The sequence below is a fragment of the Emys orbicularis genome, chromosome 14 (assembly GCF_028017835.1).
Source record: "Emys orbicularis isolate rEmyOrb1 chromosome 14, rEmyOrb1.hap1, whole genome shotgun sequence".
Lineage (NCBI taxonomy): Eukaryota > Metazoa > Chordata > Testudines > Emydidae > Emys > Emys orbicularis.
The window spans coordinates 33,682,639-33,754,727 of NC_088696.1; the positions used below are offsets into that span (position 1 = coordinate 33,682,639).

The following is a 72,089-nucleotide window of genomic DNA, read 5'->3' on the forward strand; positions in this document are numbered from 1 at the left end:
ACTGTTCTTCCCCTTGTGGCATGTGGTGTTGGCACAAACCCCTGATGCCAGGAAGCAGCTCATTGTTTCTGGTGTGTATATAGGAGGAGACACTCACTAACAAGGTCACCAGGCAGTGTTCACAGTTTCCTTATTTCACTCTGATAGTTAACATCTGTGGGCCAGAGATCTCTTTTATGACTGTTGGATGCAAGTCATCTGGACCTGCTGATTTAAAAATGTCTATCCTTAGGTGTTGTGTAACACATATACAGTGCTCTTAAGATACAACTCAATATATATAAATACATCATGAATAGGTGAATGAGCCACGTCCAGGAATCTCCCCTGAACAAAGCATGGAATCCTAGCAAACCCCCTCCAGTCTAGGGAGCCCAGGCCAGCTCCTCCCTACGGCCTGAACCCCCTCTTTCTCAGGGCATGACAGCTGCTCAAAAGAGTAACTACAAGGTTCTCCCCTTTCCAGGGGGCTCTCAGTCTGGAACTTCTCTTCCATCTGAGGAGGGGAATCAAAGGAGGCATATGAAAAAGAAGTCTCACAGATGTTCAGACCTCACTAATAGCCCCCAACAAAAATCACAGACATGCTTAGGATCTGTCTCCTTCCTCCCTATCATCAGTTTTTGAGATGGATGGAAAAAGGAGTAAGTCCAATAAGGCCCTGGTGACAAAGAAAAGAAAGGGCACTAAAAAGAAAAAAAGCCTCCCTCCACCGCCAGTTCCCTTCATCTTCTGAAGAGTCTGATTAGGAGGTATTCTAGGAGGTGCAAAGTGAAATCTGTTTCCCACAAACAGCATAAATTCCAATATTCTTTTTGGGAAGAAGGCCCGCTTTCAGATTCTGACCCAGTCAGAAAGAAGAGGTTCAGGGTAAACTTTTTTCCTACAGATTATTTTAGTGTTATGTAGAGACAATAACTATTCTAGATCACCTCCAGAGGAAATCTCTAAAACGAGGACAGCCAGTCTATTAGGGCAAGTGAGACTATTAAGTGATATTACCCCTCTCCTTCCAAGCTAGAACTTCTTATTCCTATAAATCCTCCCTAAGAGAAAATTGTTAAGCGGGAATGGCAAGGCCTGAGGTGAATTTCGTCCTTCAATTTGTCACTTTTCCTCTTTATTGGCATGTGCTTCACTCTGTTGGCTGTTCTACAACTGTAAGTTATAACTGTAAGTGTATAATTTACATCAACACTGTGAGGGGATCATGTGATTAGGTCATTATATTAGTTTAACTGATAAGTAAATATGCAAAACCTGGAAATGTGAGTGATTTTGAGAATCTGAATTTCACTAAAAGATACAACAACGTCCTTGGTTTCTGCTGCAAATGAAGCTTATTGACACAACCTTTACAATCATCTTTGTGAGAGGCACAATGTGAAACCAATGAGAAAACTGTCTTTCCCTGGAGTGTCAGATGGAGCGAATTTTAAACGATTTTACCCCCTCCCCAACTTGTATCCTTCCCTTTCAAAGAGATGGTGTCTTTGATCCATTGGGCCTTTCTAATGTCTGATTTGTGAACCTAAAATAACAAACAGAAAACATCATGCATCAGATGAGAAGCCTGGAACTAATCCCGATAAACTTGTCTGCATGCTCGTGTTAAGAGGCAAGAAGCTGCTGGGGCAAAGCCAAAGAACCACACCGAGATGATGTTTTGTGGGAACTACTAGAGCAGCCCTATGCAGATTTATGGAGCTAACTTCATGGTGATATAAATGGTGATGCCAAAGCTGTGTAACTTGCACTGATAGCCAGATCAAAGCAAGTTATGGGCTAGACCTTTCTCTGAATTAGGGCAGGTTTGCACCATTTACAGGTGTAAAGTTCCCCATCAGCCCACAGGAGGGTCTCTCCCATAGGAGAGCCTATGGTGTTACAGCATGATTGCAGTGGTTCCTCTTTCTGGCTCTCTTAAATACTCTTCCAGATAGTTGGGCGCTCGAAGTAATCTGCGTATCTGAGACCATAATAGCCATTGACCTAACTATACACTGAGTGTTTGATGTTACCCAGGCCCTTTCATGAACAGGAAATGAAAGATTACTAACATTATTGGGGACACATGGTGTGAGAACTAATTGATTTGCTTTCTACTTATCTAAGCCCATTGCCTTCATGCTCTCTGTTTTCCCCTTACAAAAGAGCAACTTTCATGTACATATCGTATTACTGTACTTCCCTCGTCTCAAAGTCCTAATCACCACTACAAGTCATCAGCATCATGACTGGCAGTGTTTAGCAAAGCTGGTCTTGCTGCAATTCCTGGGGGGAGCAGGGGGAGCCACGAATGTGTTGCATATTGCATTATGGTAGTAGACAATAACCACTTTCTTTTTTTTTTACACAAATGAAACATATGCATGCACTGTGCTATAAAAAATCCCAGCACCTGGGGGCACTGCTGAATCAGCCATTGTTAGCTGTTGCTTCCTTCAGTCACTTATGTCACTAGTATCTTCAGCTGAGATTACTGGCTTAAGCAGAGTTACTAGCGTATTTTCTGAAAGGCTTCTCTATTGGTAGTGCACAAGACTGCAAGACTGAGGCCCACAAAAATGATTCATTTACATAGTAATGTGAGGTGTCCATACCGTGATTGCGACCTTCAACATTATCTCTGTCATGTAGATAACATTCTTTTCTGGTTTGGTTACTTCCATGTTATTTTAGCTTTCACTTTGCTCTACGTTTAGTATATGACCAGTAATAGTCTGTTAATTTCTGCTGTCACTTACATCAGGGCAAGCACAAAAGCTAGTGGATGGAATCATCAGGGTTTCCGATCTGGGTTTCCATAGAGCTGAACCACCAGAGCTGAGAAAGTTTTGGATAAAATGTTCACTTTTGGCCCATCAAATCCGCTCATGTCTGTTGGGTCTCAGACCAATATCCTGACCTATTCAACCCATTCATGTGAATGAGTACAATTTGCCTCTGGTGGGTACTTGGCTCTGTTTCCAGCAATTTGTGGTTTTGGACTTTGTATGAAACATAAGTGGCCAATTCTGCTCTCATTTACACTGGTGCATCCCCACTGAATGGAACTAAGTGGGCCTAAGGATTTTACTGAATTACCCCAGTACACAGGTCAGCAGTTGTGAAGTATATTTTTATGATTTAGGTGACATGAACTCCTTCTGCTGTGGGCTATTGCCAGAGTATTGGCTAATTATGTTAATATAAATGGCAGGATTGTCCCTATTTTGTGAGAGATACAGGGATTGTCTCATGCTATGTAACACCTACAGTAGATGAATTAAACCTACACAACTACAGAACACCGTTTAGAACCTCAGTCACTTCACTATTCGTATGTGCAAGGCATGTGAATTGTTCCACTTGACCAGGGAGTGTGCAAAGGATAAATAATCTTGTCCAGGCAAACTTGTTTGGTGTGGGCTATTTTGGGTTTCTTACTTGGAAGCAAAGGCTAGTGGGGATTGCTTGTGTATTTCTGTATGTTATCATGGTTACAGCTGTATCTGGGATGCATGTTTAGCTAATGTATGGACAACATATGACTGCATCAATGCACTGGTCATTTGCTATGCTTCTGTAACAGCATTCATGATCTATTATTAATGAAACAATAAGTGTACTCACTGGCACTGAGTATGCCATTAACAATACCTTGTCAATACTGAGTGTATTTATTATTAAAAACTATTTTAGTTAGTGACATAACTTTACACATATCTTTATGGAACAGAGATTAGACTCATTCTCTGCCGTGAGGGGTTTACAATCCTTATAAGCCAAAAATACACAAGACATGGAGAGGGAGGATCTGGCAGTTACTAATGAGGAGCAGACGAGAGGAAGGATTTACTGTTAAGGTGAGTTTGAAGGAAAGATTTGAAGAAGGAGGCAGAAGGGCCCAAATCCTCAAAGGTATTTAGGCTTCTCGCTTCCACTGAAATTAATGGATGTTAGGAGCCTAAATACCTTTGTGGACCTGGGCCAACGTGCTTAGTGAATGAGATTGTTCCAGGAATAGGGGCTGGTGATAGAAGGCAGGAAGCTGAATGTCCAAGGAGACAAGTATCAGGGGGTAGCCGTGTTAGTCTGTATCCACAAAAACAACAAGGAATCTGGTGGCACCTTAAAGACTAACAGATTTATTTGGGCATAAGCTTTCGTAGGTAAAAAACCTCACTTTTTCAGATGCATGGAGAGTGAAAGTTACAGATGCAGGCATTATATAATGACACATGAAGAGAAGCGAGTACCTCATAAGTGGAGAACCAGTGTTGACAGGGCCAATTCAATCAGGGTGGATGTGGTCCACTCCCAATAATAGATGAGGAGGTGTCAATTCCAGGAGAGGCAAAGCTGCTTCTGTAATGAGCCAGCCACTCCCAGTCCCTATTCAAGCCCAAATTAATGGTGTTAAATTTACAAATGAATTTTAGTTCTGCTGTTTCTCTTTAAAGTCTGTTTCTGACGTTTTTTTCTTCAAGAATAATGACTTTTAAATCTGTTATAGAATGTCCAGGGAGATTGAAGTGTTCACCTACTGGCTTTTGTATGTTACCGTTCCTGATGTCAGATTTGGGAGTGGTAGTCAAGTGTATCACGACCAGCTTGGGATCGCAGTGTCAGCACATACATTGCATTTTCCTCTGACTGAGTGTCCCTGCATGGAGGTTATAATTAGGGCTGTTGATTAATCGTAGTTAACTCACGTGATTAACTCAAAAAAATTAATCGCAATTAATCGCATTGTTAAACAATAGAATACCAATTGTTATTTATTAAATGTTTTTCTAAATTTTCAAATATATTGATGTCTATTACAACACAGAATAGTGAACAGTGCTCACTTTATATTATTATTTTTATTACAAATATTTGCACTGTAAAAATGATAAACAAAAGAGATAGTATATTCCAATTCACCTCATACAAGTACTGTAGTGCAATCTCTTTATCGTGAAAGTGTAACTTACAAATGTAGATTTTTTGTTTGTTACATAGCTACACTCAAAAACAAAACAATGTAAAACTTTAGAGCCTACAAGTCCACTTAGTCCTACTTCTTGTTCAGCCAATCGCTAAGACAAATAAGTTTGTTTACATTTATGAGAGATACTGCTGCCTGCTTCTTAGTTACAATGTCACCTGAAAGTGAGAACAGGCGTTCGCATGGCACTTTTGTAGCCAGCATTGCAAGGTATTTCAGTGCCACATATGCTAAACATTTATATTCCACCATTCCAGAAGACAGGCTTCCATGCTGATGATGCTCATTAAAAAAATTAATGCATTCATTAAATTTGTGACTGAACTCCTTGGGGGAGAATTCTATGTCTCCTGTTCTGTTTTACCCACATTCTGCCATATATTTCATGTTATAACAGTCTCGGATGATGACCCAGCACATATTCGTTTTAAGAACACTTTCACAGCAGATTTGACAAAATGCAAAGAAGGTACCAATGTGAGATTTCTAAAAATAGCTCCAGCACTTGACCCAAGGTTTAAGAATCTGAAGTGCCATCCAAAATTTGAGAGGGACGAGGTGTGGAGCATGCTATCAGAAGTTTTAAAAGAGCAATATTCCGATGCAGAAACTACAGAACCCGAATCACCAAAAAAAGAAAATCAACCTTCTGCTCGTGGCCTCTGACTCAGATAATGAAAATGAACATGCGTCGGTTCACTCTGCTTTGGATTGTTTTCGAGCAGAACCCGTCATCAGCATGGACACATGTCCTCTGGAATGGTGATTGAAGCATGAAGGGACATATGAATCTTTAGCACATCTGGCTCGTAAGTATCTTGCGACGCCAACTACAACAGTGCCATCAGAACACCTGTTCTCACTTTCAGGTGACATTGTAAACAAGAAGCGGGCAGCTCCTGTAAAGTGTAACCAAACTTGTTTGTCTGAGCAATTGGCTGAAGTAGGATTGCATGGACTTGTAGGCTCTAAAGTTTTACATTGTTTTATTTTTGAATGCAGTTCTTTCTTTGTACATAATTCTACATTTGTAAGTTCAACTTTCATGATAAAGAGATTGCACTATAGTACTTGTATTAGGTGAATTGAAAAATACTATTTCTTTCGTTTTTTTACAGTGCAAATACTTGTAATCAAAAATAAATATAAAGTGAGCACTGTCCATTTTGTATTCTGTATTGTAATTGAAATCAGTATGTTTGAAAATGTAGAAAACATCTAAAAATATTTAAATAAATGGCATTCTATTATTGTTTAACAGCGCGATTAATCACGATTCATTTTTTTAATTGCGTGATTAATCATGATTCATTTTTTTTAATTGCTTGACAGCCCTAGTTATAATTGGTATTTATGTATGAGTTTATGATGGACACTATATATAGTACAGATGGACCTGACTGTAAACCTCAGATCCAAACATAGTTGGACAGGAAAAGTAGTGATCTAGGTCCAAATAGCTCTATAATAGGCAGAACCAAATTCTGGAACCGAACATGCCAAGACTGTGTAAGAGTCCTGTGGTGGGGCAGCTGCCCCACACAGGGAGGAAGGATTAAAGCAGGCCAGAGGGAGCCTGCGCAGAACTCTTCAATTAGAAGAGGGATCACTAAGCGAGCCAATTGGGAGGTGGCTTGTTGCAGCGGCCAATGATGGCTAGCAGGGGCCATATATATAGGGCTGCTCAACAGAGCAGAAGGAAGTCCCTCCCTGGCCTGCTAGGGAGAAGGACTGGCTACCTAGGAGCACAATAGCTAGAGCAGTGCTGGGCAGGGTAGCAAAGCAGAAGGAGCTTTTGGCTGACCGCTGCCAGACTGAGGCCTTGGAGGAAGGGCAGATAAGGTGCTAGGGCTGCCCCCACTTGCCCTGAAGGAAGTCGCCAATACAGACTGCAGTTTGCCCCTGGAGCAAGGGACTAGACTGGTGACTGCAGAAGGCCACTGAGGTGAGTGGCTGGACTATAGACTGCCAGTTCCCCCGAAAGTGGGGGAGACAGTGGAGCAGGGCACAGCCAGAGGGCTGTGCCCAGAAGAGGACATCGCAGTCCGGGGAGCAATGCGGGTCACCGAGTGGTGGAGTAACGGCGCACGAGACACCACCGGAAGAAGGCACCCTGTGGAAGGACTTGAGCTAATTCCAGAACGGCCAGCAGGAGGTGCCACAGTGGTGAGTCTCGCACCGATACAAGTCCAGATACAAGTTTTGTAGCTCTGCCCCAACCCTAGTGTACTGTAACAAGTGTATTGCTTTCTGAGCTTGATTGCTTACAGTAACTCCCCACTTAATGTCCTCTCGCTTAACGTTGTTTCGATCTTACGTCCCTGCTCAATTACAGAACATGCTCCATTTAAAGTTGTGCAATGCTTCGCTATAACATCGTTTGGCTGCCTGCTTTGTCCACAGCTGGCAGCCCCCGCATCAGCTCCCCTATGCCGCCACCACAGCACCTCCTCCCCTCCAGCAGACCCCACGGATCAGTGCCTTCCCCCTCCTCCCCCACCTCCTGCCCATGGCAATCAGCTGGCTTGCAGCGTTCAGGAGCAGGGGCGGCTCTATGTTTTTTGCCGCCACAAGCACGGCAGGCAGGCGGCTTTCTGCGGCGCACCTGCTCGTGGTCCGCTGGTCACGCGGATTCGGTGGCATGCCTGCGGGAGGTCCGCCGGTGCCGCGCCATCGGCTTCCCCGCCGCCGAATTGCCACCGAAGCCGTGGGACCGGTGGACCTCCCGCAGGCATGCCGCCGAAAGCCGCCTGCCTGCCGCCCTCACAACGACCGGCAGGCCGCCCCCCGCGGCTTGCTGCCCCAGGCATGCGCTTGCTGCGCTGGTGCCTGGAGCCGCCCCTGTTCGGGGGGGGGGAGGAGTGGGGACTTGGCGTGCAGGCTCTCCCTCCCTCCCCTGCCTCAAGAACGCCGCAAACCAGCTGATTGCCGCAAGCAGGAGGCAGGGGAGGAAGGGGGAGCCTGCGCGCTGAGTCCTCGCTCCTCCCCCCTCCCTCCTGCCCCCTGAACATCGCAAGCCAGCTGATTGCCACGGGCAGGAGGGAGGGGGAGGAGCGAGGACGCGGCGTACGGAGTAAAGGAGTAGGGGAAGAAGAGGCAGGTTAAGGATGGAGGCTTGGGGGAAGGGGTAGTGTGGGCGGGCCGAGGGTTGAGCCACCCACCCCTGGCGCTTGCAGAGTAGGGGAAGCTGCCGCTGCTGCTGCACAACGTGCTTCTCCTAGCCTACAGCACCTTCAGCCTCCTTGCCTGCCTCATTGTCTCCAGTGCCAGTGGGCTGTGCCTGTGTGGGGTAAGGCGGGGGCACCTCCCAACTATTATATTGTACTGTATGGCAAAAAAAATTTCCCTGGAACCTAACCCCCCCATTTACATTCATTCTTATGGGGAAATTGCATTCGCTTAACATCGTTTCACTTAAAGTCGCATTTTTCAGGAACATAATTACAACGTTAAGTGAGGAGTTACTGTATTTGGCAACTCACATTATTATTGTAATTGTTTTTATGGGGATATTCATGGACTGTAGCCATATGTAGGCAGTTGTGTACAATGGATAAACTTGTATCAACACCTTGTCAAGCACTCCTTTATTTATACACTATAGACTCCGGCCAGGTCTACGCTACAAACTTACATCGGTATAACTAAGTCGCTCAGGACTGTGAAAAATTCACATCCCTGAGCAATGCAGTTATACCGACTTAACCCCTCGTGTAGACAGCACCGTGTCAATGGGAGAGCTTCTCCTGTTGATCTAGCTACCGCCTCTCACAGAGGTGGATTAACTATGCCGTCAGGAAAAGTTCTCCTGTTGGCATAGTAGCATCTTTACTAAAGCGCTACAGTGCAGCTGCACCGCTGCCGCTTTTTAGGTGTTGACCTGCCCTCAGTGTGTGAAAATGCTTGTGTATGTGATTTGCAGTGTTGTTGTAGCCATGTTGGTCCCAGGATATGAGAGAGACAAGGTGAGTGAGGTAATATCTTTTACAGGACTAACTTCTGTTGATGGAAGAGACAAACTTTCTAGCTTCACAGAGCTCTTCTTTAGGTCTGGAAAAGCTTGCTATAGTGTCACAGCTAAATAAAGGGTGGCACAGATTAAGTGTAAGAGGCTAACACAAGGTGCAAGAAACCATTGAAAATGAAGTGGACAGTTAGCACCTCTGCAGTCATAGGACAAAGGAGGATTAGTAGGTTACAAATTGTAGTAATGAGCCATAAAACCAGTTTTTGTTGAGACCATGATTTTTAGCATCTAGCAGAGTTATGAATCTAAGGGCTTGGCTACACTTGCAGATGTAGAGCGCTGGGAGTTAAACCAGCCTTCGGAGACCGCAGCAGGGAAAATGCTGCCGAATGTTTACACTGTCAGCTGCAAGGGCAGTGGCGTGGCCACATTAGCAACTCTTGCAACGCCATAGAGAGCAGTGCATTGTGGTAGCCATCCCAGTGTGCAAGTGGCTGCAGCGTGCTTTTCAAATGGCGGGGGATGGAGTGTGACAGGGAGTGTGTTGTGTGTAGGGGGGAGTAGGGTGACCAGACAGCAAGTGTGAAAAATCGGGACAAGGGTGGGGGGTAATAGAAGCCTATATAAGAAAAAGACCCCAAAATCGGGACTGTCCCTATAAAATCGGGACATCTGGTCACCCTAGGGGGGAGACAGTGTGTTTTGGGGGGAAGAGGGTGTGTCAGCATGCTGTCTTGTAAGTTCAGACAGCAGCAGACCCCTCCCACACCTCTCTCTCTCTCTCTCTCACACTCACACACGCACACACACGCACGCACACACGCCTGCCTCGGCGGCGGCAGCATTCCACAGTAATGGTTTGCTTTGTGTCCCGGAGAAGGTAAGCTTGCTGGCTGTCAGAAACGGAGTTTTGAAAGGGGATATCCGCATGCCTGAAGCCGAGTTCACAACAATGACCAGAGTGGCCACTTGACTTCAGGGGATTATGGGACATTTCCAGAGGCCAATCACAATGCAGTAATGCAACACGTCATCCACACTGACACCCGGGCATTTCAGGCAGGGTGCAGCAAGCTTTATGCTCTTCATGGAGGTGGATTACCAGGAGCGCTCCAGCTGCAGAGTCCAGGCGCTTTAAGTGCTTTGCCAGTGTGGACACCTCAAGAGTTACGGCGCCTGGGGCTGATTTAATGAGCTCTAGCTTGCAAGTGTAGCCAAGCCCTAAGTTCCTATGCTCATCTTTTGAAAGTGTTGTGCAGGTTTCCTTTGAGGATGAGGACTGAGAGACCAGATATGGAGTGATCACTTTGTGAAAAGTGTTTGACCATGGATGATAGGGTGTTTTTGTCTTTTATTATTTTTCTGTGAGTTCATTCAAGAGCATAATGTTTCTTTGGTTTCACCTAGCTAATTGTTGTTAGGGCATTTAGTGCATACTGGATGAGGTACAGCACATGTTGTAATAGGCATGTGTAAGACCCATGGATCTGGAAAGGTGTGTTGTGGGTATTGATCATCGTAGCAGTAGAGATATGTTTGCAGGTTTTGCATCTGTTGTTCTGGCAGGGACTGGTGCCGTTTTGAGTTGGTGTGTCCTGGTCTGTAGGGAGCTTGCTTCTGACAATGAGCTTAGCGAGGCTGTGGGAGGGGAGGTTGTTTGAAGACCAGAAGAAAAGGTCAGGAAAGATTTCTTTCAAGATGTGGTTCTCATCAACTAGGGGTTGTAGCTGTTTGCTGATACTGAGTATGGATTCCAGTGTGGGGTGGTAAGTGACAACTAGGGCTGTGTGGTCTGTGGGGGGTGATTCTTTTGTACTGAAGCAGGTTCTCTCAGGGTATTTGGGTGTCCCATTCCACGATGCTATCTACTTCTCTGATGGAGTATCCTAGTTTGGTGAAGGCAGTTTTAAGCGTGTTAACGTGTATGTAATGGTGTGGCTGTTTACTTCCTGTTGAGTGCCTCCTCATGGACACAGCTCACTCTATGGCACCCTGTCTCTTTTGCCCATCCCTTCTGCTCAGGGGCCCTTTAACAACTCACAGTTCACACAGTTATTCAGACAATCCCCAGAAGGGATCCCATTTATTTAGTCCTCAGGTGCACATGGGACCTCCAGGCCTCAACACTAGTACAGTGTCTCTCTCCCAGCAGTCCAACACAAAGTCTTTTAAAACAAAACACAAACGTATACAGTCTTCACCCCAGTTCCAGCTGGGCAAAGCCCCTCTCCTCCTTTAGGGTCTACTGCCAGTCTTTCCCCTGCCTCTGGATCTCTCCCAGTCTTCACTTCCTGGAGAGCTTTCTCCTGCTTCTTGCAGTCTCAGTTACACTCTCCGCATCCATTCTCCTGAAGCTTCCTGCTGCCTTTTACCCTGGGACCAATTGATTCCCCTCAGGTGGGACTTGTCATGTAATCAGGGCTGGTTTAGCCCTAGGCTCTCCAGCCTAAGGGCACAAGCCACCCTGTTTCATTGTATATCCTGAACTTTCTCCTTGGTGCATATTCTGTGGTATCTGAATGCCTGGCTGTAGATAACAGATTTCTTGGTGTATCTGGGGGGATTATGGAACTGTGGAGGTAAGTGTGGTGATCTGTGGGTTTCTTTTATACAGTTCTCCATAGGGTTCCATTGTTGAAGCTGATTGTTGCATCCAGGAAGTTGATGCTAGTGTGGGAGTGTTAGAGAGAGTTTGATGGATGGGAGGTGGTTGCTGAATCTGTGCTGGAAATCTGTGGGGAGTTTAGGTTGTCTGTCCAGAGACTGTGTGTATTCGATGGCTCGGGATGGTGACGGCCCTGTGAACCATCCTAGAACACATTTATTAAACATGGTTCACCCAAGGGTTCAACTAGCAGAAAATCAAGGGGTACTTGGGCGTGAGCAGTAGTGGAGCAGGGAGGCCATCTGGGCAGATAAAAAAATCTAGCTCTGGCAGCAGAACAGAGATGGTTGGCTGGGCTAACAGGGGAATACTTCTCTGGGGACCCTAATATGTCCCATGTGGAAGGAGGCTGACCTGACTGGCTGAAGATCCTATACCCAGAAGTCTATCCTGAGTGCTAGTCATGGACCGTAGACTACACTGGCATAACTGAAGATCCCGTGCTGCAGGTCTAAGTCTGCTGCTGAGTGTGGGTAGTTGTGGAAAACTGACCTGGTCTGAAGAGACAAATTAGATGCCCAGGTAGCAGGATGATGGAGAAAGGAAAGCAAGAAGGGACTGAACTGATGTGTGAGGTTGTGGGGTGGCAGGAAAGGAAGAATCTGTGGGTTGATTGTGGCCTGGGAGTGTGTGGTCACACCAGTACTCCTTCCTTCACTTCAAGCACTGATGATCATAATACCTTTTGCTGATAGAAAGGCAGCATTGTCTATTGGATTGAATATGGGAGCCATGAACTCTTGAGTTCTCACTGCAGCTCAGTTACTGACTCAGGACTGGTCTACTCTGGGAACTTACATCGGCATGGCTACGTTCTGAGGAGTGTGAACTATCTACACCCATGAGAGATGTAGCTATGCCAACCTAACCGCTGGTACAGGCAGTGTTAGGTTGATTGAAGAATTCTTCCGTCAACCTAGGTACCGCCTCTGAGGGAGGTAGATTACCAATGCTGATGGGAGAACCCCTCCCATTAGCATAGGTAGCGTCTACACTGAAGCACTACAGCGGCACAGCTGCAACATTGCAACTGTGCCACTGTAGTGTCTTAAGGTGGCCTTGGGCAAATCCCTGACTTCTTGTGTTTCAGTTTCACCACCTGTAACAGAAGATAATACTCTTTTACTGACTCAGTGGGTTACTGTATGGATTAATTAAGGGTTCATGCAGTGCTATAAAATATAATATGCCATATAAGTGCTAGGTATTATTGTTGTTTTATTTATTGAATGTGAACATAAAGCACTGTGTGGCAGCCCTTCCTCTCATCATGTACATACGTGATATATTGCATGTTGCAAGGTGTGTTCCTGGCATTCATTCCCTTGCTAATAAATCCTTTAACGTGTGGGTGCATACAGGACAGAACTGTCAGCTCCTGTATTTGACTGACTTTTCCTGTACCTCACTTACTGTGTGATTCTTATTTTCATTGTGGCCTATTTCACCCAAGGCTCTCAAAGAGCTTTAAACTAAGCCCCAAAACATCTCTATGAAGCAGGTAACTATCCTCTCCATTATACATGAGAAGGACCTGAAGGACAGAGCATTTAAGTGATTTGCCCAAGATCACACAGTGAGTCAGTGGCAGAACCAAAAACAGAATCCAGGAGTCCTTTCTTGTAATTCCATGCTGTGCTGACTAGATATTACTCCCCTCTTATTGATAGGCATGCATGGCTGCATGTGATGGGCCAGCTTCTCCATTCATTTCAATAGATGAATCCTGTGGCAATGTAACTGAGGACAGTTTGGCCATATATATTTAAATTACTGTCACCAACATGCTTGAGCATTGAAGAAACAAGCAGGTCGTTTCACACCCCAGACCAGAGAACCTGCTGTGTCATTCTTCCTCCATTTACCCCGGATGTTGCATGACCACAGAAGCTTCCATGTGACGTAACTGGCTTACTGTCCTCTCAGCTCTGTGTATGTGGCTGGATCCCCTGTGTGTGCTGCTGTTTAAATCATAGCAGCACTTGCACGCGGCAGCTTTGCCAGCCTTGATTGCACCATTTGGTTTTGTGCAAGAGGCAGGCTTGAGCTTGAAATGCTCCTTTTCTTATGTGATTCCAATAAGAGTGATTAGTGTCTTCTCCCAAGCTTCTGATGTCAGCCCTTTCTCCACACTTTGTCAATGATGTGTGACAGGTTTTGTTTCCTTATGACTGCCAATTTCCTGTAATTCAACCCACAATGTGTTATAGCTGTGTGGTATTTAACCACAGTGTTAAAACTCGGTATAAAGAACAGGAGTACTTGTTAGCCTCTAAGGCCTTGGCTACACTGGCGCTGTACAGCGCTGCAACTTGCTGCGCTCAGGGGTGTGAAAATGCCCCCCCGAGCGCAGCGAGTGCAGCGCTGTAAAGCGCCAGTGTAATCAGCACCTGCAGCGCTGCACGGTCGCTCGCAGCGCTGCAAGCTACTCCCCTTGGTGCGACTACACTTGCGCTTCACAGCGCTGCCGTGGCAGCGCTGTGAATTCCCAAGTGTAGCCAAGGCCTTAGAGTTGGTAGGGCAACTCCCACCTTTTCGTGTTCTCTGTATGTATATACATCTCCTTATTATATGTTCCATTCTATGCATCTGATGAAGTGGGCTGTAGCCTACGAAAGCTTATGCTCAAATAAATTTGTTAGTCTCTAAGGTGCCACAAGTACTCCTGTTCTTTTTGCGGATACAGACTAACATGACTGCTACTCTAAAACTCGATATGCTAGCTTTATGAGTTTTGCTTCCCTTAGTGTTAGCTGATCATGCTTCACTCTGGTAGCACTAATTGGTCTAGTGGTGCATTTTGCCCTTTATCTGTCTTAAATCCTATATTTTTTCCATTAATGGAGTTAAGTTATGAAGTTCAGATATAAACTATCCCCAAGTTCAAGGTGCTCTGATCCAGGTTTTAGTCACTATCACTAAAGAGATTGGCAAAAGCCACAAAATTTGAATCCAGCTTCAATACCCATACCTTAAAGTTCCATCTGTTTGACCTGGACTTTTATTTTGGGCCTTTCACTAATTTTTTCCTTGCTTCTTACTGTCCAGTGTGTGATTGACATGAATTCTATGTAGATAAATGTGAATAGATGGGAACTACCACAGAATACAGTGTTGTCAGGTGTGTTTTCTGCTTCTTATATCATATCCCCTTGCCAGCCACTTGTGGCTGTGTTGGTTTCAGAGCAGAGTAATGCAACTCAGCACTATTGAGCAGCCTGGCAGTTGGGTAGATTTCCAAAGACAGACATTATGAAAGGAGGAAAGAAGCCTGAAAGAGAGTTGTTTCCACCATGTTATAGAGTCGGCTATACAGACCCATGCAATAAGACTATTTCCACAGGTTATGTGGTTGTGAGTTCAGAGAGAGAAAAGAAAATTCCCTCATCACAGCATTTTCATTAACTAGAGACTGGGGGCCAAATTATCTGCTGATTCAAAAGGGCACAGATCCATTAACTTAGTGGAGTTTGCCCATTTTCTTCAGCAGGGAATTTGGTCCAGAGAACTGGTTGATATGCCACATGATTGCAGTCTCCACTTTGTACTACTTCACAGGTTGCTGGATAGGTGGAGGCTATGCAAGTTGGCATAGCATAAGGAAAGTGCTTGAAATGGCCGAACAGCTTCCAGCAAACCGAGAACTCATTCCCCACATGGAGCGTTGTTCTAGTAATACATTTGTGATGCAGAGTGGTGGGATGCATACAAGGTATTCTACGCTGTTTATGCAACAAAATAAAAGCTTCCAGTAACTGTAAACTCCATTATCTCATTGCGGTCTTTGGCAACTGCTTTTTTCTGAACATGCCCAGAAATGCCTCTTAAGTAGTAGTTCTCACGTGCCTGACTGTGTAACACAGTTGTTCCTCATACTGTTCTTTGTCCAGTGTGCTGTTAATCCTGGAAAGAACTGTGGGTGCTGCATGTTGTCCCACGGGTTGGAGTGGCATTTAACAGATTTTATCAGAATGGTCACTTCCTGAAGTCATTAACAGCTGCAAGTGCTGAACACCTTTGAAAAATGAGGCCACATCTATCTAGGTGTCTAAATATGGATTTCAGACCTTAATTGTAGGTTTCCAGGTTTGAAAATGTGCCTGGCCATAATCTTTCCTATGTTGTGTGTGAGTGTTAGTTTGAGGATGGATCACTATTATGATTTGAGGGATCTAGCCACCTTTGTGTTATAAGACTTGAGCACTGGGGCTGTGAGTGTACATTTCTGTCCGTGCTCCATTTTGCCATTGTGGACAAAACGCTATGAACTATTGAGCTTTCACTGGGAGTTGAGGATCTCATTGACTGACCCTGTTTAGTGATTAATTACTGCTTACTGTCAGGGTTGTCTTATCTGATATGCATGACACATCACATGACAAAGTGCTGTTATTCCCGCCCAGCAGTTGCTCAAGTAATTGTTCCCTACTGTTTGCTGCACCCATTTTTCCATGATAACATCAGCATTTCTTAATTGGCTCCCTGACTAGGGAACTTGGTTCTTTCTTGAGTCTGAAGACAATACCCAGCTTGTCTTACCATCCCCATAAAGATGCTTTAACCACAGCCAGAAAGATGAGTTACTTAGGTGTATGTTCAGGACATTCTATTCCTGGTAAAGTCATATCAGCCAGATGAGGCTTGAACATGATATTAATGAATGTGCACTTGCAGGCTGCACATCTATTATGATGGCGCATATTCAGACCTGGACAATTCATTTTATGCTAGCTCTAAATCTGGCCCTTTACATTTAATCTTGAATAATAGTCATTTTTCTGACTCAGGTCTAGATTTTAATGTTTGTTTGGCTTCAAAATATCATGGACCATATATTAATCCATTTAGTATTATCACAGATGTACACATCTCCAAAGTGAGAGATACTGCAGTACATATTTGGGTAAACACTATTATTTCCATATCAAGCAGACACCTCCCTTAATAATAATCTCCTTCTCCATCCCTCAGCTTCAGCATTGGAAAAACCTAGCAGTAAAAAAGAAGAAATGGAACCATAATGACACTCAAACATCAAAGTTCCAATGGATGAAGCATTAATGACTCATTGACACCATTCTCTGGTCTCCTAGCAGGGGGAGGGCTAGCTTAGTGGTTTGAGCATTGGCCTGTTAAACCCAGGCTTGTGAGTTCAATCCTTGAGGGGGCCGCTTAGGCATCTGGGGCAAAATCAGTACTTGGTCCTGCCTAGTGAAGGCAGGGGGCTGGACTTGATGACCTTTCAAAGTCCCTTCCAGTTCTAGGAGATAGGACATCTCCATTAATTTGTATTATCAGAATACAAGTTCCTCTTTCACCAAACAATTGCACCTGCTCTAGATAGATACATTTTATCTTTATATATGGATGAAAATCCTACTTCACTAGACATTCTTGACACTGGTTAAACCCCATATGCCACAATAACCTCCTTGATTCTGAAATCAAGTGGGACACAGAATTGGGAGCCACCCTGGATCAAGATACTTGTTAAATATATATAAGAATGTAAGACTAATGACCTCCTCCCCAGACCTAAAGAAGAGCTCTGTGCTGGTCTCCTGAAGGAGAGCTCTCTGTAAACTCAAAAGTATGTCCCTTTCACCACCAGAAGTTGGTCCAATAAAATATATTACCTCACCCACTTTCTGTCTCTAGGGAGATGCTGAGAGTCATGGGAATTTGTGCAAGATATAATCTGTCCCTGAGGGCTCAACCCACTCATTCTACATAAAAGCACAGATCGAACTTGCAGCCCTCACTTGGCACATTACCCCTCCACTCAGCTCTGCCCCTCCCACTTACATCTTTCTATTACTCCTTTTCCTTTTCTGCTTACTCCTAATTTATTATTATTATTTATTTATTTATTATTTGTATTACTGTAGTATCTAGGAGCCCTAGCCAAATACCAGAACCCCATCATGCTAGGGGCTGTAAACACTGATTTCAGTAAAAATTCTTTAGGATCCCACTTTACCATCTTTGCTCCTGCAAAACTCCCAATAGGCCCAAATCCAAAGTTCTTACTCAGGTTTTACTCATTCCTGGGACTTTAGCAATTCAGTATATCAGGATTTGGCCCCTTGACTCACTGGCTGTTTTGCAAGGGTCAGAAATGAAAATAAACCGAGTAAAGAGCTCAGGATTTGGCCTTTAAAGATTAGAATTGTAGTGTTCAGTCAAACCTTACTATAGAGTGAATTCACTTGGTGAACAATCCTTCTGTACTGGATGAAAATAAATAGATTTATTTTTAAAACAGTTCTTTATGGAGAAATCCCTAAAAAGTAGATGATGTCAGTACACAAATATCTGTCAAATTGAGGCTCAAGCGGATGACCTCAGATATAGCCAGGGCCTACAGCATTAATGGCTTAAAAGATCAAAAAGTCCAACTTAAAGTGTGGGTCTACTTTGAAGAGTAACTCTGAAAAAATGGCCTTGTGTGGTTTCAGGATTGCTATCTCTCAGTGACCTATAGCCCTGCAAAGTCAGCCTGGGATTTGAGTATCAAGTTATTTCATTTTCCTGCATCATAAACCGTAATAAAGGTTCTGAAGTCCAGTTAGGCCCTACATAAACCCTGTGCTCAGGGTTTAGATCAGATATAAATGATTGATTGGTCTTGTAACTGCAATTTATTAAAGAAGTCTGTTGATTGTGATGCCCAGGAAGGAATAGACACTAGCTTACTCTGATGCTATAGCTGTGATAGCTCTACAGTGCTAACAGGAACCAAAAGCAGTAGACTTTATTTTTGTCACTAAATCAAACGTACACTGCATGATTCTTAATACACCTGGGGCACAGGCCTACTGAGTCAGAAGGCTCCATTTTTAAATAGTCACTTTTCTAGAACAGAATCATGCTTGAAAGCAGTCTGCCACATTAGGCTCTATATTAAGACCAGATCAGGCCACTCACAACAATTGTAAAGAATGCAAGGTAGGAATTATAATGGGGCTGGTAACACCACCTATCTTATTAAAGTTTCTCATTAGAAGACCTTGTTTTCAGTTGTTTAACTGTTTGGGCTGAAATTTTCCATGTTGAGTACTACCTGAGGCTGAGTATTTTCTGGACAATTTCAGCCAAAATGGATCAGCTGTTTCTGAGAGAGAGGCTAGGGGAAAAGACATGGTTTTGCCCAAGATAAAAAATTCTTGAGACCTTTTCTTTGAAATCCTTTAGCTCCCTCCTGACTTTGAAATTTGGCTGGGGGGGTGGCCTTTGTGTCATAGATGTACTTTTTGCCATTCTCATGAAAATCCACCCAAATCTGGACAAGTTATAAGACTTTGAAGACAGTTCACACATGTTTAGTAGAGACTTGCTAGAGTTTTACAGCTAAAATCTCTGGTGATTTCATCCTCGCTGAGCATGCTCCAGCCTCTCACAGCTTGCAGTGCTGCCCAGACTCTGTGTGTGCCATCCCCACAGAATGACTAAATATGGTCCAGTCTAGGGCTATGGGTGCAAAGCCCAACTTTCCTTGTAATGGTTTCTTGCAGGTGCTCTGGGCTAGGGTGGGGCTAGGTACCATCACTGAGAGCAGAACTCTCTCTTCTTTGCTTTCAATTACCCCTTTGTGGTGCCCATATGAAGGAGGAAACCATCTGATTTGAATGCATAGGGGATAAATGAAAGCCCAGGGGAGGGAAAGGAGTAGATGGGGACAAGGAGTCTGAGACGGGGACTGGAGGGGGGGGGGGCGGGGAGAAACTATTACTGGAAATGGGGATACTGGGACTGCTTGGACAGGGAGAATGGGAGCCAGACAGTGTCAGGGACGCTGGGACTGTGAGCTGGGCTGGGGAGAGTGGAACTTGAAGCCAGTGATGGAAATGGGGGAAGACACTGAGATTGGATGAGGCGATAGGCTGAGGAGGAGATTGGGACTAGGAATTGTTGGGGGCAGTGGGAAGGAGAGATGGTTCTGACAAGGAGCTGAGGTGTAGGGGGAGAGTTAGGACTGACAGGGCAGAGAGACTGGGACAAGGAGCTAGGGAGGAAATGGAAGAAAAGGCTGAGCTGGAAGAGCAGCCTAAGGAGGGAGACTGGAGCTGGAAGCCAGTGAGGAGGGGAGCAATAGTTTGGCTGATGACCTGGGAGGGGGAAATGAGACTGGCTGGGCAAGGAGTTTAGGACTGAGTATGGACATGTGGAGAGACTGGGAGTCAGGAGGGATTGGGACTTGGGATTGTGTGAGGGAATCTAGAACTGGCTGTGCAGGGAGACCAGAACTGGGATGTGATGCCTGAAGAATGCAGACTGGGACTGGGTAGGCAAGTAGAATGAGACTTGGATTAAGGGGTCAGAGATGAGGTAGAGACAGAACTGGAACAGCTTGTAGGGGATGGGGCAGAAGGGGGTCAAGCATGTGGGGAATAGACAGAAGTCTGTGCCTACTAGACACATTTCCATCCGGAGCCTGGGAAGGAACCCAAGATTCCTAAATCTCACCATTCCTCTGTTGTCAGCAAATATCTGTGAAACCCACTGGCAAAGTGGTTCTCATCTGCCTCTAGTGCTTGTCCACATAGAGGATGACATCCTATTATTGCTATCCACTACTCTGTTAGCACAAGTGGAAGAATCCATGTGGTGGATCTAAAGGTTATAACCCTGCTGATGACGCATGTGGGTGTCAATATGATGCCATGTGATGGAATTTTTTCTTAATTTCGGTTTCCCTTTTTAAAATATAGGAAATAACACACCAAAACTATGTTAAAAGAAAATTATTAAAGTTACAAAGTCATGCGTCATGCCTCATAAATTAAGAAAACCAGAATTAAGGTTGCCTGTACAACCGCCTTTCAGCCCCCTTGTGCATATGCATTATGATACAGTCTTTAATTACATGATCACATACTATTTTGTCCACATGAACCCTGCCTCATTCAGTGTACAGGATGGACGATGCTCACTGAAGGAGCAGCTACTAAATGTTTTGTTTTCTTCATTCAGTGGATAGCTCCAGGCTTTATTTACTGCACACTATTGAAACTCTGCTCTGAAGACAGAATTATTAATTTCCTGTTGGGCTGTGTTACAGAGCTCATCGCTACACTATACGAGTGCTTCACAAACATTAATTAATTGATCTTCACAAAAACCCTGTGAGGTGAGAGCGTGGCATTATCCTTATTTTACAGATGAGAAGCTGAGGCACAGAGAGATTAAAGTAAAAAATATTCATTAATGTTGGTGTTTCCAATCTGAGAACTTAGGACCTCATTTTTTAGAGTACTTGGCATTATATAGTACTATATATTCAAGAACAGCATCCACTGACTTCAGTTGTCGTCATAAAGGCTCAGCACTTCTGTAAAACAGGCCCCAGGAACATACCATTAGTGACCACATGTAAAAAGTTTGATTTAAGTGAGTTGTTTAGCATCACAAAGGAACTCTGTGGCAGCGGCAAGGATAGAATCTGATTCTCCAGTGCAGCATTCAACTGTCTTAACTATGAGACCATCCTTTCTCTTCTTGTCTCATTCACTACACACCTTCCAACTTCTGTAACAAATGAGGGATCTGCCACCGAAGTGCCGCCGAAGACCCGGAGCGCCGCCGGGTGAGTAAAAATTAAAAAGGAGCCTCTAGCCGGGGAAGGGATTCTCGGCCACTTCTTCCCCCCTGCCCCCCGGCGGCCCTGCCACTGGGTGCGGGGCCCTCTTAGGCGCGGGGCCCGATTCGGGGGAATTGGTGGAATTGGCCTAAAGCCGGCCCTGTTCCCACCCATGGAAAGAAGAGAGAGTGACAACATCTAACAAATGTAATGGAGGCTGATCCCAAAGGTTCATAGACATAGCCTGCTGAAACCATCACCTGCTCAGTCTTCAGAGTTTACAAACACCAGTAAAACTGACTGTGACATCTGTGTATGTCCTGCAAAACAAGGATATGTCAACACTCTTCAGAGGTATTAATTCACAAACACACACCCATCAGTCTTCTCTAAGGGATAATACATCAACAGGCCTTTGAGTCTAAAGCACACCAAGTACACAGTGTCTCATCCTTTGTGCTGTGGAAAGGGGGCTTCTCAGCCCAGGAAGTGGGTAGAGTGTGTACTTTTCTGGAACCAAAGGACTCATCTGCAGCCTGAATACATTTAAAGGTTTGCCTCCCTAATAAGGCCCAGCTGTTTGCCCATCTCTCCAGGAATGTTAGCTCCTTCTCTCACACAGGAAAGGGAAGATGTTTTTCCTCCACAACAAGGAAGATCAGTGATTCCTTCCTCCCCTTGCTGGAGTACATATACCTAATCACAATCCCAAATAATAACATAATAATAATGTTTTGTGAGTTCAGGACTATTCAGATTTATGGATTTTCCGTTCCAGTTACATCATGGGATACCAATAAAGTCGGCCCCTTACCTTCCTACTTGTGTCTATATGCAAATCATCTTTTTGGCTTTATATAAACAACAGTAATGACCACCATATAGTGATTGCAGCCGCCATTACCTCACTAGTAATAGTAAGGAGGACAGGATATGTAATGTGACTCTCCTCAGCACCACAATTGAATCAGTGCTCCATGGCCATTAGAAGATAAACTCAGGTGTTTTGTAACTGCCCAGTAACAAGAGACCAAGTCAGTTCTTATTCTCAATTAAGAATGACTTGACAGCAGGCATCTGCAGATTAACTGACTGATACAGCATACAACCACGTGATAGACTTAGCTAATCACCCTGCAAGGACAAGTTAGGAAATATGAGAACTGACTCCAGCCAATTTCAGACACCAGTTAAATACAAAGTAGCACAGTGAACATTATATAAACCACAAGACTCCAGAATGTTTCTTTCTGAGATTCTACATCAAAACCTTACCCTACAGTCTTTGAGGAAATAACTAGAGAACTGTTGCAGATAGAATCATTGATCAAGACAACAGATGAATTGTCCCTACTCCTAAACTGACTCTATAATGTATTAAATAACATAACATGCATATCTGATCATCCTTCTAATTAAGATATTTCTTTGTCCCATTCCAACAAATTAGCACTATAAATATGTTTCTTTAAGCAACTAAAACTAGGATTTCAGAGTTTTCTATTCATTTTCAAGATGAAGGATTTCACTGGAAACTTATAAGGATCCCAGTGGCCACATCTGATGTACTTTGAATTTAAATGCTGATCATTTAAAAAATAATCTTACCCACAAAACTAATATTTACTTGAATTTGCATTTTCCTTGATAGGTGCACAGAAATTTTATAGTAGTATCTATATTGTGGCAGCGCTTACAGGCCCTGATCAGGGTCCCATTCTGCCAGACACCAGACACTCATAATAATAGATTTGAAGGTTAAAGTATTAGCTTTGATTATTTTTACTGGACCTGGTCTATTCCTGTAGGCTGTATTCTGAGACTCAGCAGGCCTAATTTGACATTGGTGCTGCATGCCAGAACTGTGGAAGACTTTCCCATTTTTCCTGTGTTTGGGTTATATTAGATCACGATTTTAAAGCCAATGTGAAACATTACTATCAATTAATGAAAAGATTTAATTAATGGATTTGATGTGGCCACGTAAAGAACATTACTACTTATCATCCATCCTTCCAAAATAAAGTCCTATTTTACTTTAAATCCCAACATAACAAGATTTTAGCAAGCTGCCTTCCAGCAATATTCGATTTTCAGAGAGTAAAATCTATTTGAACTAATATATACTGCCCTGATTGCCAGAACCAATGTTTTACTAATAAAGAGAATGTCAGTGTGAAAAATGTCTTAGAAATGTGTTGGATCAAAAGAAAGAAAAAGATGCATTAAGTGACTACTTTGTCTATCGTTTATTTTTAAAAATCTCCTGTAAGCATTTTGTAGTGACTTGCCTCACTGCATTTCTAGATGCTTGGCTTGCAGACAGTAGCTTCTTCAATTGCACATTAATGATTGCAGGACAAGATGAAATCTCTTTCTGGATCTGGTCTCATGCATACACACAGCTGTCTAAACTTGATAGCAGCATTTCTCACATGTTCCCTTTAGTTTTGGAGAATATTAATCAGAAATCCATGACAACTCTAGTTCCTTAGCACAGTCCACACCAATATGATAATTCTTAGTCAATTGAAAAACTAATCTATTTATTTTTGGTTTGTTCTCAACCCTGACAAACTATTCCAAAGTCTCATCTCTTAATATGCTATTTACATACTGCCCGGGGTTAGCCTTCCTTCTGCGCCTGCCCCCAAAAGGTACCAATTTCTAAACCGATCTAATTTTTAGTTTCTGCCATCCTCACAGGGCTATTGCAAAGTTTATTTCACTAGAAAGTGAAACTCAGCCCTATGTAGTGTTACCAGATAGCAAGTGTGAAAAATCAGGATGGAGGTGAGGTGAGGGTGAAAGGGGTGGGGTGTTAGGGTCCTATATAAGACAAAGCCCCTAATATCAGGATGTCTCGTCACCCTAGCTCTGTGCAGAGGGATGGCACAATTTATGCACTGCCTGAGTCTCCCTGTGCACTACCTACATTCTGGTTCTGCCCTCTAGTACATAGGGAGATTTAATCAGCGCGTAGGCCTTGTGCTGTCTCTCTGCATAGGGAAGAGTTTTACCCTCTTTGCAAAGGACTGAGATTCTGGAGTGAAAGGTGCTAGAAAAGTGCAAAATATCATTGTTTTTTTAACAACATTGTCTGAAAGAGCAAGAAATAGGTTATTTGAGAGACCAGATTATAATTTCCACCCCCGCTAAGGAGAATTGAAATTAGATTTTTGCAACACTTCTTTCTGAATTCAAAAAAGTCATAGCTTACATTTACAGTTTTACTACCCGGTCTCAGAGTCCATGACATTCACATTCAGAGCAGCAAGCTTATCTGGCTGACCTTGAGTATCTTTCCAAGAAACAGAGAGAATATATTTTTCCCTTAAGGGAGCAAAAAAATATTTGTGCTTATACATCTCACTTCTACCTCACAAATAATATACAGGCATCTAGCCCCTCTACTAGAAGAGGGAGATTTTTAGGTTCCTACACTGACCTACTTTAGTAAGAATCCCAGTTAGATAGTCTTTGTAATTTAAATGTTATTCTACACAGAAAAACAACAAAAAGCAAGATACGCGATGTTTCAGTGACTCTAAACCAAATATGTTTATCTAACTACCAACCCTGAAAACTCCACTTTGGATCTGAAAGCCATAACAGATGATTTTTTTTCTCAACTGTCAACATCAATAAAAAGTCTCTGAAGGCCCAGCTAAACCCTCAGACACATCTGTGCAACCTGATTGTCGTTAGTTGGTTTGCACAGGTGTAAGTAACTGTCTCTCTCATTAGAAAGCTAAGACGACAAATTCATTTTTGTCACTGAAGTCAGCAGTTCTGACTGAATATGTGTAGGGAGCAGATTTGTTGAATAATAAGCTGACATTTTTGCATAGATATTTTTATAGTAAAATTTCATCTTAAACGTTCTACACATTTATTTCTTTCCTTGACTCATTGGAGAATCTAATAAAATCCTGCCAGACTTTCAATGCAAGTCAGTGCCTGTATTTGTTGAGTCATGCAGAGAAGCAGAAGCACATGCTTGATCTTTAAATCTTCTCACCAAGCTTGATTGGGAAAAAGAAACAAAAAACACATGTTGAAATCCTCATGGCAAGATCTTTCTGAAGAGTTAATTCTACTATTTGCAGTTAGTAAAGATTTTCTAAAAGCCCCATCATATAAATTATTATACACACACACACACACTTAAAAGAACATTGTTAAGGTTGCAAAGTCAAGCACTCAAAAGTTAGGAAAGCCAAAATTAAACTGCCTATAAAACCTCCTTTCCACCCTCACTGCCTGTGGCGGATAGGTGCTTGGGGGTACCCCACTGCCCATGGCGGCTTGGAGCTCCGGGGGCCACCAAAGGTGACAGGGGTATGGGTACCCCACAACTGCCTGCCCTTCGGGCCGCAGGGGACCCTGCAGCTCCTGGCCACCACAGGCTGAACTCACGGAGGTAACTGGAAGTCACAGATTCCATGACTTCCAGCGACCTCCGTTATTAAATCATAGCCTTAATTATGATACAGTCGTTAATTACATGCTCACATATTTTTTCCTCATGAACCCTGCCTCTTTCAAAGGACAGGGTGGATTTGCTCTGCAGATGATGATTGAGGGTTGTGAGGGAGGCTGTTCTTTGTAGGACCCCTGCCTCATTTGTTACAGAAGTTGGAAGGTGTGTAGTGAATGAGACAAGAAGAGAAAGGATGGTCTCATAGTTAAGACAGTTGAATGCTGCACTGGAGAATCAGATTCTATCCTTGCCGCTGCCACAGAGTTCCTTTGTGATGCTAAACAACTCACTTAAATCAAACTTTTTACATGTGGTCACTAATGGTATGTTCCTGGGGCCTGTTTTACAGAAGTGCTGAGCCTTTATGACGACAACTGAAGTCTGTGGATGCTGTTCTTGAATATATAGTACTATATAATGCCAAGTACTCTAAAAAATGAGGTCCTAAGTTCTCAGATTGGAAACACCAACATTAATGAATATTTTTTACTTTAATCTCTCTGTGCCTCAGCTTCTCATCTGTAAAATAAGGATAATGCCACGCTCTCACCTCACAGGGTTTTTGTGAAGATCATTTACAATGTAAATGGTGCTGTCAAGACTGCACTGGCCATGGGGTGCAGGGCAGAAGGGTGGGGATGGCTCCTCTACTGCCAAATATTCCCCACCCTGTTTGGCATCTTTATTCCCGGTGTTATCTGCCCTGAAGTAAATAGCTCAGGGAAGGGCCACGGCCATCTCTTGTTATGTCTATAAAACACCAGGCACGTACAGGGAGCAGCTGTCTATGGAGTTAATGGACCATGCTCTAGGGGCGGCCCGCCCAGCGCTCACAGGCCGGGGCTAAGGCCCTAGCCCGATGGGAGGCGAGGGCTGGCAGGCGCTTGGCTCGGCCTGCGATTGGACCTCCCTTGGGCGGGGGGGGGGAAGCGGCCTGAATCAGCCTCTCTGCGCTCGGCGGGTAGCGCCTGGCAAAGGGGTAGGGGCGCCGTCTCCCCGCTGATTGGCTGTGTGGGATCGGGGCGTTGATTGGCTGGGTGAGTCGGCTTTCTTGGCCGCGTCGGGCGCGGCGCGCGGCGCCTCAGTAGGCTCCGGCATCGGCTCCGCGGAGGGGCCCGTCCTGGTGTCCTCGCGCTCCCCCCGTCGCTGCGGCTGGCTCCAGCATGAGCGGGGGAGATGGGGCCGGCGCTAGGGCCCCCCTCTTCCTGCTGCTCCTGCTGCTGCTCTCCCCCGACGGCAGCTGCCTGCCGGGCCCCCGGGCGCGCCAGCAGGGCGGGGGCAGCGCCTCCCCCAGACCCCCGGGGCCGCCCGTCGTGCTGAGTAAGGGCGGGGGCTGGGGACGAAGCCCGGGAGGGCAGTGGGGGGAAGGTTGTGGGCCGGGGACTGGGTACAGGGACTGAGGAAGGATGAGGGAAGGTGGGGGGCAGGGGACTGGGTACAGGGACTGAGGAAGGATGGGGGGCAGTGGGGGGGAAGGTGGGGGGCAGGGGACTGGGTACAGGGGCGGGGGGCTGAGGAGGAAGGTTGGGGGGGGACTAAGTACAAGGGGCTGAGGAGGAAGGCTGGGGGCAGGGGACTGGGTACCGAGGCTGAGGAAGGCTGGGGGCGACTAAGTACAAGGGGCTAAGGAGGAAGGCTGGGGGTAGGGGACTGGGTACCGAGACTGAGGAAGGCTGGGGGGGGGGAAGGCTGGGGGCAGGGGGTTGGGGGGGCAGTGAGGGTGGGTGGCTGAGGAGGAAGGTTGGGGGGGACTGAGTACAGGGGGCTGAGGAGGAAGGCTGGGGGTAGGGGACTGGGTACCGAGACTGAGGAAGGCTGGGGGCAGGGGGTTGGGGGGGCAGTGAGGGTGGGTGGCTGAGGAGGAAGGTTGGGGGGGACTGAGTACAGGGGGCTGAGGAGGAAGGCTGGGGGTAGGGGACTGGGTACCGAGACTGAGGAAGGCTGGGGGGGGGGAAGGCTGGGGGCAGGGGGTTGGGGGGGCAGTGAGGGTGGGTGGCTGAGGAGGAAGGCTGGGGACTGGGTACAGAGGCTGAGGAAGGCTGTGGGGGGGGGGAAGGTTGTGGGCTGGGAACTGGGTACAGGGGCTGGGGGGGACTGAGTACAGAGGGCTGAGGAGGAAGGCTTGGGGGAGAAGGTTGTGGGCTGGGGACTGGGTACAGGAGCTGGGGGGGAGGTTGGGGGCGGGGCACTCTGTACAGGGGGCTGAGGAGGAAGGCTGGGGGGGGCAATGGGGGTGGAAGGTTGGGGGCGGGGGGGGGTGGAAGGTTGTCTGGGGTTGTCAGGTTAGTTCGGAGGGTCCAGGGTTAATTAATGGTGTATTGGTGAATCCCCCTTGTGTCTTGTTCTTTACTTCTTTGGTCAGGCAGCCAGTTCTGCTTGGGCACTGGGCTGCTTGTAGGATGGCCCTGCATGCAAGTCACCTGTATTAAGTGTAAACACTTGGTTTGCAGGGCTGCTCTGAGTTAGGCCTTGTGTAGACCAGGGCTTAAGGGGTAATGTTCGTAAATGTAAACTAACACACTTTAAAAGGACCTCAGACAAGGCACACTGGCTTGGGGCAGCCTAGGCTTTAACTTCACTTGTTTAGCATGTATTAAAGGCAGTGTGCTTTGTCTATATTAGGCTTTTAAAACTTTTTTTGGCTAATGTTTGTTAATATCATATCTTTAAATTCTGCCCTAGACCAGGCTTTACTGTGCTTAACTGAACATATTTAGATGCATATGTGTGGACTTGCAGTATAGTTGAATGATCTCATAAGTAAAAACTACAACTGTGGTGTGTAATTCACTGTACATAGGACTGGACTGCATTGAAAATTTTTCCAGTTAAACTGCTGGTGTTGCACGTTCCTGGGTGGACACTCTAATTCTGGAATAAGAGCATCCACATTGGGGAGTTACACCAGGGGAATAATAAGAGGGGCTTTTTTCAGTGTATTTTAAGCTGCTTCTGAAGCGGCATAAAGTAAGCTGGCAAAAAGCAATTTCATAGCAGAAAAGTGTGTCTGTACAGGGAGTTATAGTGATATAACTAGCAGTTTAAATTTGCACCTAATTTTATATCTGGCCTGCCCCACTTCTTGTTTACAGTATTGTGAACATGCCAGAACTGGGGTGTCCTTTTGTGTGTTTCCTAATATGTAGTGATATTTTCTAGGGCTTAATGATTCTTCTTAAGTAGCAGAGAATTAAATAGGAGACGGTGATTCTGGCCATCTGAAGAAGCTAGGGCACATTTTCCCCCTCCTTCATTTTTCTCCTCCCTTTATGCATTTCAGAACAGTGACTGAAAATTTTACCAGACCTACTAACCAAAAGATTAAACCACTAGTCAGGAGCCAAAGCAGAGGCTGCATGGGGGTGACTCACTCAGTTCACACTTAGACTGTCTTCTCAATCATATGGGTTGGAAATTTTTCTTAAAATGTAAATGTGTATGCTGCTGAAGTTGATTTCTAAACCCCTTCATTTACCAGAGCAAGTTCCCACTTGTAAGTGGCATGTGGGCCATTAGATTTTTTTTCAAACCCTAAATCAATTTAAGTCATGTTAACAAGGGAAAACTCCCTTTTCCCAACTTTTTATTCAAGCTGAAATTTATTCTTGAGAGAAGGGAATTATAAATCAAAAATAGGATTGGGGGGGGGATTGGGTTTCACAGTTGTTAGAAAGTAACATTAAGAATTCTACTTCATCACACAACCCAGAAAATTCATTGCTGCTTGTTGCAGCAGCAAATGGGTTCCAAGTCCTTGCATCTGTGCTAATAAGCAATAAAAACCTTGAGGCAGAAGTTTCTTGGGTAAATATTAGGTGTCTTTTTTAAAAAAAAGCTTGCAATAAGTGCAATTGTTTGAATATTGTTTTGCTGCATTTAAAACAGTTGTCAGGCTTGTTTGCTCCTGAAACTTCCCAGTGCATATGCACACATTGGTGTCCATTGGAATTGAAATTGTAAAACATATCTAATGTATTAAATAGGGATGTATTTGTTCTTGATACTGATGCATGCCCCTACAAGCAGTACATTCTGCATTTTCAGTATGCAAATAATGCTGACGCTATTAACAAATTATTTCCAGAGAAAAAAGCTGGGAAGAGTTTTTATTGGCTTGCCATAGATGTCAAGGTCTATTTTGATTTACACAGATTAGTTGATATGTTAAAATGCTGCTGTTCAGAATTATTATTTCCTTCGCTGCACACATATTTTGGAAAAATGTATGTTGTACATTAGTTTAGATAGTAACTTAGCTGCTCAATGCATTGTATTGCTATGAAGATACCATTACAGCTTTTAAGTAGATGTCTGGACTACTTGGCTAGAATGGTATAAATGGGTGGTGATGGGAAAAGTTTAGCACCAGTTTGCTGTAATGTGCTAAACTCATGGAATTAAGTGCAAGCAAAGCAATTTGCTGTGAGCCATCTTTGTGAAGATTAGGAAGAAGCTTTTTGCCTCATCTGCCCTAATTCTTCCTTGTTCCCTTTATAACACTGAATCTTAGCAATAAGCTTTGTTACTTACATTCCAGTGCAAGCTTCTTCATGATAAAGCTGACCGCTTAATAACCACTGATCCAAATCAGACTCCAGCCACATAAGAAGTAAATGAGATTGGGTAACAATCATGTGATAAACAGATGTTGTCCATGGGACTGTAATGCTGTTACTTATGAAACAGTTATAGGTATACAAATTCCTCAAGCATAGTAAAGGGATATTCCTTAATTTATAAGATCTTGTTTCTTTTGTGAGAAGATTATAGCATAGATTCAATTGCTGAACATGTATTTGGCAGGTGGGAGAGAGGAGATTTTTTTTTTTTTTTTAAGTAAAAGCTCTTCTCTACATAATCAAAACGAGTTGTCAGCCAGCATTTGTAAAATTAATAACTTGTCTTGACTATGTGTCTATTCTAATCTGTTCCTTCGCTCCCTTTCTCCAGCAAGCTTCTCACCCCATTTGCCAGATGCCTGGTACAATCCTCAGGAAATAGAAGTAACCTCCTTCTAACCTCCCCCCATTAAAACAAAATGGCTAAAATTCCACCTGTTTTATGACGATATGCAATTGTTTTGTGTTGTCTATATATCATAGAATTATAGAACTGGAAGGGACCTCGAGAGTTCATCTAGTCCAGTTCCCTGCACTCAAGGCAGGACTAAGTATTATCATCCCTGACAGGTGTTTATCCAAGCTGCTCTTAAAAATCCCCAGTGATGGAGATTCCACCACCTTCCTAGGCAATTTATTCCAATACTTAACCACTCTGACAGTTAGGAAGTTTTTCCTAATGTCCAGCCTAAACCACCCTTGCTGCAATTTAAGCCCATTGCTTTTTGTCCTATCCTCAGAGTTTAAGAAGAACAATTTTTCTCCCTCCTCCTTATAACAAGCTTTTATGTACTTGAAAACTGTTATCATGTCCCCTCTCAGTCTTCTCTTCTCCAGACGAAACAAACCCAATTTTTTCAATCTTCCCTCATAGGTCATGTTTTCTAGACCTTTAATAATTTTTGTTGCTCTTCGCTGAACTTTATAAGTGTACTGTCTATGCCATATGTGAAAAGGTACAAGGTTTTTCAGGGTTGGGACCTATTTTGCATAGCTCACTCTAGTAAAATACTATGCATTATTTTTTGAGCATCAAAAATGCTATGTGCTTTGGAAAAACACCTGTCCAAAAGAGCTTAGTCTAAATTCAACATGATGTAGCAAGTGAAGGTTATAAACAAAGGACAAGGAGGCTGACTATAGAATCATAGAAATGTAGGACTGGAAGGGACCTCGATGGGTCATTTAGGCCAGTCCCTGGCACTGAGGCAGGACTAAGTGTTATCTAGACCAGTGGCTCTCAACCATTCCAGACTGTACCCCTTTCAGGAGTCTGATTTATCTTGCATACCCCAAGTTTCACCTTGCTTAAAAACTACTTGCTTACAAAATCTGACAAAAATACAAAAGTGCCACAGCACGCTATTACTGAAAAATTGCTTACTTTCTCATTTTGCTTCTATGAAATTTTAGTTTGTATTGACTTCACTAGTGCTTTTTATGTAGCCTGTTGTAAAACTGGCAAATATCTAGATAAGTTTATGTACCCCTTTGAAGACCTCTGCGTACCTCCAGTGGTATGCATACCCATGGTTGAGAACCGCTGATCTAGACCATCCATGACAAGTATTTGTAGGCTTTTAAGAACAGATTAGGAAATGATGAAGATTCCACAACCTCCCTAGATAATTGGTTCCAGTGCTAATTACCTTAACAGGAAGTCTTTCTAATGTTTAACCTAATCTCTCTCGTTGCAATTTAAGACCATTGCTTCTTATCCTGTCCTCAGTGGTTATGGAGAACAGTTTATCACCCTTCTCTTTGCAACAACCTTTTATGTAATTGAAGAATGTTATGTTCTCGCTCACTTATCTGTGTCAAGACTAAGCAAGCTTATTTTTTTTCCGGTCTTTCCTCGTAGGTCATGTTTTCTAGAACTTTGACCATACTTGTTGGCTTTCCTCTGGACTTTCTCCATCTTTCCTGAAGTCTTATGCCCAGAACTGGACACAGTACTCCAGTTGAGGCCTTATCAGTGCTGAGTAGAGTGGAATAATTACTACTTGTGTCTTGTTTACAACACTCCTGCTAATACATCTAAGAATGTTGTTCACTTTTTTTTGGCAACAGTATTGCATTGTTGGTTAATATTTAGTTTGTGATCCACTATACCCCCCAGATCCTTTTCTGCAGTACTCCTTCCTAGGCAGTTATTTGCACTTTGTATTTGTGCAATTGATTATTCCTTCTTACGTGTATTACTTTGCATTTGTCATTATTGAATTTATAAGTGTACTCTGCCATTATCCAAATAATTTATGAAGATATTGAATAGAACTGAATGCAGGACTGATCCCTGCGGGACCCTACTTGATATGCCCTTCTAGCTTGATTGTGAACCATTGATAACTATTTTGAGTACAGTTTTCCAACCAGTTGTGCACCCACCTTATGGTACTTTTGTCTAGGCTATATTTCTTTATGAGATGGTCATGTGAGGCAGTATCAGAAGCCTTACTAATGTCAAGATATGACAGTTTCTGCTTCACCCCATCCTTAAGGCTTGTTACCCTGTCAAAGAAAGCTATTAGGTTGGTTTGATATGATTTGTTCTTGACAGATCCGAATTGACTGTTCCTGCCTTATTTTCTTGTAGGTGCTTACAAACTGATTATTTGCTCCATTATCTTTCCTGTTACCAAAGCTAAGCTGCATGGTCTATATTTCCCTCAGTTGTCCTTATTCCCATGGTAATTCTGTAAAGGATGTACACATCTTGATGATTGCAATTAACCTATCATTACCTTTCTTTTTATCCTCATTTTGCATAGGTGACATGGCAAAAATGAGCTTTTAGAGGTGATTTCAGTGAAAAACAGGAGATGGCTAGGAAGTAAGATTTGGTGAGGACATACCAAGGATCAGAGGCAACATGGAGGAAGTCATGGAAACGTTTGAGGGAGGTGGTGAAAAGGGGAATTAAAATTGGAATCGTTGTTGAAGTGTAGTAGGCAAAAGGGAATGGAAACGGAAACTAACTCGAGGTATAGGCTGGGGCTGTGTAATGAAGGGCTACATATATGTGTGATGGCTTTGTATTCCAGTTCAGAGCAGGGCATATATTGATTGACTTGCTTTCTTAGCCTTTCCTTTATGCGCTTGTTTTCACCATACATATTGTGGTAGATTTTTATTACTCTTGTAGCTTTATGGTAAGTGTGGTCATGTAAATTCAACATTCATTAGTAACTTTGGGCCACTCTGTTTTTGAATGCTATAACTCACAAAATTGTCCAAAATTATGGGTTTTAAACATTTTTGTTCATTTTTTTTTGTTTGTTCTCACAGTTGTGGGAAATTATAGGGGGAGTGTCTGAAAATAATTATTTAATGACAATAGAAGTTGATTCAAAAGTTAGTTTTATAACTGTTAAAATACACATTGTCAACATCACATGTCAAAATATGCAAAGTAAATATCCTTAAATCAAACTAAGTTCTCAAGCAGCATTTTTCTTTGTTTCTGTAAATTTTTATTATAGATGAAAATATTTTTTGTTTTATGTGTGAATGATGAAACTAGTGTTTACTGAAATTTATCAATAAAAATCTAATCCTTCCAAGCTGACTTGTGAACTGTGATGCTTTGTACTGCTTTTGACATAATTTTGCCTTATTGTCATGGACCATGTTCAAAGGACACTGTCAATGTGAAAATTATTTTCTAAAAACTTTCTGTTCATGATTGCTACAAGTAACACTGAAGAGTACTGTAACTGAAAGAAATTAAAGGGTGAAAAAACCTGCTAATTTCAGTTTTACAGCACTTTGTGGATGGTTTCCCTGTTTCCCTGCATAGCAAGGATCTTTTCATCAAAAGAGTAAACTAACATCAACAGGGGAGCAGAAAAAATTTCTACACTTTTCAAAAAGGAATTGAAGAAACTTCAGAGCACACCGTTTAAATGGTACTCTATCGGAAATTGGCTTTTTAAAAATTAGGCTAATTAAATAAGAGAATCAAGCTGAAAGTATTCCTCTAAATTCTACTGTTTTACTAGCTTTACCATATCTGTTGTAGGCTACTGTGGCATACCTCTTAAATGGCCCTCCTTTTATGTGACAGTCATTCATTTTAGACCCAAAGTTACCGGTGTTCCACACAAACCTTGTGTCCCCTCGCTTTTATTGTTGAAAACTACTTATATAAGAAATAAAGAATTGTGAAATTGTCGCTATAGAGTTGTTTACACTAAAGCAGGGTATATCACATCCTTTTAAGTTTCTTGCATGAATAATTGTGTCCCTGATTTTGGATCTTGACATGTGAAGGGAGACTTACTGTGGTGTTTCCCTGTCTTCTTTCTGGTTTCTTCTCCTTGCTTTTTCTGTGATCCTTCACTGGGAAAAAAGGTTTGCTGTCAGCACATGCTGACTAAGGGCAGCATATTACTATCCTAGTGTAGAAAAAGCAAGTTGTGGTTTGAATGCAAGTTGGTTGGTTGAGAAACTCTATGGTATTAGACTAGGCCTGTAAGGGATAGTAAGTAGTATTTCAAATCATATTCGCTAACTCAGTCTTTGAAAGCACCTGTATTTTTTATTTAGACTCTTAGTTTTACAGTCTATGCATAATCCTAGACGATAGTGCATTCTAGCCAAGTCATTTACTGGCCATGCCTTAGTTATCCTCTATGAAAACTGTAGCTTAACCCCCTCCCCCCTCCAAAATACGAAAAGATGTAAGGGGAGTTTTATTCACCTGGAATTACAAACAGGATCAAAATAAGTCCTATGTAATTTATTGCAACCTTATCTCCTCCCTACAATAAAACGCACCTGAGAACCAAGTCTGGATTCTTGGTGGTTCAACTGTAAAAACAGCTCTCTGCTGCTTGAATAACAGAAGCATCATGTGACTTTGTGGGGTTTTTTTTGCCCTGCTGCTCCTAATCATAAAACAAGCATTTTCTGTGGTAAACTGGTTTTGGGTGTACAAAGTAGCTTTAATGAGCCCTCCTCCTTGGAGAACTGTGGCAAGTTACTCTCATAAATTCTTATGGAAAACTGAGTATAGTACAATAAAGGAAAGACAGCTTCCTGGAATAACATTCATATAAAACTCCCAACTTCTGATCTGCAAACTGATTTATGGACGTGACAACGCTTTGGCTAACCACACTAACAGGTATTGAGAAGAAATTGCTGCTGTGGGCAAACTGGGCTGGGCTTATGCCCCAAGCCATGTGCTTTTACATTCGTTACATTTTTATCTAATATAATTGGTTATCTTTTGCTACATAAATATCCGTTTCTGTTTCTGTCTAATGAGAAGGTAGGTAAAGAGGAGCAACTGATTTTCTTTCTCTTTGAGGTATTTTATATATTCGTTATGGCATCTCTCATTTTCTTGTCTCTAGTCTTAATCTTATGCCTTTTCTCAGAGGGCAGTCACAAAATTAGAGAAGCCTTTGAAATATCAGTCTTAAGATCCCATCTTAACTAGCATGTTCAAATTTCCTAAAACTTTACCTGTGCATTCTTTTGTAAATAAAGTATTTGTTTTGGACATGCAGACTTAAAAATTTTAAGCTTTTTATATAACCTTTCCAGTGAAAAAGGTTAGAAACGGCATTTGTAAATGCAAGCATGTAAGGTATGACAAAAAATTTACCTTTTTATAGAAGTCTGTTTGGAGTCATTTTACTTTTCCCAGGTGGTCTGAAACCTAAAGGAAATGCTTCTGTCAACTACTATCAAATCATCTTGTGAAAATGTCAAAACATTATTGGTTTTCTTCTGCAGAGCTTGTCATATGGTTGATTCCTGCTGATTGCTTTCTACGCGATAGTCTCCCATCCAAAATGCAGCTAATACTCTTGCAACCAAAATTTAAACTATTAATACTCTTCAGTTAAGTTGGTAAAGGATTGTAAATCTGACTTTTTTTTTTCTGAATCCAAAAGTTTATCTAAATTAGCATTGCTGGCTTTGTGTACGTTCTAACTTCCCCATGAATCTTCTCACAAGATTTCTTTTGCAAATTGCAATCTGTATTTGTAAAATTTTAGTTGTGAGCATATAGTGATGAAACTGCTTCATTGCCAATATGGAGACCTTTTAGATTTCTCTCTAATTTGGAGAAAAGCCACCCCAAAATTGTCCTGGTCCTACCTCGTTATTAGTTTTCATATTTACTAACTTGGCAGCCGTTCCCTGACACACACATGTGTGCGTGCATGCGTATGGGCTCCAGTCTTCAAACTGCAATGTGTGGTGTCTCGGGGTTGTGGAAATTGTGCCTTCACTGTTAGTTGAAACGACTTAAAATTTTATCAGCCTTCGACTTTGCTAGTTCTCTACTTTATGCATCCATACCCTAATTTAAAAGACTTAACAGTAGTCAGCCGGCAGTTTTTCTTGTCTTCTACGTTGTCAGACACTGGAACACAACGACATTTCTGTTCAATAACATCAGTGTTGAATATTATAACCTAACCTAGTTAGGTTTTTGTAGTAAGGGTATCTTCTTTTGTAGTCACAAGTGAAACTTCTGTACAACTTACATTAACATAATGAAGCTAGTAATTAAATGTCTAACTTGTTCCTTCATCCTCTGAATTGTGACCCTTCCTAATCTGTGCAGAAGTGTGATTGTTTAGCTGCTGTTTAGAAACAATCATTCCCTAATATCTCTCACCCTTATCCAGGCTTTCAAACAGTACCTTTTGCTGAAAGAGCTTGTTTTTAAAAAGAAGCCAAAGCTTTGAGTGAGAATAAGTGTCAGTTACCTGTCCATTTTGTTTTGCACTGGAAAAGAAGACAATATCATCTTGTCACGCCTTTGGCAGCCAGCCACTGAAACTGACCAGCCATGAGTAACTAACCTAAATATAGTTATGTTTTTGTGCTTCTTTCTAGTTAAGAGCTTTGGTGCAGCAGCCAAAAAAGGCACAAGATTATGTGAAATAACATGTGGCCAGCTAGTTCTATAAGCAGAGACTTAAACAGCAGTTTATGGGGTTCTGAGTTTGAACTTCAATACTTTTTGAACTTTATCATTTTTCAAGAGTGTGATGCAGTGCTACAATGCCCTACTATTGATGATGGCTACACTTTCCACTATATTAGTTTTTGAAATAACCTAAAATAAATTCTGACCTGCTACTGTGCTTAAACAACTTCATTGAGAGAGAGAGAGAGAGAGAGAGAGAGAGAGAGAGAGAGAGTGTGTGTGTGTGTGTCAGAGGTCTAATGAGAGATGGGGTAGTTGATAGAGAAATACAGAGTAAAACATTTGAGACAACAGATCCAAATTCTTTTCCTCCCTCTCCCTACACATTCTTTACAGAAGTGGTCTCCAAAGTGGGGTGCGCAAGAGGATCCTTGGGGGTGCGCGGCAGGAGGAGCGCTTTTTTTTTTTGCGCTTTGGTGCCGCAGGGGGTGCGTGCTCAAAAAATTTTTACTGATGGGGTACGCGATCAAAAAAGTTTGGAGACCACTGCTTTACAGAATAGGCTAGGGCAGTGGTTCTCAACCTATTAATGTGTTACATGGACCTCAGGTTGAGAACCACAGCGCCCTCCCCCACAGTCCGCTATGCCAAGCGCCCCCCTCCACAGAGAGGGGCAAGGAGTGGAGCCCTGGACATGGAGCTGGGAAGCCAGGACCCAGATCCCAACTCGGGCAGCCTAAAAGCTGAGGGTGTTGCAGCACCCCTAGTTCCCAGTGTCCCACTGCCCAAAGTGCCCCCTTCCCCACAAACCTGCCCAGAGACCCACTCTCCTGCACTCTGCCCCCCTGCCTCAGCAGCCCCCTGCTGGCAGGAGCCCTCCAGCAGGCTTCCAGATGCTGTCTTCCCCTCAGCCAGCCCCGTCCCCATTCAGATTAGAGCAGCAAGTTTTGAATTTTTTTAGCACAAAGCTGGGCTGCAGCTGTGTGCTAATTGTGCCGCATGCGGGCCATGGGTTGAGAACCGCTGGGCTAAGGGAACAGACTTGCTCACTGTCTTGCATACCCAACTGAAGTTCTTTATTGCTGGTGACTTTAAGAGATCCCTTTAGGAGTCTGTTTTAAACTATATATGTACCCCAAAATTTCCACAGAAAAGAACTGGAGGGTGGGGAGGAGGAGGAGGCGAGAGTTTAAATTTCTCCACACCCTAGTATGAGATTGCTGGGATCAGCAATTGATGGTGATTTGCTCTCAGTAGGCCAGCTTAAAATAGGAGCTCTTTTTATCTATCTCAACACTTACTCCTGGGTCATCAGTCTCTCTGAGCACTTTACAAGAAAGTAAAACAAGTGACTTGCACGTGCAGAGTGCTGCTCCAGTCTAGCACTTTAGCAGAGTGAGCTTCTTAGAAGGTTCGATTAATGAAGGAAAAATAGAATAATGCTATAAACTAATATGCCCTAAGATTCAGTACAAATAGCTGAACCATGGCTATTTCCCCTATTTCAAAGCCTCATTCCTTAAAATGTCCAACCCAAAGATGCAGAAGTCAAGAAATAGATATGCAGCTGTTTATTGACTAGAGACAGTGCCAGAACTTATATTTGCTCTTATAATTGAAGTTCTGGCTCTGCCTTGTTGCCTGGAAGCTATGTATCCTGGTTTATCTAATTTTTGCTGCTGTTCGTGGAAACTTATGTTCCGAGGCTGATTTCAGAAGCCTTCAGGCAAGTTATGCCAATTTATTGCAGCGAGCTGTGCATGACCTTGCTTTTATTATAAGTTTGTTTTAAACAGACTATATGGCTGTCTTCACTTGGCTATACATGGTTCCCTGTTAGTCTACAGAGATAGGAAACCAATTATTTCCAAGTGTTTTCCAAAAGTAGGAAAAAGTATGTGTATACATGCAAAATCTTGTGCTGTTTTATTATTTTAGAGGTGTGACTTCTTGGAAAGGAATATGTGGGAAGAGTACTGTGTAAAAAATTGTGTGGTTGGTGTACCACTTGTTAACCTTTGGAGGAAACTTGGCAGAACACAATTACTATTTTTTGGATAATAGGACACTATAAATAGTAAAATCCTATGTTTTGATTGATTAGTTAGTTTTGAGGGGTGAAAAAATCAAACTGTAAACGCTGCAGACCTGCATTTAAAAGTCTCAAGATGCCAGGTGTACATGCTGGAAAGTGTACAGCTGCACACATGCTAAATGGACTGTTACACCACTAGCTGGTAATCTGCAAAACCCACTTACACTTGCAAACTCTGTTTGTCACAGTAAATGCACATGCGTTTTTACTTGTGGTCCTGCGCTTTCTCATGTTTTGTAAAAGTGTCCCTAATTATTTTAACTTCATTTGCAATAGTGGAATGATGGTAGGAGGGGGAATAGAAAGTGGATTGGGAAGAGTGTAGAAGGGAAATTTCAGAATGTTCATTTCTTGAGTCAAAAAGTTTCATGATAACTGTTGAGCAAACCCACTACTGTCTTTGGAGTTGGAATATTATTTGATTGATTTTGCCACAACTTCCTCTTTGCAAGTCTTTTAAAAATTGTTGTATAGGTGGACGTTAATCCATATTGGTTCTTGATTTGTCTGTTGTTGTAATCTGTTCCAGACCAAACTCTGATTAGTTTTTTTCTTTCACCTGAGACAGCCATATGGCCAGTCAGAATTAGAACAGCAGTGAATCTGACCAGTGTAGTAAAATGGAATGAATTGAGTCTAGTAGGAACTTGCATTGGTGCAGCACATGTACTGTTACGTCTCCAACAAAAAAAGGCAAATTCAATAAATTTAAAATATCGCTGGGTAGTTATAATATTCGTTGGCCTGGATTCTCCAAGAGAGCAAATAACCTCTCTTGCAGAGTAAGACACATTGGAAAGTAGTAATGTAACGCTGCCTGAGCTGAGAGTCTGTCAGAGCTTTTTTTTTTTTAATTGCTCAGTATCTTGCTTGTTTTTAGTCGTCTTTGTGCAAGTCTTGGCAGTAATGGTTGACAAATGCAAACGAAGGCTGACAGTTTTCTGTGTTGGAGAGAATAATAAATTGCAAAAAAAAAGGTAAAAATAGCAGACCATCTGCATGCTGATTAGGGATAGATACTATAACATTAGTGTCAAGACCATAACATCAGTTCTAAAACCTGGATGCAAAGGACATAAGGATATATGTGCAGATTAGTAAACTACAACCCGACTAAGTGCTGTGAACTGAGGCTGTTATGCCAGCAGATACAAAGTAATGAAAATAAAGCTCCAATAATGAAGTAAAAGAAAAACTGATCCAAATTCATTTTCTGTGGGTAGTGGTGAAAATGTTAAATAAGAAATTATGTGACCAGTTAGTGTTGCAATATTCTGAAGGAAAAAATTCTGTCTTCCAAAAGCTGTTGGATTACTCTCTACGGGACACAGAGGTTTTTGATAAGGCTTTGATACAATCTGCTTGTGAGACTCCTGTTTTAAGATAACACCCCCCCCCCCCCCAGGAATTCTAATAGGTTGGTGAGGCATGTTTTGCCTTTACAAAAGCCCCAACTTTTTGTGTTCATCTATGTGTGTGCGAATTCTGTTCTTTCCTATAGTTTCAACCAATTTGCCTGGTACTGAAGTTAGGCTTACTGGCCTATAATTCCCAGGATTGCCTCTGGAGCCTTTTTTTAAAAAATCACTCACATTAGCTATCCTTCAGTCATCTAGTACAGAGGCTGATTTAAGTGATAGGTTACACACCACAGTTAGTAGTTCTGCAATTTCATATTTGAGTTCCTTCAGAACTCATGGGTGAATACCATCTGGTCCTGGTGACTTCTTAATGTTTAATTTATCAATTTATTCGAAAACCTCTACTGACACCTCAGTCTGGGACAGTTCTTCAGATTTGTCACTTAAAATGAATGGCTCAGGTTTGGGAATTCCCTCACATCCTCTGCAGTCAAAATCGATGCAAAGAATTCATGTAGCTTCTCCGCACCGGCCTTGTCTTCCTAGAATAACGCCTTTCATCCATTTACAAAATCTAGCAAGTATCTTTGCTGATGCAGTAATATAACTGCAGTCATACAGTGGTAGAGTAGCATGGAAAACAAGCATATATAATCACTAATTCAGTAACAGGTTTTTACTTGTAGTCTGATAGTAGTATATTTCTGCTTTTTATGTTTCTTGCAGTCCCAGGGGATTTGGGTAACCAGTTGGAAGCCAAATTGGACAAACCCACAGTGGTGCACTACCTTTGCTGCAAGAAGACAGACAGTTACTTTACGCTCTGGCTGAACTTAGAATTGCTTCTGCCTGTCATCATTGACTGCTGGATAGACAATATCAGGTAGGACCACAGCCCTGTCAGGAGAAATATGGAGTTCTTCAGATTTTTCCTGCACCCTTTCCATCAGCCGCAAACACCTTACATAAATATATGCAATCTAAAAATCTTTCTTCCAATTCAGGAGTAGCAAGAAGATTTTTCACTAGCTGTTTGGGTGGCATGTAGGGGGAGGGAAGCCTTAGGTAGGATAATGGGATAAAACTGAGGGATCTTCAGGTTGCATATCAAGAAAAGTCTCCTTTAAGTGCCTTCTAAAAAATGGCATAACTCTACTGCCCCATAGGCTCTCAGGAGTTGAACATTAATTTGCAATGAAGGTTCTTGGAAAAAAAACCCTACAACTAGCAATTAAAATACCAAATCTGCTTCATTAGAATATTTTTAGTTTTAAAAATCTGTATGTGGCATTAGTGTCTTCCCTCATTAAACTTCTAATTGCTACTAGGTGTACAAAACTATATAGCAAATCAAAATCCCCAGCTAGCAGGTGTTAACTTCTTGTATAGTGCAGTACTATAAAATACTGCACTAGCACATTTCTAGCTGTTGTCTATGTGCCGGACTTGAAAGGTGCTGGTCTCGGCAAAAATCCATAACGTGGTTCCCTGTGTTGGTAGATGGATTGCTCAAGTCGGGGATGGCATTTTAACATTGTTACAAGCCCACATTTTAGCCAGTTGACTTTCAGAAATGTTCCTCTGCTAATGAAATGAATCTGATATTTTAAATAGAACTTTAAAGCAGCTCAGCATAATTTTTCTCAATCCTCTTCTCCACCTCAGGCAGAAGCCTCTGTAAACAAGGCATCTTACACCATATCCTGAATGTCTGGATTGTGTCTAACGGAAGCAAATTCTAGAGCTGAAGGGTTTTCAGGGAGTGTCCGGTCTCCAGGTCCAAATGCTCAAATCTAGGAAATCTTAAAGCACCTCAGTTGTCTTAGCAGCATGTAGGGAAAGGCCAACCAACACCCAAACCATATAGGAATTTCTGGATTGGTGTCAGCACCTTCTATTGCATGTGGAAACTGATAGACAGGAAGCTATTTCTTCATCTGGAAACTGTTTTCCTCTCTGTGGCTAATGCTACCAAGTAGGTAGGCATTTACATTCACTAGATAGTCCTAGGTAGAGTGCATTGCAGTACTCCAGTATGGAAGTCATAAGATCTACACTGGGGAAATGGACCAGATGAAAGACGTTTTTGGCCATAGTCACTTGAAGCCCCTAAATGAGGATCTGAAAGCACCCCCAACAAATTAATCTTGCCCCTTCCTGCCCACTGGGGGAGTCAGGATCCAATATTTTATAATATCCCTTTCAGTTAAAAATAGCCCAACACTAAATACTTTCCTTTTGAATGTAAAACCTATAGTGTCGATGGCCCTATTCCCTTGTAGTGTATACATTAACACCGTTTGGGGACAAAAATGGTCCCCTTCAGGGCTTCTCCACACTGGACGCTTTTTTTTTTACCTTCAAGGGATGACTCCTACAGGTGGGGAGTGTGCACAGCAGCCTTTACAAATGTGTTAAGTATCTTGGAGGTAAAAAATAGTCTAGTGTACTCACCTTGAGGGTGTCTTTTCACTCCTGAATTCACTGGGCTCTTACGTGAGTGTTTAACCCCTCCTCCCCCCACTATAATCCTTTAACCCAGTGGTTTTCAAACTTTTTTTTCTGGCAACCCAGGTGAAGAAAATTGTTGATCACGACCCAACAGAGCTGGGGATGAGGGGTTTGGGGTGTGGGAGGGGCTCAGGGCTGGGGTGCAGGGGTGAGGGCTGTGGGTGGGGCTGGGGATGAGGGGTTTGGGGTGCAGGAGGGGGCTCTGGGTTTGGAGGGGGCTCAGAGCTGGGGCAGGGGATTGAGGTGCAGGAGGGGATCAGGGCTCTGGGCTGGGGGTGAGGGGTTGGCGTGCAGAAAGGGGCTCTGGGTTTCGGGGGGAGCTCAGGGCTGGGGCAGGAGATTGACACTGCCCCCCCCCCCCCCCGCTCCAATTGGCTGGTTCCCATCTAATGGGAGTGCGGAGCCGGGGCTCAGGGTGGGGGCAGCACGCAGAGCCCCGTGGCCCCCCCATCTAGGAGCCAGACTACTGCTGGCCACTTCTGGTGCGCAGCGAGGACTTTTAATGGCCGGTCGGCGGTGCTTACCAGAGCCGCCATGACCCAGTGCCTTACATTCCGCAACCCAGTACTGGGTTGCGACCCGCAGTTTGAAAACCACTGCTCTAACCAAGTTTGGTGCTTTTAATCTAGACTAGCTGACCTGACTTGAGGTACAGGCTAGAGTTCTGTCTGGTAACATGCCCATCTTGCAGGATGCAGACTAAAATCACTCGAGAGCTGATAGTCCCTGACTTTCTTGAGTGTCCCTGCGTAGACATGTCCTTAGAGATGCTTTTTTTAATGCTGTTGCCTATAAGGCACCCCATACTGTAAATAAGTATTTTGAAGCAGATCTTATTACAACTTGGGTAAAGTCCAGTTCTATTTTGTAATGTAAACAGGGAGCCTAACTATGTTGATGGCTTCCTTGGTCTAAGACTTTAGACTGGTTCTCCAACACAATTAAGGACTCATCTGCACTTCACTTATACTATGTCAAAGGACAAATTATAACCAGGTCACCCAACAAGGTTATAGTTCCAGTGTAAGTATACTCTTAAGTGGCTTATTGGTAGCTATTTCGTTGCTATTTGATGAATGACCAGAGAGAAATCTAGCAAGTAGAAGAGCCTAATAGAGAAGCACGGGTACTCACAACACTTCCCTTTTCCTGGGGTCCTGGGCCAACAGAAATCTAGGTTTGCATTACCTCAGAGAGATTAGTTTTACAGTTAATTGTTTTGAGCATTTGTTCTCTGACAGATTACTCAAAATAGCTTAATTATTTCACTTATTGTAGAGACAAACAAATGTTTAGCTTGCAAGTAAAACAAGTTAGACTGGTTGTTGTGGGGGTAAAAAAAAATCTGCATTCCAGACACTTCACACCCTCTTGAGATACATGGAACCTGAACAGGAGCTACAAAATACTTAATGTCTGTCTGTCCTTGTAATCTTTGTTTCCCAAGAGGCCTTTGCTTTACTGCTGGTTATGGCTTTTCAAATATTCCTTCCAGCTGGACAGCTATTCCTAGTTAGACGTGATTAGCTTACTTCTATTTAGGGGACCTATATGAAGTCTCCTTTTAGTGCTCTATTCTCCACTATTGTATTATTTTACTTCTTACATTCATAACAAGTTTCTCTAGCTTCTTGCCAGACGCAGACTGACACATCCCCGAACCATACAAGGCATTTCATACTCTGTCTCCCTGGGACTGATGTTTGCTCCCTTTACCGTACACCCAGTTTCTACAGACTGAAGATAGAGCTCTATACTCTTATTTTCAGAAACTAAGTAGAAGAGTACAAAAAACTTTGTTTGCACTGTGTGTAACCACTTGTGTATTGAAGTGCCCTTGTAGTAGTGTCTGGGCTTTGTGCTGTTCCATGTAGGTAATAGCTCTTAATCCTTTTTATTGTATTCAGCAAACATAAGTCCCATCTTAGTTGAGAGCTGCTAAGTCGGTGCCAGTGGCGGCTCCCATCGACCTAAGTGCGGCTCCCTACATTCCCTCTAAGCGGCCGTGCAGCAGGCTATAAATAGCCGTGCAGCAGCTCTAAAGGGCCATGCAGCAGGGACCTGGAGAGGAGAGAGGTGGGGGTGGGTGGGAACTGGGGAGGGGAGCAAGTTGGGGCTTGCAGAGCTGCTGTGGACCTCTCCCTTGGCCCCGGAGCACCTGTGCTGCCTCCGGGCAGGGGGGAGAGAGGGTCCCTTCCCCCGGAGCTCCCGTGCTACCTGCTGGCAGGGAGAGGGCTGGGGGGAGTCCTCTGACCCCAGCTCAAGGGCAGCCTGCCTGCACCCCAAACTCCTCATCCCTGATCCCACCCCAGAGGCCGCACCCCCAGCCAGAGCCCTCCCCCGCGCATCCCAACCCTCTGCCCCAGCCAGAGCCCTCTTCCCCCCCCCGCATCCCAACCCTCTGCCCCAGTCCTGAGCCCCTTCCTGAACCCTAAACCCCTCATCCCTGGCCCCACCCCAGAGGCTGCACCCCCAGCCAGAGCCCTCCCCTTTCCCCCCGCATCCCAACCCTCTGCCCCAGCCCTGAGCCCCATCCTGCATCCTGAACCCCTCATCCCTTGCCCTACCCTGCAGCCCTCACCCCTGCATCCCAACCCTCTGCCTGAGCCCCTGCACGCACCCCAAGCCCCTCATCCCCAGCTCCACCCTAGAGCCCTCACCCCCCCTTGCATCCCAACCCTCTGCCCCAGCCAGAGCCGTCCTCCCTTCCCCCCCACATCCCAACCCTCTGCCCCAGTCCTGAGCCCCCTCCTACATCCTGAACCCCTCATCCCTGGCCCTACCCTGCAGCCATCACCCCTGCATCCCAACCCTCTGCCTGAGCCCCCTCCTGCATCCTGAACCCCTCATCCCTGGCCCTACCCTACAGCCCTGACCCCTGTATCCCAACCCTCTGCCTGAGCCCCTGCCTGCACCCCAGAGCCCTCACCCCCACACCGCACCCTCTGCCCTACCCTGGGCCACCTCCCACACGCCGAACCCGTCAGCCCCACCCCATGTGGCTCTCACATTGAAGTTTTTTTGCCAAAATGGCCCCCACTTCAAAAATAGTGAAGAGCATTGTGCTAAGTAGTAAGATGGTACGTCTCATATTTATTATGTTTTCCTTTCCCCCCAGGTTAATATACAATCGAACAAGTAAGATCACAGAGCCTCCGGATGGAGTGGATGTCAGAGTCCCAGGGTTTGGACAAACATTTTCCTTGGAATTTCTTGACCCTAGTAAAAGAAGTGTTGGTATGTACTAGTTTTGTTCATTGTCACATGTTTAATACCTTTTCCATTACATCTGATATACAGCACTTTAGAGGACTGCAATTTCCATTCACAGTTCCCTACTGAAGTCCAAGGAAAGCTATGTAGCATTTGTATGAAGTAGGATAGTACATGGGTTCATTTTGCTTATCAACATTAGTACTGTGTATTCGCAGGGCTTTGGAGTGGAGCCCAGAGCTGGAGTGCGGAGCAGCTCCGGAGCAGTGGAGCTGCAGGTTTTTGCCTGGAGCTGGAGCGGAGCTGCAGGACACTGTATTGTCCTGTCAGAGAAATAACCAAAAAAAAAAAAAAAAAAAAATCTTGTGCATATGTTATATGTCATGTGGCTAACCTGAGAACTTTGTCTGATGAACAAAGGGGGCAGAACTGAGTGCTCGCCAATCTGTTAAAATTTATTCAGAATTAAAATTCTCAGAATGAAACTCCAACAGTCATCCTAAAGGCTTCTGTAGGAAATGAGACAGAGTGCATAGAAAAAACTCTCTGCAACAGGGGCTTTACAAACTGAAAATAATCAGGAAACTTTTAATAATAATAAAAAAACCTTCTCTTTGCTGCAGCAACCCCAGGCCAGGTAGCCCTGAGGGGAATGGATTTCCATACCCATTGTATGAATTTGGGAGATCTGGCACTCCTTTTCTTCCCTTTTCCCTCAAAAAATTCATACAGTAATGGACTCTAAATAGAGGGGTAATTTAGCCCCAACTGCTGTATCTCATGACTATGAATTCCTGAGAAAAATACATCTGACATACTGACAATTTTCATAGCACAATCTCATTGGGAGATGCTTAAATCTCTGACCCAAAAGTTGAAGTAATGGAGGTTTAGATTTGATGTGTTAGCCTGTTACTGCCACTTGTATTACAAAGAATCCTTAAAAGCAGCAAAGAGTCCTGTGGCACCTTATAGACTAACAGACGTATTGGAGCCTGAGCTTTCGTGGGTGAATACCCAGTTCTTCGGATGCACGATTTCTTAGACTAATACAGCAACTCTTTCACAGAATGTGTACTTGCAGTGATGGAAAATAAATGTAATGTGTGCACTTGGTGGTAGGATGATACTTGAACATCCAGTAGCCTACTTTACAAATGGGATTTACTGCTTGACCAGAATTCATAGTGCACTTTGTCATGCAGGTCTTGGTGAGAAGAGCATATGGGAGCAGCTTGTACTTAAAAGCACAGTTGGCTGCTAACTGATTTTGCTGTGTGTGATTGTCCTTTCTTTGCTGAAAGGCTATATATTTTTTTTAATTGGTTTTGTAGTCTTAAACAGTCCGTGAAGGGATAATAGTACATTTACAATCTCCCTCTGACCTTTTTAATATAGGACACACTTAAACAGCAGTCCCATTACTTTAGAAATCAGTAGTTAAATCAGCCCAAACTGCTGATAGGACTTTTGGTAGAGAAGGTACTAATCCAAAATGGAAAAAACCCAATTTTGATGGCCTTAAAGATGTTTTAGGCCTCCAGTTAAATGGGCTTTGAAGGATTCTGCTCTAATATGCAGCCCTGTGTCTCCAGGCTTCACCTTTTGTTGCAGTGTTTGTTTTGGATACAACTGTACTCACCCCTTTACTAGAGGGATAAATAAAAGGTTAAATAAAATGCAATTTACCATATCACTTGAGATAACTAGTCTGCAAATACTCTGTCCATTGTTTGCTATCAAAGCATTGTGTTCAGCCAACTCAAGTGGATTAAAATTCCTAATCTTTTGATGGAAATAAAACTAGTTTCACAGTAGTTCCTATCCTAGAGCAAATCACAAGTGTCTGTATCCAGGAAAAAATGTATTTGGAAGGCCCAGACTAGTCTGTATAAATGTTATCTTCCTGCAGTTATTTGGTGGTCAGCTCATTGTAAAAACTCTAGTGTACATGAGCTCTTAGAATTGAGAATAGTTTATTGCACTATTATCTGCACATTGGTAAGCCACCATATTTATGATTAAGTGCAGCATGTACAAAAGGAAGGTAGATGGAAAAAAAGTTGCAGTAGGGATTGTCTCACAACAGTTTAGAGAATTTTTCAGAAGAATAAAACCTCTTTGTATCTTTGGTACATACCTAACATCCTTCACTTTGCCTAATGCAGCCAGCTGTTTAAACTGTGTCTTGGACTAAAATAATCTTCTATTTGTATGGAGGCAGAATAATCTAACTGGAGTTAAACTTCAGTTTCACTATTGATGGACGCCCAATAAGGCTGATGTGATGCTGATCTCTTCTTTTTCTGTCCACAGGCACTTACTTTTACACATTGGTGCAGAGTCTGGTAGACTGGGGCTACCAGCGGGATAAAGATGTAAGAGGAGCTCCCTATGATTGGCGGAAGGCACCAAGTAAATGAAACTTCATTACCTGAATTAGTCATTTTATTGACTTTCTAGGCAGCAAATTTGGCTGAATTTATTACCCCTTTCTTCATGAGATCCCTTTTACAACCCTAATCCTGATTAGAGTGACTGTTAGGGTCCTAACTCTGGGAAAACTCCACAGGAATTTTGATAAAATTATATAAGACACGGAACAAAGCCCCCAAAGTAGTAATAATGGAAAGTTCTAAAGCACCTCCCTGAAATAAACTTGGTCATCTATTAGCAAGGCATAATCCACAGAACCGCAATGTTGCCTCAAAGTCTAACTCTGTTACTTAATTGCTTTGTCTGGAGAAATCGGCTCCTCCGTGTGTAGTGTCATTAAAATTCAAGGCTAAGGGGTAATGTTCAAACCTGTATTCTGCATTTACACATTCCTTTAGCTGTGTAAGAAGGTCAGAGACCCTGTACTCTTTATTGCACTCTAGTCTTACTTTACTATCTCCTGTCTATAGTTTGAGATAAAAAATACACTCTTCATATTACATGTGAAGACAAAATGAAAAAGCAGCACATTCATGCATGTAACATTTTAGTGTCCCAGGCTGTTGCCCTGCCCTGAAGAGTTTAATTCTAAAAGAACTGAGACATGGTCTTATTTTGAAATCCAGGGAACTTCTTGATGAAAATCAACAACCCTGATTGTTTGGTAACAGACTGGTCTGCAGCTGGCCTAAAAGGATTATGAGGGTAGAGAGATGGATTTTATTAGGTTTTCTTCAGTTTGACGAATATGTAGTTACATGTTACAGACAGGAATGGTATTGTCTCAGAAGGCACTAACAGGATCTCTAAATTAGCAGTGACTAGTTTTGTTAAATCTTATTAAATCCATTGACAAAATAAAACAAGTTGGCAACTGCTGCCTATAGAATTTTAAAAAGGTCAAAAATACAGCTGGACTGAAAAGCCATGGTTTTACTCAGTGAGCAAAAATGGGAGTTTTCCTAAGGCTTCTAACTTACTGTCTTTTAAATTAAGAATAAAGAATCTTCCAAGCAGCTTCAGGTGGGATTTTCAGAAGTTCTTGGTGCTGGCCTAATTCTACTCCCATTAAAGTCAGTGTGAGTTTTACCATTGAATTCAGCGGGAGAAGTTAGACCAATGTAGAGCACTTTTTTGAAAAGCCTGCCCTTTGATAAATACATGCTACGGAGAGAGAAACAGTATAAATAGTTTTCTGAGCTTGAAACAATTCACGTCTACATTTTTAGAAACAATTCTAAGCACATGAAAAGTGAGGAAAATTTGGCTTCTAGCAATATGCTGTTTGAATTAATGGTATGAATCTGTTCTCTTTACTTACAGCATCAAAAGCTAAGCTTTTAAAACACTGTATATTGAAAGATGGCATTTGCAAACAACCTCTTTACTTAACTATACTGTCTTGATGTTTCTAGATGAGAATGGAGACTATTTTGTGGCCCTTCGAAAGATGATTGAGTTGATGTATGAACAAAATGGAGGTCCTGTGGTCTTAATTGCCCACAGTATGGGTAATATGTATACTCTATATTTCCTCAACCATCAGACTCAGGATTGGAAAGACAAGTACATAAAGGACTACGTGTCACTGGGTGCTCCATGGGGAGGAGTGGCTAAAACCCTTCGTGTGCTGGCTTCAGGTACGTAACCTGCTTAAATACTTGAATTTAAATGGAAGCTACCACAGGATGTTAAAGGGTTACTGTTAACCATAGCATTAGAGGACAGAGTTTGAGATGCTACAAACTTTCAATTAAAAAACAGCTTTCAGCCCATAAGCTTATAACTGCCCCAGTTTCAGGCACGATTTCCAAATTCCATTCCCCTCCTATATAGAATATGGTTTTCGTATCCCGGCATTGAGCTGTCCTATTTACTACTTTTTGGGGTGATGGAATCGGGGCACAAGGGGCTATTGCCCCCACAGTGGGAATATTGTGTGGGCTCTGCCCCTGCGTAAACTCTTGCATTCCTTGGGAGGGGGAGGACACTGGGACCGAGAGGGTCTGGAACGGGCCTAGGAGCAGGTAGGAGGAATGACTGGGACCTTACCGGCCTGGAGACGCATTCTCCCTCCCCCCCCGCCCAATCTCAGTATTTTTCCTCCCTCTGTCCCCTCTGTTGCTGCTTGCTTATTTTGTCTGTCCCCCTTTGCAGCTGTATGGCTGCCTAACCCAGCACGGTAGAGTCTCCAGCACATTCCATTCCTTGCTGTTATCCTTCCAAACACTCATTACTCTCAATTTTGTATTGCAAAACTGACTTGGAAGCTTCTAAATGCTCTTTTATAACTGCAGACTTGGCAGTTCTCGAGGTATGTGGAGTCCTGAGTGATGGCAGAAGCATGGCCACCTGTAAAAGTCTTTGCAAGGCACACACAGTTTAACATTTAAAGTGGTTTTTAAGAATACGAATCTCTCAAAAAGTGTGGCATTATATATTGGTAGTAATGAGAGGTAATGTTTGGTAGCTGAAGTGAATATCAAAGAAGCTAGGCATGAGACTTAAATTTATTTATCCTCATTTTGTTTAATACAGACACTGTTCTTTCACTAATCTTCAAGGAATTGCTCCCCAGTAAAAAGAACATACAGTACGCAGTGTACCTTTTTGTAATTTCAGTATCAGACGGTCATGCCTAAACATCTCCTGTAGCAGAGGGGTGAATTAATTTTTGCATATTGCTATAATAATAATATTTGGAGATATACCTATCTCATAGAACTGAAAGGGACCCTGAAAGGTCATCAAGTCCAGCCCCCTGCCTTCACTAGCCGGACCAAGTACTGATTTTACCCCAGATCCCTAAGTGGCCCCCTCAAGGATTGAACTCACAAGCCTGGGTTTAGCAGGCCAATGCTCAAACCACTGAGCTATCCCTCCCCTGCTTAACTATTAAGACCTTTGGCTTCCTCTTAGCTCAGTACTAACTTATGATAGGTTTGTTTGCAGTTTTTGTTCCTGAAACACTTTTACATCAAGAAAATTAGGAAGGACATATACCAAAGTGCTTACGAGGCGTGGGTGCTTCAAAAAAACATTTAATGTGCTTAAATAAGGCACTTGGTTTTGAGATGGGAATGTACAACTCAAAGCCACTAATTAAAAAGCTGAAAATGCATATATCCTTTGGGTGCTTACAATTGTTTATTTTTGTCAACATAGCATTGCAAAATTGATTTTTCCCTCCCCCAAATGGCATCCTGTGGCTTGCAGGCTTCTGCAGAAACTACGGACTTTTTCATGTGGTGTACTCTAAATATCCAGAGCAGGAGGCTTTACTGGATAACTAACTTTGCATGGTGTCCAGGTGATACAAGATGTGAGCAGAATTAAACAGCACCACTTAGGATCTCCCCATACCTACAATGTTTTGCTTCTTACTTGTTACTGCATGAGCAATATTTATTGTATGTAGCATCTCTCATCACAAAGTGGCTGTTTGTACATATGCATACAGAAGAATCACTTCAATTTCTACTGAAATACAGCCACCACTGGGACAGAATGTAGTCACTGTAACAGCGTACAGCAGTAGGAAACAGTATCAACAGGAAGTGAACGATAGTGCAGGGGAAAGCTAGGTGGGCAGAGTGTAAATGACAATGTTGGAATTAATCTGTGTGAGGCTTTAGCGGCAGGTGTGCCATTTGAGGCACAATTGAACTTTTTATGTCATACAAAAAGAGAAAGCAAGGGAAAAGTGTTTAAGCACAAGTCTATTAACTGGTTTCAAACAAGAGCTACAAGGAACAACTTCAATGTTAAAGTCAAGATAGAAAACATTTTCCTCAGCAATGTGACAGGAGTATCTTCAGGACCTTGTGGTGTTCACTCTACTCTCTTCCGGTTTCCTTTCTTAATCAGATTCAGGTGGTGGTATGTTGACCGTCAGCTGCAATTATATGGAAATGCTGGCAAGCTTAATTAGGGCACCAGCGGTATTGTGCTGCAGCCCTCCTTACTGGACTAGAGAATCAATAGTGCCATCTAGTGAGTTTAAAAATACAGCATATTTTTTGAAACTTAAAAACAATTAAAATATCTTTCCCCCCCCCCCCCCCCTTTTTCTTTTGGTTGATTTACATTCTTCCTGCACACTTTGGGTGGTATTTCAAGGCATTGTATAGCTGTTGACTTGGTATATGTACTGAATTTTGCAGGATGGTGTATTTTTTTTTTTTTTTTTTTTTGGTACAGCATGGGTGGTATTTTTTTATGTAGGTGTTCAGAAAGTGCACTTGTTCATGTATAGGAGCATCCTGTTTACTTTCTTCTGGGTTACTTACACTCTTTACTCCTGGGGGAATTCTGCAACAAAAAATTAAAAATTCTGTGCACAATATTTTCAAATTCTGCAAATTGTATTTGCCAAAATAACACAATATAATCACACCAGTTTCAATTATTTTTGATCATTTATTTCAAAATACCTGTCAGTAAGCATGCCTGTAACAATATAGCCCACAAAAAAGATTCAGGAAATGTTTTTTGACAAGTAGATTCCTTACTAGGCATATTAATACTGAACTCTTAGTAATTCATTTAGACTACAATACTGTATATCCTGTATACTGTATATCCTGCACCCCTCAAAAGCAGTGCAAAGGCTTGGGAGTGTCTGGGGTAACGGAAGAGCTGAGGGAGAGGGAAGTAATTGCTGGGAAGGAGCCTGCGTGTGAACTTGGAGGGTTGTTGGGTGTGAATGGGAAAAGTATGGAATAGGTTTTGGGAGGGCAGGAGGGGGAGGGATTGTTAGGGAGCTTCCCCCATGCAGACCCTGACTGACCCCCAGCCTCTCCCATTGTCAGGCACATCTGCCCCTGTCCCCATGTGTCCCTGCACCCCCTGCCCACATGTCCCTCCACCCCCACCCAGACACCCCCTCCCCCCATCCCCATGTGGCCCTACACCCCCTACCCCTGTCCCCATGTCTCTCTGTGCCTCCACTCAGCCACCCCCCATCCCCGTGTGGCCCTGCATCTCCCTTCCCCCTGTTGTCCTGCACCTCCACTCCCATTCAGCCCCTGCCCCAGTCTGTCCTCCACCACTAGCCCTTATGAGCCCCATTTGACCGCCGAGCAGCCCCACGCTGTCTGTCTCCCCATAGCACCTGTCTCCTGACCTGGCCCAACAGTCGCTGTGAAGAAGACAGGCTCTTTCTCTTCCCTCGCTGGCCCGGAGCTGCTGCTCTGTTCTATCACTGAACTGTGAAAACCTGGGTGTTAACATTGTTTCTTCTGCTGTCTCATGAGATCTCTTGAATGCGCAAATGTACAGAGGATAACACCAGCCAGTTCTCCCAACAAAAACATTAAGGGAAGAGTGTCCCTGTGAATCACTGCACAATCTGCATCTGTGATTCCTTTAGAAAAAGAATTTTAAGATAGCTTTACAGATGGCCAGAATGATTGCCTAATGATTGATGTTGTGAAGAACTTTTGGGCCCAAAGCTCCCAAATGAGCCCAAGTAGAAAATATTTTCTTCTTAAACGAATATGTCAGAAAGGTAGCCTCAGGAAAATGCCATTCTAGGTTGTCTTTAGCAATGTTTCTTGCCCCTGTCATTCAGTCAACTAATTTGTTCCTCTTTATAAGGTATAAGCAGTTATTGGAATTGTATCTACAGTATTTAAAACATCCAGACTGTTTCCTACTAGTGATTAATGTATTTCCAGTCAAACTCTGTAATCTTTTAAGTAAGGAAAGTAGGATCCTCATTCATTCCATCATTATAAGCAGTAATTGATATTTCAGTGTACAATAAATAAAACAAAAATCTATTTTGTAGGTGACAACAACAGGATACCTGTCATCAGTTCACTTAAGATCCGAGACCAGCAGAGATCTGCAGTTTCAACCAATTGGATGCTCCCCTACAATTACACGTGGCCTCCAGATAAGATCTTTGTAAGCACACCCACAGTTAACTACACTCTCCAGGATTACCAAAAGTTCTATAAGGACATCAACTTTGAGGATGGCTGGTTCATGAGACAAGACACTGAGCCCTTGGTCTACCAGATGATACCACCTGGTGTGCGTTTGCACTGTCTCTTTGGCACTGGTGTAGAAACACCTGACTCATTCTACTATGAGGCCTTTCCTGATAAAGAGCCCAAGATCTATTACAGCGATGGTGATGGTACAGTGAACTTGGAGAGTGCCTTACAATGTCAAAAGTGGGTGGACAAGCAAAAGCAGGAAGTGATACTGTTTGAGATGTCAGGAAATGAGCATATTGAGATGCTGTCTAATGCTACAACTATTTCCTATGTAAAAAAACTTCTTTTTGGTTTGTGACACCCTATGTGGACAGTTTTTTGTTTTTTTGTTTTTCTCCATCACCTGTGATGCCTTCCCTTAAGTGAGGGGAAAATGCCTTTTGATCCTTTGGTTTTAAAACACTTGGATTATTTATTTGGTCTCTTTTCAGGCCGTGTTCAGAAAGCTGTTTGGTGTCCTTAATGATCACTTGTCTCTTGGATTAGTGTTCATAATGCATCATAGTGTTTCACATTCTAAAGGCTTGGTCATATGTGCATTCTGGTGCTGCTAGACAAATGTCCAGTGTTCATACAGAAGTTCACTTGAACATTTTTCACACCCTATGTGCAATATGTGCAGCCTACACCGTTTCTTACTTGTGATCTTTGGAGAGTTGGGGTGACGGAAAGAATTGCTTGCTGGTTACTGTCAGTTCTGTACTAAAGCAATGGAGAGGTTGTGAAGGATTTTTTGAATACAGTAACTTTCCAAAAGGGTCACAAGTTCTGAATCATTGTCCATAAATAAGCTAGTAAATATGAAGGTCCAAGCAGGTGTTATAAATAGACATGGAGTTAAGATATTGCAGGACTTTGGTCATATCCAACTTACCTGTTTCTTCATTTGTACTGCTGCTGGAAAAGAGGGAAAGTGCATTAATTACCTGAAGTTCCTTATTTGATGTCTTGGAAAAATTGAAGAGAATCCAGTTGTCCTTAACTTTAGTAAGTTGATGACTTAGCATCAAGAGTCTAAGGCTGCTGGCTTCATGCTTTAGATTTTTTCCCCTTAATTAAAAAAATAAAAGGTTAGTAGTTGTCACTCCTCGTACAATGGCTATGGCTACATGGTGTATACATTGAAATCCACAGGAACTTGGTATCAGCAAATTTTGTGTGAGGTGCTGACTTCACATGTCAAAGTGACAAGTTATCTCCATTAGTTCAAATGGTAATAGATCTCAAAAAACCAAAGCCCCCTCCCACCAAAACAAGTAAAAATTAAAGTTCCCACAATGGGAAAAAACCCCTTTGTATGTATCTTGCTTTCAGCCAAGTACACTTCTGCTGTGATCCAGTTTCCAGCTAACTAACCATCTTTCCTATTGGATCAAAATTATGTTTAGTTGAAAAAGCTTAGAATTATAGAGTATTTATAGAGAAAAATATCTTTCCTGTAGGGGTAATGAGTTCTTAATTTGGGTTGAGAAACAAACATTTAAAAGGGACACTATGTATTAGGCCCCAGAAAATTGCATAGCATGCATCTCTCCATGAAACAATACTTCAGTTACTTAACCATGGTAGACCACTTGTCATTGCATTTTTCAGAAAACTGCTATGAACACTTCCAGGGTGCAGGGTTCTTCAGGAAAAAAAGTTACCTTAAGAGTTACGCTCATCAGAAATCCTACAGAATTAAGAATCCATTGATTTCTAATGTTAGGAGATTGCAGTTGTATTAAAGGTAAAGTTTAACCATTCTTGTAGTGTATAGAGGTTGTTTGCTGCCATTGAAATCTTTGATTAGGATGTGCTGATCTGACAGTGTTCTCTCATTAGTGTTTGCCACTGCACAATGTTAACAATCCGGCACCGGGTGGCTCTAGAGTGCTCAAGGTTCTAATGTATTTTGCATTAGCTAATCACTTCTAGAAATCCTGACTGGGATCATTGGTAAGTTAAATATCTCCCTGTACAGAAAAGAGAATAAGACTAACTCCCTGTCTCCGAGGGAGGACAAGCATTCCCCAGTAGAATGGAAGGTCTGTCTCTTGGAATCAGCTACCTAAGATCTAGTGCTCGGCAACTATATGGCTCAAGCAGACTTTCCCGCCTCATCTGTGTGGGCTAGTCCACTGCCAGATCTGAGTTGCCCACTGGCTATCTGTAACACATGGCTGACTGCTTAAATCTTAGAGAACAGAAGGATGAAATCCTTTTAGTCAGACTGTTTTTTGGAAGGCTTCTGCAGATTGCTGTACCAAGAACCACAGTTCTAGTCTAAGGCTCTTCATATGGTCTAACTCCATTGTGGACAAACTACCGTAAGATTGGTCTGCAGTACATACAACTATGCAAAGTAACTGATTCAAAAGTCCAGCTTTTTCAAATCTATGATACTTACCCAGGTAGAATGCATGCTTGCTAACTAGCACCAGGCTGGGCGGAACTGGAATCTGTATTGGCTCCCAGCATAGACTGAAGAATATCGGTAGGGCTGTAGAAGGGACTCAGGCTCTACCTGGTCTGGAGGATTTTTTTAGAACTGGTTTATTTACAAAGCTGTCCAGCTCTGTGTGCTTAATCTGTAAAATGCTTAAAAATCTACAGCAAGAGGTTTTTTGGCTTTGGTATTCTGTATACTTGAAGAAGCAGAAAAATTGACACTTCTAAAAGAGCTGAACCAGATTTTTTTGTTCTGATTTAGCATTTGATATTTACTGTATTTTCTCCCTTTGGGAAATGCACAGCTCTGTTTCCAGCTAATTCCATCTCATACTTTTACCTTCATGCCAATAACCCTTTAGTCCACACTCACTTAGCTTTCCATTAACAGATGGACCCTCCAGTCGCTTTTTGTGCTCAGTAAGTCTGCTCTCTTGCTTTTACTTAACACTGGTAAGTGGAGTTGACAGCCCTCCAAACCTTGTAGACTTGCTGTGATTTGTCAGCATAAATCCTTGTTTCTTTCCTGAGCAGAATTGCACATCTCTTACATTAAAGTGTGAATGCTGAGGACTCAGTTAAAGTATCCACACATCTGATGATTACCTTTGGTTGGGGGTGCTTTATAAGACAGATCACAAGTCTGATTTCTCATTTTCCATCAAATCCTCCTGAGCCCTGCTCTTTTGTCTACCGTGCAATCCCAGGATAGAGATGTCCTCAGTGTGAAATAAATGGAGTACCTAAAATACAGGGGTATTCATCCCAAAAGGTGGAAGCAGTTACATTGTGCATTTCCCTTTTCTACTAGAAGTCTTTCTTTATTGTGTGACCCTCTGCATTAGAGGGCAAACCAAGTCTATTTAGAATCACTTTAGTAGGGTTGTTTGCAGTGTTTTTATAGCCATGTTGGTCCCAGGATATTAGTCAAGGTGGGTGACATGTAATATCTCTTGGACCAACTTCCGTTAGTGAAAGACAAGCTTTCAAGTTTACACAGAGCTCTTCTTCAGGCTGGCTGTAAGACTGTTGAAGTGTGCAGTCTTCAGTATTCTACGTTCTTGTGGAGAAACTACTCTGAGGAAATAATTATTGCTGGAAAGAGGAAAATAAAGTAAAGTACCTCAGGTGCTTTGCTTCGCTGGTTTGAAAGGTGTAATTTGCTGAAATTCCTTCTGAGTTATGCTAATTACTTACCATTTGTGAATGTCAATTTTTCTCCTAATCTTCATTTTCAGGATATTTTCAGAAACCAAAAGTAGTTAAGGACCAAAATGTATGTTTTATTTCTGTAAAGAGAGAATGCTGGAGGGACTTCAGCTGTTACTATAGTGCTGCTGCAGGGTCACTATGTGATTCTGCTTGGAACAGAAGATTTTAATATCAAGCAATAATTGCAAAGGAGTCGCAGGCCAAAGGAAGGAATATTTGGTATTAAGATATTTCTTGGAGCAAGGTGTATTCAAGACCCTCTTAAATTCAGGGAATGTTTGGCAGTTACTTTGCTGCTCTAAACTTAACAGTATTTTGTATGGAACATGATCTGGTGAGACCCAGCATTTTATATATTTTCTTCTTTGTGTATGAATGACTGAGTTATAGATTTTTGCATATTTTATTGTCAGACTTTGATAACATAATAAACTTTATCTAATATTGAATGCCTTTTGTCATGGGTCACACACAACTACAGATGCTTCTCTCGCGCGCGCGTTCTCTCTCTCTCTCTCTCTCTCTCTCTCTCTCTCTCTCTCTCTCTCAAATATGCTACGAGTCGTGAACGTATTCATGCTTATTGCTGCTTAAAAGGCAGCATTTTATCCAAATTATGAGCTGAACCAGATAGCAGCATAGCTTCCTTCCAATGTAGAGCATTGCTTTAGAAGGGAAACTGAAAATACAAACACTGTCCTCATTCTGCACTAAAGTAAATGCTCAATTCAAACAATTAGCACAAATTGCCAGTTTTGAGACTCAATATGAGCAGAAGCCTTCATCCATAGTTTCCAACCTGTTCCTCCTAGGCCTCTTGTCTCGGTAGCTTTTCTTCAAATACGTTGACTTGTTTATAGTCGTGTTAGACTGGTGGTGACTGGTGACCCAAAAATGGTGGAGGTGCAATTGCTGGAGACATCCCTTCATCTGCTGCCCTTCTACCTTCCTTCATGTAGTTTGACAAGACTGTCATGCTAGGGATTGGGGAAGAGGCCGCAGGAGTAGTTTCATTGGGCAGATTAGGCAGGTGTTTAGAAAGGAGAGAAGAGTGTTTTTGTTTTTTTTCCCCTTCCCTCTTAAGAAATCAAAGAAGGGCAGGCTGGGAGAACAGTATTTGCCTCTGTATCCCCTTTGCTGTTTTCTAGTCATTTCAGTTTATCTCATGGCTAGTTCCTAAATGACCAGGTTTTTAATGTCCTGTATTTTAATTCTACCTTATAGTTGTTCTGTTCTCTTTTTGTAGGGCTCTGATTTCCTCTTTTATTCATTCCTCATATTGTCATTTGTTTTTTCCTAACTTTTTCCTCCAAGTTACACCTGCTTTCTCTCCGCTCAACTTCAGCTGTTCACCCTCACTTTTCCTTTAAAGCTGTCTTGGTACTTCCATTTAGTTCTCTGCCTGATAGAGCAAGTTTCTTGACAGCATAAATGACTACTTTTTGGAGCAGCTAGTCCTGAAACCTACAAGAGGAGAGATGATTCTTGATTTAGTCCTAAGAAGAGCATGTGATCTGGTACAAGAGATATAGCTAAACTTAACATCCTTGGGGGGAGGGGAGGGACATCAAAGAACCCCACCCCAGTAGCATTTAACTTCAGAAAGTGGAACTATACAAAAATGACGAAGCTAGTTAAATGGAAATTAAAAGGTACAGTCCCAAAAGTGAAAACTGCATGTAAACTTTTTAAAAACCATAATAGACATTCAAATTAAATGTATACCCCAAATTAAAAAAAAATAGTAAGAGGGCCAAAAAAGTACCACCACGGCTAAACAACAAAGTAAAAGAAGCGGTTAGAGGCAAAAAGGCATCCATTAAAAATTGGAAGTCAAATCCTATTAAGGAAAATAGCATAAATTTTGGCAAGTCAAGTGTAAAAGTATATTTAGGCAGGCCAAGAAAGAACTTGAATTGCAACTAGCAAAAGACTCAAAAACTAACAGCAAATTCCATCAGAAGCAGGAAGCCTGCTAAACAATGTGGAGCCACTGGGCAATCAAGGTGCTAAAGGAGCACTCAAGGAAGATAAGGCTATCATGGAGAAGGTATATGAATTCTTTCCATCAGTCTTCACTGCAGAGGATGTGAGGGGAGATTCCCTCTCCTGAGCCATTCTTTTTAGGTAACACATCTGAGGAACTGTCCCAGATTGAGATGTCATTAGAGGAGGTTTTGGAACAAACTGATAAATCAGAGAGTAATAAGTCACCAGGCTCAGATGGTATTCACTCCAGAGTTCCTTCAGAACTCTGATATAAAATTGCAGAACCACTAACTGGTTTATCATTTAAATCAGTTTCTGTACCAGATGACCAGAGGATAGCTAATGTGACCCCAAATTTTAAAAAAGGCTCCAGAGATGATCCAGGCAATTACAGGCTGATAAACTAACTTCAGTAGCAGGCAAATTGGTTGAAACTATAGTAAAGAACAGAATTATCAAACACACAGGTGATCATGTTGGAAGAGTCAGCAGGGCTTTTGTAGAGGGAAATCATGCCTCACCAATCTATTAGAATTGTTTGAGTGGGGGTCAACAAATGTGGACAAAGGTGATCCAGGGGCTATAGTGTAATTAGATTTTCAGACAGCCTTTGACAAGGTCCCTCACTGAAGGCTCTTAAGCAAAGTAAGCAGTCATGGGTTATAAGAGAAGGTCCTCTCATGGTTCAGTAACTGCTTAAACGATAGGAAATAAATAGTCAGTTATCAGAATGGAGAGTGGTAAATAGTGGTGTCCCTTAGGGGTTTGTACTGGGACCAATGTTCAACATAATAAATTATCTGGAAAAAGGAAGTGTGAAGTTGAAAAATTTGCAAACTATCCAAAATAATTCAAGATAGTTAAGTCCAAAGCAGACTGCAAAGACTTACAAAGGGATCTCACAAAGCTGGGTGACTGGGCAATAAATGTCAGATGAAATTCAATGTTGATAAATGCAAAATTATGCACATTGGAAAACATAATCCCAAATATACATACAAAATGATAGGGTCTATATTAGCTGTTACCACTAAAGAAAGATCTTGGAGTCATTGTGGATAATTCTCTCAAGATCTCTGTTCAGTATGCAGCAGCAGTCAAAAAAACTAAAAATCTTAGGAACTATGAGGAAAGGGATAGATAGTATGACAGAAAATAGCATCATGCCTGTATATACATCCACCGTATGCCCACATCTTGAATACTGCGTGCAGATCTGGTCACCCCATCTCAAAAAGATAGAATTGGAAAGGATATAGAGAAGGGCAACAAAAATTATTAAGGTTATGGAACAGCTTCCATGTGAGGAGAAATTAAAAAAACTGGGACTTTTCAGCTTGGAAAAGAGACAAGTAAGAGGGATATGATAGTGGTCTATAAAATCTTGACTGGTGTGGAGAAAGTGAATAAGAAAACATTATTTACTTCTTCACATAACACAAGAACCAGGAGTCACCCAATGAAATTAATAGGCAGCAGGTTTAAAACAAAATGAAGATGATGTGAAGGCCAAAACTATAACAGGGTTCAAAAAAGAACTAGATAAGGTCATGGAGGATAGTTCCATCAATGGCTATGAGCCAGGATGGGCAGGGATGCAAAAGTATGCTCTGAAGTGTCCTTAGCCTCTGTTTGCCAAAAGCTGGGAATGGGCTACAAGAGATGGATTGATTACCTGTTCTGTTAATTCCCTCTGAAGCACCTGGCATTGGCCATTGTCAGAAGACAGGATATTGGGCTAGATGAACCATTGGTGTGACCCAGTATGGCTTTCTTACGGTAAGACAGGAGTTTCAGGGAGAAGACTTATGGGGACTTCATCTTGATTTTCTTTTCCCCTGCTCCCCCTTGCCCCTTTAATGCAACACTCTTGTAAATTCTGCAGGGGACCATTTTGAAGCCTGAAATGTGCCAAGCATTTGGGACATCTCTAGACTATGTGACTAAAGTCCCCTAGTGGCAGCCAGGTGTATTGCACCTCATTTATTGATGGGCTCTTAAGCCCCACAGGTATTTAGTTAGCAAGTCCTTGCACTGTTTACTCTGTCTTCTGCCAAGTAGTTTAACTAATTTAATTTAAACCTCCAAGTATTAGTATAATAGCCCATTTTATGTAAGATTAGTATAAACACATACCTATGGTGTTTCAGATCTAGAGTTTGGTTATGCTTGTAGGCCTAGAAGCCGGCTTCTTTGCCCAAAGCAAATTCAAAACGAGGGCCAGCAAATGAAAGAACACAAACACGGTTTGCTCCAAATCTTTACTAACCTCGTGTTTCAAAATATGCAGCATCTATGGTCAGGTGCAGACAGCCTTTATCAGAACTTGACCATACAGACCTGTCACATAAGCACAACTAACCTGCAGTGCCCAACATTCCATCCAGGTCGGTCATGCTTATCAAGCTTTATAGAGCTGATATTGCCTTTCATAAATTATAAGACAAACTGGAGTGCTCAAACTGTGATAGTTAAGCCATTGGTACCTTCTGACAAACTTTATCTGATGCCAAACATTTAAATGATACACATCTATACCCTTCAGGACAACAACTTTTCCTGCCAAGCAGAAAAGATCTCATGGGGGGGGGGGGGAGGGGAAGTGAGGCTGGAGATTCCAAATGGAAGTGGTGCTTTTAATTCTAGAACAAGAATAAATTAAGCAATGTATGCTTTACCTACTGTTCATTAGCATCATAGCAAATGACCTTTTTGATGTTATTCCAAGAGCAAATACCATAAAAAGACGCTAAAACTACCTCTGACTGTAAGCTTTGGCAGGACTGTTGATTTGGGCTGTAGTGGTTTTTAGTCCCTGGGATCTCCTCTTTTGCTGTGACAGGGAGGTTGTAAGATCACAGTTGTGATAGAAACACACCATTCTGTTGGCACTGGGGGGCTACTACCCTTGAATGGATCTTTAATGGCTCCCAGTGGATCAGATTACTGTCATACCAATGAAAAAGGTCCACAGTAATTATCTTGCATACCCTGCAGTTTATTCAAAAAGGAATTACACAATTAGTAAAGGGTTACATTTAAGCACACAACTCCTATGTTAGACATTAAATAACTATACATTAAGAGCTATACATTCCTCTTAGCAAGCCTCTCTTTCACAAACATACATAAACAGGCCCTGTGCTAGCATCACACAGTTCCTGCTTGGCAAACAGAGAAGGTGGTTACCAATTCTATGGATGACTTCTTCCCTCCAGGTCTGGTCTTCTCAGCCCTTGGGTCTGTCTCAGATTTCCCTTGAGGTGAGGCCTGGCTGCCTGGAAACCCCTCTGGTCACAGTCCTATTCGAGCCCATGGAGCAGAGTTTTGGCTACTCTGTCTAGCAACTTCTTCAAGGTCAGTTAAGGAATCCTCTCTCCATCTCTCCAGTAATTTACTTTGCTTGATTCTTATACACTTTTTCCTCAAAGGAGTCACATGTCTCAAAAGCATGAACAGTGGGTGTGTAGTTATTAATTTTAGCTGATTAGTATTTTTGGAAGGGGCTGCGGGGGTACTGAACAAAGACCACTCCACGTTTACTCACTCATCAATCATTCACTCTGGCTCTCTGCGTGGTGTCCTTATAGGGTCACTATAACCAGGTTAACTTGTGCTCCATGCTGGAACTTTATGCGTGGTGATATTTACTTTTGCATAGGCCCATATTTGCCGACCAATAGGTTCAATATCAATCACACATGCAGGCTTTGCCAGTCCTTTATCAAATCTGCTTCTGCTTAAAGAGGCCCTGCTCCCAGGATCCTCTGCAGTTCTTCAACCATGTTTAAGTCTTGTCAAGTTATGCTCACACCATTCATTCAGCACGGCCACACCAATCTGGCATCATCCCAACACATTCCACCGTGACAAGCATCCTAATCCAGTTTCCCTGCACCAAAAAATTTCTGCCTAGTGACCAAATTCTTGTTCCCTTTCTTAGCAGCCAGATATCTCTGGCATCAAGGGGTCCTCATCTTCCCTTATCTCAATGACTGGCTGCTGGCAGTGTGATCCAGACATGAGCCCCAAGCATCAACTTCCATGCTGCTTCTACTCCTCTTCTCCCTGGGGGGTGAATGTGTGGCACTGTAGACTACTGGAATTGAACTTCAGTCAATTGCAGCTGCTCAAATACAAGACTTGCTTAACCACAGGCCATATGGAAGGTATAGTCAACAGGTACATGTACTGTGCTGACCTATGAAGAATATGCATCTTTAACGCTACTGACAGCTACAGGTGATGTTCTCTAAACACAAGAAATGGATGCCTGAGCAGACAACCAGGTGTATGCAAACATATAACAATATAGACAGCTGTCCAGCAGGAACAGGACTGACATCACCAGATTTTTTGGCTCCCGAGGACAGCATTATATCGGGGTAGAGGTATAGTTGTAAGATACTCACTGAAGTCCAGTAGAACCCAAATCAGCCAAATGTCCCACTTCCGAATCCATGCTACTTCTATTTCAGATCCTCACTTAAGAGTCATTCAGCTCATATTAGCTAGATTTATGCCTGCATTAAAAAACAAATTGTTCAGCTGATTATTAATTAATATTTGTACTGCAGTACCATCTAGGAGCCTCAGTCATGGATCAGGATTCCCTTGTGCTAGGCACTGTATAAAGACCTCCATCATAGGTATTTCTAGAGCTGTAACTTGCTCCTCAAAGTTGGATTGTGGCCAAAGGCGGCATAGAAAGAAGTCAATTTAAGTCCCATGAATACTTGATATTGCAGCAGTATCCTGAGTGAAAACCCTTGTGGTTGTCAAAGGAGGCCAGCTAGTAGTACTTGACTGATCTATTGAAAGAAATCCTCCTCCTCTTTGTGTGGGGTGGGGGTTGTGTGGACAATCTGGGTATACGTGAAGTAGATCTAACTGCACATTTATTTTTTACTTTATGTAACTGAGTGACTGAGACTGAGTTTTGTGGCAGCAAAATAAATGGGAGATCTCTTGGTGGGGATGCTCATCCTTTCCTACCTTAGCCTAAGCACTCAAGGAATGTAGAGAAGCCAAGCAGCGCTTCTGCAATGAAGGCGTAGAAGCGAACTTATTATTTTGAGTCAAAATCGGGTTAATCTGCCATGATTTAGCATAAATTGCAACTGATTGCCTTGAGATATGCTTCAAGCCAAGAGCTTAGTGGGATTTGAAAAAAGTATTGGATGTCTACAGGGATAATGAGAACATCCATGGAAACATGATGAAAGGTAAGGGACATAAATTCTATAACTGCCCATTTGGGGTAGCTGATTGGCAGGAGGTGGAGAGAGAAGACTGACATCTACCTCTGAGGCATCTGGTACTGGCCACTGTCAGTATACGTCACTAGTTGAACTACTGATCTGATGTGATATGGCAATTCCTATGTGCCCAGGCTGTGTTTTTGGGCCACAGGAACACAAAGGACAAAATTTCAGCAGGCTGAGTGAATGTGTGTTGACCCGTGTGTGGGTGCACAAGTGAGTGTGGTAGAGCCCTATCTTGGGGAGAGGAGGGAAGCAGAGCAAGAGATATACAAGGTCTCAGTGCAGAGATTTGGCTATAGGCAACATTTGAGAGGAGAAAGCTGTCCCTTGCTGGAGAGAGGAGCAATAATAGCATTAGGCCCACCATGAGAGACAGTGAAAGTAGCTGGCCACAGCAGACATGGAACAACCCTCAACTTCTACCATCATCCATGGAACGTGACCAAGATCTCCGTTCAAGCTGATGCAAAGAAGAAAAGCAACAGACTTTCTACACTGAGACATTACAACTTTAGCAGCAGCACCTGCCAGTTCTATGGGATGGACCAGCCTTCCAGCAAGCTAGTGGCCACTGTATTCTCTTCTCCTGGAGTTCTGTAAGTATTCACAGACACACCTCTGTAGCTTCTTTATCACTGAGTATATGGTGCATTCTGGGAAAATGTAGGGTAGGATTAGTTTTTCCTATTGCCCTGAGGTGTATCAGCACATCTCATGTAGGCTGAGCAAAAAGATTAAGGGCCCCAGTGGGGAACATTCTCCAAAACCACACACTTGTTTTGTATCTTTACCATCATTATGAAGAAGTTTGCACCTGCAATGCCTCTGGTGATGGGAGTTTGCATCCTGGGAGCTTGCAAGGTGACTCCTCAGAGACTTAAACATCTTTACCCGAGTGTCCATCATCACTCTGATTTCCACTTCCCATTCAGGCTTGGCCAGCTCACTGTATGCCTGCATCTAGTTTGAACCTTGAGAATCTTGTAATGAGCTATCTCAGTCTCTGGGCTATATTGGACGTGTGTAATACTATTTTTGTGCAATATTATGAGGATTCATGTAGTATGGTTATTGCCAAGGTTTCTTTTTATACAGTAGAACCTGCTTTTATTATAGTATTTTTCTGCATCTAAAACTCCTCTATATGTGGAATTCCACTCTAATAGCTGATGGCCTTTACCTGGTGTGTAAGGGCCTCTACTTCACTTCCTGTAGGAAATGGTCTACCAGGAAGTGCTGCCACTCTCTGTATGTACAGCAGTTAGCAGAAGCATCTCTCCTTTTCAGAAACAGTGAGAGACTTTTCTCTTTTCACCCTGCAGTTTCAAGGGGCTAAGGCAGCTGTTCTTCTCTGCAACCATGAGTACTAGGAACTTAGTTGCTTTACTAAATGAAAAATGAGATTCTCAAATAACCACAAGGATTAGTCACTGAACAGTGAATGAACCTATACATCTACTTTGTGTGGGGATGGCTGGGTTTGGAAGCTTAACCCATAATCCACACTTTACTTTTTGTTGCATTTTTCTTGCTGTTTTAAGATTGTATGTGTTAAGGACTTCTTGACTCTGCTGAAAAGAGTTAACTCTGGTTAGGTGGGGGTTTCTTGTTTGTTTGTTTATTTATTTATTTATTTTTTGAGAAACCCTAAACTAAGGGACTTTTGTGAAAATTTCAAGGTAAAGGGTAAGTTATTTTGTCATTTCAAAACGTCAGGCTCTCAAATGGCTCAAGAATCCAACCAGCAAACTAGCCACTAGAGGGAGAGCACTTCCAACACATGGTGCAATCCAAGCACAGCAGAGCTTTGCCTGACACTGCAGCAAGTGGAGGGAGGAGTTGCAACAAGATCATAATACAAATTATTTAAATATGAACGTGTCGTTCTTGTTTTTTAAATAAAGAATGTCCAGGCTACAGAGGAAAGTGACATAAGAAGAAAATGTTTTGAACCGTCAGAGAGATCTAAGTAATTCTGAAGTGCTTGTTGTGCTGCAGAAATTCCTTTCCTATCTCATTGCGTCCCAGTTGAGAGCAAAGCACCTGTTATAACTTTGAGATTGTCTTTTTGCTGAGAAATGGTTTGGAGCCATTTATCCTAAGGTCACAAGTTCAGGTGAGCCAAATTCAATAGCAACCAAAAGTAATTAGCATGTAGTTGCTTCTGCTAAATAACTGATGTCGGTCCTGTTCCTGCTGGACAGCTGTCTATATTGTTATATGTTTGCATACACCTGGTTGTCTGCTCAGGCATTCATTTCTTGTGTTTAAAGGACATCACCTGTAGCTGTCAGTAGCATTAAAGATGCATATTCTTCATAGGCCAGTACAGTACATGTACCTGTTGACCATACCTTCCATATGGCCTGTGGTTAAGCAAGTCTTGTATTTGAGCAGCTGCAATTGACTGAAGTTCAATTCCAATAGTCTACAGTGAACCAGTGGCTGCATACATAGACACTGTTACCAATTACAGAAATAAGGGATAGAATTCAGAACTACAACTGCAAAACTTTGGTGGTTTTTGGCACTCGGAGTTCAGATGTTGTGTTGATGCTGCAGTCTTTTGCTAGGGCTTAGAAAACATTTTTTTAGGTTTTCATTGTCACCTGCAAAGTCTTGTTTTGTTGTGGGATTGAATGAAGCTGAGTCTATATTCATCAAAATCCTACCAGAAATCAAGCAGAACAAATTAACCATGGAAGAACTCTGGATGTTTTCAAATGAAAACACGAGGCATCTCCTAGACTGCATTGAAAGTGAGGGGGATTTGCTCATCATCTTGCCCAAACCCTTTGCATGAACCTGGGATTCCCATGGTTTCAGGTTTTACTGTCAATGTTTTGCAATAAGTTACCCAGGATCCAGTAATGCAGGATTGTCACTTGTACTAAGGGAGCAGCAGAGGGTAATGGTACATAACTGTACATAGTAACTACAGAATTACTTAAAAATAAAATTCCTCCCTACAATTGGAACCAAATGGCACCCTTGCTGGAAGTCTCAGCACAGAGGTCAAGGATTGTATAGACCTGCAGACCCCGCTAATTTAAAGTCCACAGAATGGTTTCTTTTGGTCTATCATTCTTTGTCTGCCTATCCAAAGTATATTCATTTTACTTCCCAAATGACAAGATGAGGTGAATGCATATAGACATATCACCCCCCCCCCCACACACACACACACTCTCTCTGTCTAAAGTGACACAAGCACAGACAAGGCCTGATCTGAAATGACAAATGCTATGTTCCTAAATCTATTTCCTTACACCTTACCTCATCACCGAATTTTCAGTTGACAGTCCTCTCTTAAACCATTACCCAGCGTTTCTTGGTCACATTTGTAACCACTGACTCACTCACTAACGCTTCTTGGCTGGTTTAATTACTGACCAAATAAAAGATCTGACAAAAATAAAAACGTCACCTTGTAAGAGTAAAGTCTAAGTATTCATTAAAAAACCCATCAAACCAGATGGCAGATTAAGCTGAATGTTGTAAAGCAAGTTGCTGTGCCTCAAAGTTAAGCATTTTCTCCCATGATTCTAGAACCCATATGGTATATAAAAATGACTGATGACAGAGTCAGAACAAGGCCTCCAATCTGCTCAGCTGCTGAGCCAGGGTCATAGTTTATATCTTTGCTGTGCTAGTTTGCACTCAGACAGCAAAGGCAGGCCACAAGAACGGAAACTTCATTACATGTTTAAAACTGAACTGGCAACTCAACCACCAGCTGGGCAGACAAGTCAAGTTTCAGCATGAGAGATGAGAGCAATTCGGTATGAAGTGTGTTACGTATATTGGCAAGCTAGCTACACGTTTTATCATGCCATGTGTTTCAATAAGTGGCCTTTTCCCCACCAAAAATTATCACAAAAGCCTTTGCACTGTTGTGTGCAGCGCAATGAAACTTCGGATGGAAAAGCGGTTGCAAGTATGTTTGGATCCCATTTCCTACTCACGTGGTGGTTTGAAACAGGTGTTAACTTGTTTGAAGCTGACAATATTCATGCCCCAATAAGAGCGCCCTCAGGGTGGAAAACAGTTGCCACACATTGGGCTCTCTCGATAAGAAAAAAATGAAGAGCAGCCTTTTCTCTCCTGTGTCTTAGAGCCTTAGCGTGGGAGTTTGTAGGACTCCCTAACTCTTAAGGTGTTTTGACCCTTCTGGGTGGTGGCAGTGAGGCAGATCCTGAGCCAGGTCCTCCGCTGGCCATCATGTGCCATCTCCTGCTAATGCTGACCCCTGAAGACTCCACGCAATTGCAGGGGGGCAGCAGTTAAAGGAGCTCCCCAATCCCTGCATGAGTTCTACCACCTTGGCAATTGCTCTGTCTTTTTGGGTATTCTCTCTGTCCCAGTCCTGCTTTACAGTCAGATTGAATTCAGAGATCTAAATTCTCATGCCTGTGCCTCTAGTGCATGTTTTTGGGTGGTGCTTTAGTGCATATAATTTTAATGTTTGACACTGCTTTGTTCCAATCTGTTCGTGTTTTCTTGGTGCACAAGTGCTAGCTCTGTTCTTGATTCACTTATGTCTAAGTTTTAGGACATTTCAATGCCTTAGTTTTTATTAGACTGCCTCCCAGTTACTCAATGCATCAGTACCTGATGCATTGCTACAGTACCCGATTTCTTTATTTTGCAGCTCAGCACTGAATCTATGCTCATTCCTGTGGTTAGTTCATGTCTTCCCTTGGTTCACCAGTATCCTTTTTTTCTTTTGCAGTTATGGTACCTAAGGAAGAAGGCTCAGGGTCTATAAATGCCAACAACACAGCAGAACAATGCTAAATACGTGCAACCATTTTAATTGGATGCACTGATGACCCTAGATATTTTTCTGGCCATGGGTGGAAAAAGTTTTTGAACACCTCATCTCTCTGCAAAGTAGCCATGCAAAGAAACCCAAATGCATCTGACCAAATAACAGTATGGTGCCCAATCAAAGCTGGTGCTTAGGGTGACCAACTGCTTGCCTGCCCATAGAACCAGCCTGATTGTGTGGTCCTCTGCTTTGAAACAGCTCATGACATATGAGGTGCCAGATTTGTCTACAGATGTCACTCTGCCCTGAGCATTGAAGAAATATGGAAAGCACCACCAGTCCCTCTTGAGGTGCCCCAGTGAGACTAGTAGCAATCCAGCATAGAGGGCAGCAAAATGGTAAATCCTTGAAGCTCAAGTTTGAGAGTGTCAAGACTGCTTAATGTCATGACAGGAGCTCTGTATATTTCTATTGTTAAGAAAATAAACACCTGCATTCTTAGAAAACTAGCTACTCCCCAGGTAGATGTCACCAAAGGGCTGCTAACTTCCTACTGTTTGGAGAAGTGACTGGGAAAGAGGGTATTCAAGACGATATGGGGGGAGGAGGGGTGTGCAATTCTGGCTACTCAGACAGGGCTGGGTCAAGACTTTTCCTTGTGGTATGTCCTGACTGGCCCTGTCCTCCCACAAAACTTCCTTGTTCCCTGCTTTGTCCTACTCATGTGCCCCTGCAGTGCCAGCTCCTAACTAGATCCCTCAAGCAGGGAACTAAAAGGGTGGGTGTAGTGCAGTGTCAGCAGCAAAGGATCTTGGAAGAACTGAGAGAGCTCCGAGTAGCTGCACACTGGCAGACAGGACCAGCATGGTACAATCATGAGGTCTTTTCCTTTGATGGGACTTGTGGTCGAAGGGGGTCTCAGTTTGGTTGGAGTAGTTGGAGAATCATAAAAATGTAGGGCTGGAAGGGACCTCAAGAGGTCATCTAGTCCATTCCCCTGCACTCATGCAGGACCAAATAGACCTGGGCCATCCCTGACAGGTGTTCATCTAACCTGTTCTTAAAAACCTCCAGTAATGGGGATTTCACAATCTCCCTTGGTAACCTAGTCCAGAGCTTAACTATCCTTATACAGTAGTTAGGAACTTTTTCCTGATACCTAATCTAAATCTCCTGTGCTGAAGATTAAACCCATTACTACTTGTCCTACCTTCAGTGGACATAGAGAAAATTCATCACTGTCCTCTACGTAACAGCTCTTCACACGTTCGATGCCTGTTACTAGGTACTCCCTCAGTCTTCTTTTCTCAAGACTAAACATGACAATTTTTTTACTTTTCTACATAGGTCAGGATTTTTAACTTTTATCACTTCTGGGATTGTGTGACCAAGGGACGCATTATTAACCTCCCTCAGTGCACGACACTGGGAATAAGTGCATTCTCTTTGGTGTTCTGTGTGTTAATTCACACACCCTGCCAACAGCAAGGCACATCAGAGCCTCTGCTTTTTTGGCTGATTTCTAGAAACCCTTTCGGCTCCTCAAAGGTGGTCTCTCTCTTCTTTTTAAACATTAACCGAGAACAGTCTTTGTCCACTGCTATAAAAATCCCATGAG

At 42.8% G+C, this 72,089-nt stretch overlaps 1 protein-coding gene across 1 annotated transcript; it reads left to right on the forward strand.

Annotated features, from left to right (window-relative positions):
• The first annotated feature begins 26,833 nt into the window (after positions 1-26,833).
• On the forward strand, positions 26,834-56,426 carry PLA2G15 (phospholipase A2 group XV). The gene is made up of 6 exons (XM_065416559.1): positions 26,834-26,990; positions 41,367-41,523; positions 46,270-46,388; positions 48,681-48,779; positions 50,216-50,440; positions 54,592-56,426. The coding sequence occupies exons 1-6, from the start codon at positions 26,834-26,836 to the stop codon at positions 55,101-55,103; spliced, it is 1,269 nt and encodes a 422-aa protein (XP_065272631.1). The 3' UTR covers positions 55,104-56,426.
• The last annotated feature ends 15,663 nt before the right edge of the window (positions 56,427-72,089 follow it).

Coding starts and splice junctions, on each gene's coding strand:
- PLA2G15 (XM_065416559.1), top strand. CDS start 26,834: ATGAGCGGGGGAGATGGGGCCGGCGCTAGGGCCCCCCTCTTCCTGCTG. Junction 41,524..46,269: donor TGCTGGATAGACAATATCAG/GTAGGACCACAG, acceptor CTTTCCCCCCAG/GTTAATATACAATCGAACAA. Junction 48,780..50,215: donor TGATTGGCGGAAGGCACCAA/GTAAATGAAACT, acceptor TGATGTTTCTAG/ATGAGAATGGAGACTATTTT.